A 72,089-nucleotide genomic window follows, 5' to 3' on the forward strand; every position below is an offset into this window, starting at 1 on the left:
AATATTCTAACTTTAAAGCATGGAGTTAGGAAATCAAAAGGATTTTTGTTTTTTTTTTTTTTTTTTTTTTATCTTAAAATTCATTAATATTTGGTTGTAGAGATTATGTAAAACTTAATCTCCTCATGAAAATATGAATCGTGTCAAAATTATAAATGTGAAACTTAATCATGTTTCATAAAAATATGAATATGTCATGATTATAGATGTGAAACTTAATAATGCCTCATAAAAATATGTTTATGAATTATAAATATTATGGAGTTAGTTTTTTTTAATTTTTCAATGCAAATTTCTGGATTGTTAAAACAAGAAATTAAACTTTTTATCTGATTAAAAAAAAAATTAAATAATTTTTATTAAAATTGAAAACATTATTTTAAAATATTTATTATACATATTGATTTCTGAACTTTATAAATCACCAAAATTATAAATCTTTATTAATATTTATTGAAAAAAAAAATTTAAATAAATTTACATATATTATATTTTTTAAAATTTGATAAATCAATTAGTTTATTGACGTAACTCAATTGGCAATAGTCATGCTCTGAAGTATTATGTAAACTATGAAATCAAAGTTCAAGTATTATACAAACCATGAAATCAAGGTTCAAATCCCTATGAGTCAAACCAACAAAAAAAAAGTTAATGAATCAATTATGAAATAAATATTAATAATCACACTAATACACACATATATATATGATTTTTTTTTAAATTAACTAAGCAATTATATCAATTAAATTTGGATTTTAACTACACAACTTCTAAGTCACATATACCATCTATGTTATCTAATAATAAACTAAAAAGTGCCCTTAAAACTAACATATTTGACCTTCACATAACACATATACATTCTACAATAACACATTCAAAATGAGTATATATATATATATATAAATAGATAGATAGATACAATTTTATTTTTAATTTTTTTAACTACCCAATTATATCAATTAAATCATTTTTTCAACTACACTACTTCTATGTCACATGTGCCATCGAAAATAGTGTCCATAAACTAACATATATACATTCTACAATGAATATATGTTAACACATATTCAGAATGAGTATATAAATGAATCACAATTAAAGGTTTTTTGTCATTTTATTCAATAAAGGAAAACAAAAGCTTAGATGCATGCCCGTTGTTTTGAGAGGTGGTACATTCTACAATGAATATATGTTAACACATATTCAGAATGAGTATATAAATGAATCACAATTAAAGGTTTTTTTGTCATTTTATTCAATAAAGGAACACAAAAGCTTAGGTGCATGACTGTTGTTTTGAGAGGTGGCCCTTCTCATTCCTCGCCCAGTGGAATACTTGCATGTATCATTAATATTATTTTAATGAAGAAAAATTATAGAATGTCACTTCGAAGATAAAGCATGCTATGTGCACAAACTACGATTCCTTGCTATGTGCACAAATTACAATTTAAGAGGAATTTTTTCGGCATTGAGGTAATCGTTTGTGTGAGTGAATCCATTAATGCAAAAGTAGTTGTTTGAATGAATGTGCAAGTTTCCATACATTTATTTAGAGTAAAAAAAAAATATTTAATATTTGTAATGGAATTTATTTATCTGAAGTAGATACATATTATATATTAATTGTAGAAGTGAGCAAGCTTCAATTAAGATACACGAATAGAAGGGAACTATGTCGGTCGTATTTGCAGCTTCACCAGTATCGGAGCTTTACGAAAATGGCAGCATTCTTTCAAACCCGTTCAAAGACCCGGCAAAGGCCTGTAGGAGTTCAGAACCTTTGGTCGCCTCCCGCGTTTCGATCCCGCAGCGAAGGGGCGAGGGTTTCCGGAAATTTTCTGCGCAGGGCCGGCAAGGGGTGTCGTCTAGGACATTCCAGCAATGCTTCCGTAAGAACAGGGACGGGTTCATGTACCACGAGGGAGTGCGATTGCAGGATGTCATTGCTACGATGGAGAGGGGACCCTTTTATCTCTACAGCAAACAGGGTTTGGATTCCATTATTGGCTATGCTGTAAAAGCGAACAATAATCTCAAGATTTTACAGCATTTGAGGAGCCCGGGCTCTAGAGCAGTCCTTGTCAGTGGAAACGAGTTGAGAGTGGCTCTCAATGCGGGCTTCGATCCTAGCAGGAGCTTGGCCGCCTTGCACCAGCGTCGGCTTCCCTGTGCTGACGGAATCAAAGAGGATGCACGACATATGTTTGACAAAACGCCCCTACGAGATTCTACCCCAAACAAGGACTTGGTCTCTGTTTCAGCTCAAACGACAAGCGCTGGAAAGGGTTTCGGTAGCCAGCAGAGAACAGAATTTTCAGATCCATTCCAGATTCTGATTGTACTCATCTCCGGAAAGTCAATGCTGCATTGGGTGCGATCTTCAGACCTGGTGCAGGACATCAAGCTACTCCTGGAAAAAAAGACGGGGATTCCATCAATTTATCAGCGTCTCCTTTATGCAGGTAAACAATTGGAAGATACCTGCCCCCTGTCCTGCTATAATATTCAAAGAAATGCCTCCATTACCCTGTCCATGCGTCTGCGAGGGGGTACTGTTGGACAGTCCTCTTCAGCTGCAGCCTTTTCCTATAAAGATGCAGTCCATTCTCAGAAGCCCAAGGAAAGAGCCCCTCCTGCGCAAGCTCCCAAACCCTTCATAGTGGACAAGTCGGATGATATTCCTTCCATTGAATTAGCACATCCCTTGTTGGATGAGCATCACCAGATGTATGCAGAGCGTGGCATCATCTGCAGGTTCAACGGTCTTTGGCCCAATACAGCAGATCTGTACCAATGGATTCATGCAAATTGGACCAACAATTGCAGGGTTTTTTCTGCTCTAAAGGCTTCTTTATAACAGTGTTTGTTGACAGTGATGATTACCAAAAAGTCTTAACTAAAGGCCCTTGGTTTTGGAATTCTGCGGGTCTGTTCCTCACTCCGTGGTTCCCAGAGTTTGATCCTTCCACAGCAGTCATCACCAAACTCCCGATCTGGGTTAGACTCCCTAACCTTCCGGCGCATTTATGGAGCTATGTTGTATTTGAAGCCATCGGCAACTCCTTAGGTCGTTTCCTTGAAACAGATACCTCAAGAGGGCTTAAAGGATTTTATACCTACGCCAGAATCTGTGCAGAAATAGACATAAGCAAAGGACTTCCTGATCAGATCATTCTCAAAATAGGTGATTTCCATTGGTCTCAACCCCTGGATTTCGAGAATACAGCATTTCGATGCCGAAATTGTCATCTCACAGGGCACCTTCAAAGTTCGTGTCCTACATTGCCCTTCCAAAAAAAGAAAGCCAAAGCCAAGCCAAAATCTAAAAGCTGGAAACTTCATGATCCTCCTCCAGTGCACGTTGTTTCCAGCTCAGATGATGAGGACGTGGAGGAAGATGTGGAAGTCGTAGAAGAAATGTCAGAACAGGTTTCTCCCACAGTGCGTCTCGAGGAAGCATCAGTTCCTCCCAGCTCTCAGAAACGAACTCATGAGTCATCTCCCTCGGAGTCAGACAAGGAGCTATCGTCTCCAGTCCAACACAGTTTACAAATTGTTCTGAACCAACAAGGTCCAAATGGTTGGGTCAAAGTCGGCAAAAAGAAAGGGAAAAAAAGTCGACCAAGTGATTCCACCCTCGGTGGGTAGTTTCTTTGGCTTGGACCGGACTCCCTTCTTCTTCTGGTTCTGTTTGTTCAGCTCTGCTTTTGTCTCTTCTTCTCTTGGGAGCCGAGGTGGATATTTATCCTTTCCGGCTGCCCTTTCAGTCTTGTGGTTCTTGCCACCCTGCGTGGTGGGCAGTCGTCTCTTTCTTGCTCCCTGTAGTCCAGTTGGATCTCCTTTTGTCTTTTGGAAGTATAGGTGCCTCAGCTCTGTTTTCCCTTCGGGGCAGACTGAGGCCCTAAGCTATGTACTTTTATAATGGTTGTAGATAATAGAATTAACGCAGCTTACAAAATATATATATATATATATAGATATATATATATATATATATATATATAGATATATATATATATATATATATATAGATATATATATATATATATATATATATATATAGATATATATATATATATATATATATTAATTGTAGAAGTTATTTATTTATTTGGATAAGATAAAATATTTTTAGTTTTGTTGAGAAAAATTATGCATATTTTATTTTTCGATGCAAGTGCATAATTTTGTATTTTTTCATCAAGTTATAGTCATTATGTAGATATGACTTTCAAGTAGCCAATGTTTTTCTCTGGTCCCTTCTTTTGAAGGGAAAAAAATATAAAATTTCATTAGAGGAATTTTGAGGTCTAAAATGGGACTCTTAAGAAAAATATACAACCAAAATAAACTTTACAAGAACCAATAGGATTCAAGGTGATGATGTAAACCATGGGAGATGATTCACCATTTTTGGAGTAAAAAAGTAAAAATATTAAAAAATAATAAAATAATAAAAATACTTTTTCAACTCGTATTTTCAACTTATCTCCTTAATGTTATACTCAAATTTCAAGTGGGAATACTCGTTGGATGCAAAATTTAATTCTTCATCCAAACATTACCCATGTTTCATGCTTTCGATGGACCCTGTTACACGAAAAATGAGAAATGCATGAAAAAACATGATTACAATAATGTATTTCATGTATTTCTCATTTTTTGTGTGGCAGGGTCCATCTGGTGAAATATAAAAGGTGGTTGGTAGCAGGTAGGCACTAACATGAAAAGGTAAGTAAGGGAGATCCTAGCAATGTAGTCTAGTTGGGCATATTCTAGCAAGTATGCAACATGGGTACTCTTTGAATGAGGAATCAAATTCTTCATCCAACAAGTGTCTCCACTCGAAATTTGAGTAAACCCATAGGGAGATAAGTTGAAAATACGAGTTGATAAAGTAGTTTTTTCTTTTTTCCCTCTAAAATTTGATGATGTAATCTAATCTTATTTTATTATTTCCACTATTATTTTATAATTTCCTTAGGAGGCCAATTTTAGACCTCAAAATTCCCCTAATGGATCAATAAAAATGATTACTATGTTGATATTAAAAATGGACAAATGAAGCAACCTAATAGACATTTATAGAATGATGAATGTCAATGCATTGTATCTTATTCAAAATGCATTGGATGAAACCATCTTCCCAAAGACTTCTCTTGCGAAGTTCTCTAAAACTACTTAGGATATTGTAAGGGTGCCACCAAAGTAAAAATAGTGAAACTACAAGCCTTGAGAGGAGATTTTGAAAGTATAGTAGTGGAGGAATTGGAGTTGATAGATTAGTACATGAATTGAATAACAAACATGGAAAATTAGTTGAATATGTACAATGAATATGTGTTAGATCATAAGGTGGTCGAAAAGTTTCTCAAGACCGTTTCTGAAAAGTTTCATTTGGTAGTTGGGGTGATAAAAGAAGCAAAAGTTATGAGTCAACACTCTGTAGATGAATTGATGAGGTCTCTTCAAAATGCATTCAAGACTCAAGTTTCTCTTTCTAGAGGTAGAGGAATATCAAGAGGTGAGGCAAAAGAGGTAGGAACCAAAAAGACAATGAGGAAAAATTAGAAAAAGGAACATTGCCATATTCATTAAACTACTTCCAACTTTTTTTATTAGTTTTCTGAGCTTAATATTTTTGTTTGCATGTAGATTTGTGATACTTGTTGGGTGTGGAGCCTGATTATCTTCTATATTCAAATGTATCACCACATTGGACCCCAGTTCGATGCAGGGGGGTCCAGGGGGGTGGCTGCGACCTTTGGGGTAAAATTGCTTTGTAAAAGTATAGTAATTTCTAGTCAATCTGGGCCGTTCATTAGGCAGATGATCTGACAATAGAACTTATGCTTAGTTTAGGGTTTTTTGCCTAGAAGGCAACCCCTCTCTTTGTATGAGGGCATTGTATTGAGTCTTTGTAATATATGTGTATTCTCCGAGCGAGAAGCAGAGAGGTGAGACTATGAGAGAAAACAGAGGATATTACAGCGGATCTGTGGTAGGTTGTGTCTCTTCATTTTGCTGGATAATAGAAAGGAAGGACAGGTTGTTCAGGGTGGACGTAGCCCAAACTGGGTGAACCACGTATATCTGTGTCTCTCTTGTTTTATGCATTTTCTGTGTTTATATCTCTGCAATATTTTATGTGTTCCATTGCTCTGTAATATATAATTTTCTAACAATACTAAGTTTCTCTCAATTTACTTCCTATTAAACAACTTTCCTTAATCATCTATATATTGTAACAACCATGGTGAAAATTCCATGTAAAATTATAAATAATACCACGGTTTATGGGACACGTATTCCAAGTTGAATGTTGGGCAAGAGATCCTAGTGTGGGTGTTCATTTGATTGTTTATGGCTAAGGAAATTGGAAAAGGCAATGACAAAGGCTTTGGAAACTTGGCAAAATGACATTTTTGGCACATTTATTTATGAAAATAATGGAAATTAGGAGAAAAGAAAGGTGAAAGGTCACAGATTGCATGTGAGGAGGAAATTGAAGGAAAATAATGAAAAATGAAGAAAATAGAGGCCTCACTCGTAAAAAGGCTTATGAGGATCAATTGGTAGGCTTCTTCTTTTCAATGTTAAGCTCTTAGTCAGTGTAAGCTCTTGGCTCAAGCTTTTTGCTTTGGTTATTCTTGGGATCAAGAAAGGAAAATAAGGCAAGAGGAAGCAGAGATCAAGCAGGGAAGGGCAGGATCAAGCAGCTACAACAAGATTCATTGCAGGTATCAATTTGCATGTGTATATTCCTTGCTAGATTTGGCATGCATGGTATTGCATGTGGTTCTTTTTCTGTTGTGGCGTGGATTTTTCCAGGTGTAACCGTGTTTTCAGCCTAGCCTTGCCATTTTCGGATAGTCATGGTGTGATGGGGTTCTCATGTATTGGTTGAGCTGGATTGCCAGATGGATTCGAAGTTAAGTGGGGTGGATCTCCGAATGATAGAGAACATGGCCTAGTGGTCCCCAAACCGGACAGTGGATCATGGCAAAGCAACTAGCCTAGTCACCCCTGAGCCCAATTGTGGGTTGTGGTAAAGGCAGGATAGTGTTGCCTCAATGGGCCCAGGAATCCTTGTTGGTGAATGGCAAGATATACGGTAAATCCAAGAGGTGAATTGATCTCCATTTGGACTACTAATCTTGGTTTGGGATATGTGGTAAAACCTGGGGTGTGGGTCTCGGTTTAATACCTATTGATCTGGGTTTGGATTGCTCTAAATCTTGAGAGACTAGGAGATAAGAAAATTCCTCATGGTATAGGTGGAGAAATTCGGTGGTATCCATACTTGTTTGGCCTAGTGATCAGGTGGACATCCCAGTAAACCCTGTTATGATGTGTTCATTATGTTGGCTTAGTGATCTAGAATGGATTACAGTAAAGCTTGGTTTCTATTGATGAGGGTGAAGCAGTTTAGTCTTAGTATGCCCTGGTTGGTTCTTTTGGTTTGAGTCCCACATTCATGCTTGGAATATGGCACAGGGGTGAATGGTTGAAGACAAATTTGGTTCAGCCATTCTATGGTTAGGTGGAATGTGGAAGTCCCATCCCAGGTTTGGTTTTTGCATCATTAATGAAAGGATATTTCTCCTAGTATTTCTATCAAAATTTTGATGGATTATATGTGGTCTATATGGATGTACTTTCATGAGTATTTATGTTGTTATTATGTTGGTTATATATGTGTTTTATGACAGCAGCTATGTATGACTCTCAGCATGTTTTTGCTTGTAAATGGATGGATAATGTATCTATGGCGTAATAGATGGCAATGCAACAAATGACATGAGGGAACAATGGTTCTTAGTGATTCTCATATAAGTACAAGATACCTATGTTTAATTATGTTGGTTACACCTGTAGATTACATGCTTGTGACATGTTTGACGAAATGCCTGTCATGGCTAGTAGGGATCTGATTAAGTTCTTGTTTAACCTATTACTTTTGCATCGTTGTTTCCCTGTTCTTTTACTGTTCCTAAGTTATCATTCCATTCTGGGAAGTGACCTGGGCTCTGAGCCTGAAAAAGTGGTTCAAACCTCGAGGTCGATGGCATAACACTGGAAAATTGGGTCTCTAGACGCTGGCAGGCAAGCCTGTGAGAGCGACTTTGGGTTTATGTACGTTGTCATGCCTATAGCATGAGAGAGACTGAGGCTTAAGATGTCTAGAACATTAGTGGGACCCAGGGATAAGATGTATGAGTGTTGACTTGTCTCATGAGGGGTCTATTGTGTTGAAAAGTGTGCAACAAGAAATGCTAAATTTAGATGTGCTAAAAATAGACTTGCTAAAAATAGCATGTCTAAAAATAGCAGTTCGGCTAGTGAGGTCATTGGCCAGATTGGGTGAGAGGTAAAACTGCTAAAAATAGAAAGTTCTAAAAATAGCATTTCTGGGTCCCTTCCTATTTATAGCAGTCCCTAGCCTATCTATGGGAAGTAAAATTAATTTTGGTCTTAACAGTAGTTGGAAATATTAATTAATTAATTCAGTTGAGTTAATTAGTTAAGGAAATTCGAATTTGAAGTCTTTGTGAGCATGCACATGATTTGTCCCACTGATTGAGGAATTTATCCTTAATTTCCTCCACTGATTGAGGGAATAAGTATGAGTTTTATAATGAGAGAATCAGTTGACTTAGTTCTAACTAGTCAAGTCCAGTTATATTATTTTAACAAGTTGTTAAAATAATAAAATATAGTTTGTTAATGCTTGCATGCATGTGACAACTATTATTTTAGATAACTAAGGATTCACTCATGGATAACTGTTGCATGTAAATTCTGTCAGAGACCTAGTTGAGATCAGATGAGGGACGATGTACTATCAGATGCTTGGATATTTCTAGTAAGTATTCCTTGCATGGAGAAGGATCTATCTCTAAGAGAAATACGTATTTTAGGAGATTGGAGGACTTGTGGCCTATATATTGAGGCCTAGGTAGTCTATGATCTTCATCTTCTGATTACAGAGAGAGCAGGATAGCTATTGAGCTTATTCTTTTTGTATGTGGTTGAGGATTTCCACTTGATTGATAATACATGGTTGGGGTTTTATGTTGGTGCTTTCCCTTGGATATATCTTGTGTTATATGTGATTATTTCTCTTGATTAGTTATGCATGTTTCTACTTGATGTTGCTCATGAATTCGATTATGCTTTCGCTTAATGTTTTGTAGAAGTAGAACAAGTATTATGCTTTAGGACATTGCATATATCGGTTTGTTCTACAGGTGAAATTTCTACATGTTGCTAATGTGGATAGGTTGGTTGATGTGTTCCATCGATCCCACTTCCTTAAGGTCACATAGGAGATCGAATCCAATCATAGTAGGCTCTCATCACATGTTTACCCCAGTTGTTACACTAAAAAATGTCACCATGACTATTTACAGTTAGTATGGCTCTATCAACAGTCATGCTATCCTCTTAGGCAAGTCTTATGCCTCTGTTCTCCATGTCAAACTCCAAAAAGAGAGAAAGTCTTTATAAATGTATTTATCTCTGGGTACGCAGGTTCTCTCAACCTTACTCGCGGGTACGCACCCAATGTTCACAAAAGTTGCGTCTTTGGACGCTCTGTATGTAAAGGGGCAGGTGCGTCCCCCTGTAAAGGTCAAAATGCGCAAGTTTCATCTTTAAAAAGTTACTTGTGGTCATTTCTAGAGCATTCTAGAAGGTTGTTCGACGTGTATTGAGCGCCTCCAGATGGTTCATGCACCCCTACCAAAGAGGAACTTATCCCATCAATAAGGGAGCTATCCCATCCAAAGAGGGGATTATCCCATTGATGGTGGACCTGATTAACTTCCTCTTGAGCACTATAAATACAGGCATTGGGCCAGAAGGAGGGGAGGTTGGAAGCTGAGCATTTCTAAGGGTAGATGCTGCAGGAATTAGGACTCCCATTTAGAAGCTTGTGAGGAGAGATTGCCATCTTTGCTTGTTCTATTTGGAAGTGGGTGAGCTTTGTCAAAGTAAAGGAGAACTCTTGATGGACCCTGGGAGGCACTTGCACAAAACCAAGGCTCAGGTTGTATTTGTTCCTTTTGTTTCCTATTAATGCAAATGAGTCCATTCTTCTCAATAACTTGTTATTTATGAGTTGTTTCATGTACTCCTTGGTCTATGTGTTAAATATGTTTTATTCTATGAGATTATCAAGTGCTATTTAATCGTTTGATTGTTAGTGGATGCAGGTTTCAAAGTGAAGGAGGAGCTCATCCGGATCAGCGGAGCTGGACTGCTACAACAGCGTTGGACTACAGGTAGGATCTAAACACTTGATTTCTTATATAGTAAATGCATATTTAGAGAAGGATTGCTCTTGTTTGTCTTGTTTGTCACTAGAGAGTCTTAGGCTCCTAGGGAGGTTGGTTGTGTTCGCACTATCGACTCTTTCCGCCTGACAAATTGGCGACCATACTGGGGACTCCATTGATGTGAAAGTCTTTTCCTTTGTATGCAACTTTGATCTGAGAAAAGTCATTTATTTTCTGGTTTTTGGCTCTGTGACTTTGTATTTGGGTGGGTTAGCTTAGGGTTAGATTGAATTTAGTTTTTCTTGAATTTTCCAGTAGGACGCACCCTCTGAGTATTGCATAGTGCGTCCCTGGATGCACTGTCGCTGTGTGCACAGAGCGGGCCCGCACCTGTCTTAACGGGTTGCCTGCGTCCCCTGCTAAAATTTAAGAAAATTCCTTTTTTTACATTTTTTCTCTTAGATTTTGCTTTTTATTTGTTTTTACTGCCCAGATCCACTGGTTACCTGCCATAAATCTTCACCTAAGCTTGTTTCATTGGCATTCCTGCTTTAAGCTTTCATCAATTGGGTGTTTTGAGTCTCTTTTTAAAGAAATTCTTGATTTGATTTCCTTTGGTCATTACTTGGAGGTTTGTCTCAGTGTTTTCACAATTTTGCATCTTTTTGCTTAAATAGTGTATGAGTGTTAATCGCCTTTGAGTGTTTTTATTTTTTTATCTTTGGAACTCTCACCCAATTTTCTCGACTTGCACTTGATTGATTCTTAGATTACATTAGAACCATCTTGTGTTTGAGGATTCTCTTGCATCGATCACATTTGCATAATTAGAATTCTCATTTTCATAATATTATTGAAAAATGTGCATAGATTACATTTGCATACTTTTCAAGTGAATTGTGCATAGATTACAATTGCATAGTTTACATTCTGAAAAATCAATCGTAGATTTAGATCAACTTTCTTTGATTTGAATTTACACGAAAACAAAAAAAAAATGGTTTGGAATTGATTTGCATTAGTTTTTCTTGATGAAATTAGTGCATTAGAGAATTTGTTATATTTTCTCTTAGTGATCAATTTTTTGCATTGTTGGAAGTGAATGGAAACTCTCTCCTTACTTTAAATAGGATTCATCGAATTGAAAAGATCACATTATCATATTCGATTGCATTCAGTTGAGTCGGGTCATAACACCATTGGTTTCATATCCATTTACCCCTTTGAGTAATAACAACCTTAATAACACAGCGCTTAATTAAAATTCATTTAGTAATTTTTACATTTCTAGGGCTCTAAAACACCAACATAGCTTAGGCTAGTGTCTTGGAGTAGGAGAGTAATTAACTCTCCAAGACAGCAAAACCAAACAAGTAGCTCATCTTGTGGTAGGATAAATCCAACTGTTTCATTTGTACTCTGGGAAAGCTCCTCTTAAAGGAGAAGCATGAGCTCGTGTCCGAACCAGTGAGGGGATCAATCCTCCCTTGTTGGGAACGACGCCAGACACGCACGTATTACAAACGGTAAACCTCAGATTAACCATTTTCGAGGAGCCAGGGGTCACTTGTTAGTAAACCTTGGATTATTGTCAAGGAACCGGCAAGGGGATTGAGCTTGATACTCCGCCATTGCGTGCTGTTGGAGTGTAGACTGTTCCCCCAGGTGCATTTGTTGCGGTTGGTAACCTTAGTGACCATTATCTTTAGGGTTCTACCCAAGGTGACGGTGGAGGGAAGATCCCACTGTACCTGGAGCAGACGTCGGCTAGACTCACTTGGATTTTCTGGGGGGTTCACTTCACTCGAGACGGTTAAAGTGGAGGAACTTGGTCCAGTCTATTCATTAAGCAGGTTGCCGGGGTAACTGTTCCGCCCACCACTTCTGTACTGAATTCGGCGATGTTGGGTTTCATCTCCAACTAGTGTTTTTGGTCTGGAAGGCTACTGTTTGTGTGTGGTTTGACTCCTAGATTTGATAGCGCGTGTTAATTTGTTTGTTTTTACTTTTAGAGACCATAGGTGTGAATTGTGAATTGTTATTTTTAGTTTTAAATTGTTAATAAAATTCACTTGAAGTTGAATATCATGGCAAATGTTCCGGAATTTATCAACCTAGGAACCCCTCCTAATGAGAATCCTAGTACTTTTCCTTACTTTGGAAATGTTGGTCCTCCTTATATGGCTACTTTGTCATTACCTGGATTTACAATAGGTTTACCGATATGGTTATTTTCAACTTCGTTGGCCCAAAATACTCCAATTGTTCCATCTCAATCGAATGCTTCACCTCAACAGAGTTCACCATCTCAACATCACCAACCTTCTGTTGACCCTTTACCTTCTTCGCCTAATTTTTCTTCCTCCATTTCTTCCTCTTCGCCTGGTAAAAGCCTTGATGCTAGTAACCAGGAGGCTAAGAAGAAGAAGAAAGGGAAGAAGAAGAAGAAGAAGAAGAAGCAAGATAAGAAAGAAGTCAACCAACCAACCATGGTTGTAAGTGTTAGTTGTGTTGAGGAAACCTCCAACATGCATTGTAAACCCAAATACCCTTGCAAGCTTTGTAAGGGTGACCACTTCCTTGTCAATTGTCCTGGTATTCCAAAGGTCTTGGAAGTATGGTCAGAAAAATCTCATCAACTTTCCATTGATCCATCAACCAGTGATAGTCAGGTTCCTGGGAAAAAGGGTAAAGTTAAGTTTCCTTGTAAGTTATGCAAAGGGAGTCATCAAACTCACATTTGCCCTCACATGGATGAAGCCTCAACATTGTTGGAAAAACTGACTATTCCACAACAAGAATTTCCAACTGGTTACCGTAAACTTTCTCCCAACCTACTGTCAACTGACGGAGTGATTGATCTAAATTCAAGTACAGTCGATCACACTCTTCCATTGGAGAGTGAAACTCATGTCACTCAGGTTGATGATCCGTTAGTTGATCAAGTGGTCGATTCAATTTCACATTCGGTCGATCCCACTTTCCCTTTAGAGAGTGAACTTCATACTGCTCAGGTTCTTCTTGTTACATCAGATTCTTCTATGCCGGGGGGCATTTCACCTGTTTCTACAGAACCCCCTCCAAGCACTAAGGTATTTTCCTTTGATTGGAATAGACTGACAGAACCTCGTCTTCCTTCCTCCATCCCTTTCCAAATCATTGTCAAGGATGGTGGTAGGGACATACATCGTACTCAGGTAGATGAAGGTGCTTCTGTTAGTATTTTATCCTCAACTGTTTGGAAAGCTTTGGGTTCCCCTCAGCTTGCGCCTATTACGTAGAATCTGAAAGCTTTTAACAGAACCATTAGTGAACCTTTAGGGATCCTTCCTAAGTTTTCTATTACCTTGGAAGGTAAAACTGTCTGTATTGATCTTATGGTAGTTCGAGGTCCCTTGGATTTCAATTTACTCCTTGGGTGAGACTATGTTTATGCAATGAAAGTTGTCGTATCGACACTCTTTTGTGTGATGTCTTTCCCTCACAATGGACATATTGTGACTGTAGACCAGCTTTCGTTCCCTAGTCTTGTTTCAACTACCAATAATATGACACCCCTAAATGTTCCTGATTCTAAAGTGGTATCTACCCTGCCACGGGTTAATTATGTGGCAACTGGTCCCATGTTTTCAGTTACCAATGTAAGTGAGCCTCTCATTGATTGCTCATCTTCCTTTTATTTAGATCCGGTAATTGACATGGAAAACTCTATGGGATTACTTGAACACGATGTTCTTATCCCTTTTGAGTCCCTTGACATGTGTTCCTTCCAGAGAAGTATTCTTCCTTCTGATGAAGACCTCTTGGAAGCCATGATCAAGGTGTGTCCATTGACATGTCTTTCTTCCAGTTGGAAGCCATGATCAGTGTGTGTGTGAGGAAAGTTCCTTTTACTGTGTCAACCTCATTAAAAAATGAATCAGTGTGTGTGAGGAAAGTTCCTTTTACTGAGTCAACCTCGTTAAAAAATGAATCAGTGTGTACGAGGAAAGTTCCTTTTACTGTGTCAACCTCGTTAAAAAATGAATCAGTTGGTCAGAGGATAGTTCTTTTTACTGAGTCAACCTCATTAAAAAATGAATCAGGGATGAGGATAGTTTTTTCCTGTATCAGCCTCGTTAAAAAATGAAACAGGCTAGCATGAGGATAGTTCTTTTACTAAGTCAACCTCATTAAAAAATGAATCAGCTAGATTTTAGGATATGTAGGTAGATTGTAGAAAGTATGAGCATAGTTCCTTGTCTTGTGTCAAGCTCGTTAAAAAATGAATCAAGGATTTTATGAGCATAGTTCCTTGTCTTGTGTCAAGCTCGTTCAAAAATGAATCAAGGTTTTTAGAGTAGAGTTTTTTTAGGTAGATTGTAGAGACTAGTTACGAGCATAGTTCCTTATCTTGCGTCAAGCTCGTTTAAAAAATGAAACAAGGGCTTTGAGGATAGTTCTTTTCCTGTGTCAACCTCATTAAAAAATGAAACAACTCCCTCAAGTCTTTCCAAGATCTTGAAAGTAAAGCTTCATTCCATCCACCTCATTGAATGTAATGAAGCTTGGGGGGCATGTACCTCATTTTGCGTCATTATGCTGGGGGCATGCGAGCTTATAACAAGCATAGTTTTTCGTTTCAAGCTTGCTTAAACATGAAACTGAATCCGAGCATAGTTCTTTTCCTGTTTCAAGCTCGTTAAAAAATGAAACAAATCCTCCTCTAATTAAGTCGAGAGATTGTCTAGATCTCATAAATGTTAAGTTGTATATTTAGGTTAGTTATTTCAGTGTTTTTCATAATTTTCTTACAGTTTTAGGTCGAGTCTTTCAAACGATCTCGTTCATGAGCCTTCATTCCATCCAGCTTGTACTTAGTTGAATGAAATGAAGCTGGGGGGCATGCGCTCTAGAAATTATGCTTAGGGGGCATCAAGCACAGTTTTCTCTCTGTTTCAAGCTTGTGAAAAAATGAAACTACTTTGAAGCATAGTTTTTCTCTGTTTCAAGCTTTTGTAGAAATGAAACCTATTTCGAGTCAATTTCAGTTATTTTCAAGACTCGTTAAACTCATGAAAATACCGAGATTATTTTGCTATCTTTCATTCTCGTAAAACAAATGAAAATGCCGAGTTCTTTCCGTCTTTTCCTGCTCGTAAATTAAATTGAAAAGTCGGCCATATGAGTACATTTTTATCATTTTTTCGAACTCATTAAAACTTACGAAAAAATGAAAACCATGAGTACATTTTATCATTTTTTCGAACTCGTTAAAACTTACGAAAAAGTGAAACCTCAGAGTCCTCTTTTAAGCTCTTTTCTGACTCCTAAAACATGAAAAGGTTGCCGAGCGTTTCTTTTACACTCGTTAAAATGGAATTAAAAGACGGTCCCCTTATAGCTCTTTTCTGACCGTAAAAACAGGAAAAGATTGTCGGGTTTTTGTCGTTTCAAACTCGATACGGAAATAAAACGACGTGTCCTTGATCGCTTTTTACTTTTCAGGTCAGAGACACTAATCATGAAAGTACTCCTTGGTCGCAAGATCAAGCGGTTCTCTCAGGTATTATTTTATACTTTTTCGGGCTTGGGAGACACAAATTTACGAAAGAGTTCAACCTGGAGTCTCCTTAAGTTTTTCAGACTCTCTAAAATTGAAAAACGTTGAGTTTCTCCTTTACTGGGCTCGTTAAAACTTCACAGTAAAGGACCTGTTCAATTACAAACAGGAACGAACCACTCCTTCCTAGGGTTCGAATCAAAACTAGGTTGGACTCATCCGAAGGATGAGCTTATAATCAAGCATATGTTATCCTCCTCAAGCTTGTTAAAAATAAAGAGGTACTTGCCAGAAATGGTGGGGGAAAAGAGAGAAGAATGAGGCTATTTGTTATCTTTTGTCTCAGAAGAAACTTTATTACCACTCTTGGACACGACACTTTTCATTCACCTGGGTTGGGAAATCCTTTACCTCACAGTTGATCAAACCACTTTGAAAGTCTTCAGCCGGGTTCCGGGGATTAACTTTGGGTCATTTATCACCAAGCCATCTGTTGTGTCGTTATGTGTTCAAGAGGTCTGCAAGCAAAACTTTCATCTGCAAAATACTTGTCATCCATTTGACCATCCCTGAGTCAGTCCTTACAGCAACATTTCTTCAACTTGAACAAATGATTTCGTGTTGTGGGCTTGCCTGCAACGGGTCGCTTTCTATCGACATCAACACATTATCTAGAGAGATGACTTAGAAATCGTCAGTACCTTGAAGTCTGCATGCATCAATGGCAGGTTTCTCGCCTTTAACGTCAGTTTACATCATTGGCTTTCGATCAAAGGATTCCGTGAAATGTTTGACATCAACTCATTCATTCACATCTCATGGATTGTACTGGGTACTTTGAGAACCATTGACATTACTGGTGGTCTCTCTCACACTTGTAAACAGTTTACATCATCGACTGGTAATCAAGTGGTTTCTACCATGTTCGACATCAACTCATTTATTCGCATGGCTAGAATCATACCAATTCGGGAAGCAGAAATGAAGACCCTGGATCTAGTTTCCACCATCCAGGCTGCGAGGAGTTTTGTATTCATTATCTAAGTAGACTAATCATAAACAGATGGTTGCGCCCATACTGTGTCTACAAAAGTCTATGATTATGATGTACTACAAGATCATTCCTGTATCAGAGTAGTTAGTCTGTTAGTTAAAGTTTTGATCTGAGTATGGGAATGCCTACCTCAGTGATGATATAATCTTATACATGTATTTTGTGTTGAAAATTGCAGGTTCTGACCAGGCTCTCCACGAGATAATCCTTGAAATGATAAAGCGCTTCACCCTTCCTAGATAATACAAAACCATAATCTATTACAGGCTTCGCACTTTAGGGGGCAATCTGTTACACTAAAAAATGTCACCATGACTATTTATAGTTAGTATGGCTCTATCAACAGTCATGCTATCCTCTTAGGCAAGTCTTATGCCTCTGCTCTCCATGTCAAACTCCAAAAAGAAAGAAAGTCTTTATAAATGTATTTATCTCTGGGTACGCAGGTTCTCTCAACCTTACCCGCGGGTACGCACCCAATGTTCACAAAAGCTGCGTCTTTGGACGCTCTGTATGTAAAGGGGCAGGTGCGTCCCCCTGTAAAGGTCAAAATGCGCAAGTTTCATCTTTAAAAAGTTACTTGTGGTCATTTCTAGAGCATTCTAGAAGGTTGTTCGACGTGTATTGAGCGCCTCCAGATGGTTCATGCACCCCTACCAAAGAGGAACTTATCCCATCAATAAGGGAGCTATCCCATCCAAAGAGGGGATTATCCCATTGATGGTGGACCTGATTAAATTCCTCTTGAGCACTATAAATACAGGCATTGGGCCAGAAGGAGGGGAGGTTGGAAGCTGAACATTTCTAAGGGTAGATTCTGCAGGAACTAGGACTCCCATTTAGAAGCTTGTGAGGAGAGATTGCCATCTTTGCTTGTTCTATTTGGAAGTGGGTGAGCTTTTTCAAAGTAAAGGAGAACTCTTGATGGACCCTGGGAGGGACTTGCACAACACCAAGGCTCAGGTTGTATTTGTTCCTTTTGTTTCCTATTAATGCAAATGAGTCCATTCTTCTCAATAACTTGTTATTTATGAGTTGTTTCATGTACTCCTTGGTCTATGTGTTAAATATGTTTTATTCTATGAGATTATCAAGTGCTATTTAATCGTTTGATTGTTAATGGATGCATGTTTCAAAGTGAAGGAGGAGCTCATCCGGATCAGCGGAGCTGGACTGCTACAACAGCGTTGGACTACAGGTAGGATCTAAACACTTGATTTCTTATATAGTAAATGCATATTTAGAGAATGATTGCTCTTGTTTGTATTGTTTGTCACTAGAGAGTCTTAGGCTCCTAGGGAGGTTGGTTGTGTCCGCACTATCGACTCTTTCCGCCTGACACTAGTTGGCTGGTTACTTGGGTATATGTGTTAGGGGGGTGTTACAGAGTGGTATCAGAGCATGGTTCACCCCTTGGACTGGATGGGCAGTGTGTGTTGGTCATGCATGCATGTCAGTTGCATGTGTGTCTCTTACACTTACATTCCATGTGCTTGTTGCATTGCATAATGTTGATCATGGTTGTAGTAAGGTTGTCATGAGGAACTTGATGTTGATTTTTTGGAATGCATCATCATGAGTATATGATTGGTTACATATTGTTATATGTCGCTTACATGTTGTTGTATGTCGCTTGATTACATCCTTGTATGTTAGGTTTCATTCTTGTATGTTTGATTACATGTATCAGTCTTGTAGGTTGGTTACAAGTATTGATCGCTTATGCTCGACTACATGCGTTCATGTGTATGTGTAGTTGATTATGCATTGCTTATGCATGTTGATGGTTGCATGTGGAAATGCGTACAGTGGAGTAATGGTTGTTTTCATGCATGAGGTCATGGTTTGTGAAGTTGATATGGTCATGCATTGGTGATTGGACCTGTTGTGCCCTACAACAACCCCCCATTTCATAACATTTTTATCACAAACAATTTACATATGAAATGGGTCCCTTTTAAAATTTTTAATTGGCATTAATAAACTTGTTCGGATAAGGTATGATAATCAAATGAATTTGTGCATAAAAGCCTTGTTGAACAAATAATAAGCAATTTTTGGTTAAGTCTGAAAAAGCAATTGCAAGGTCGTTTGCCACCTTGGTTCTTCCCGATGCGATATCACTATCGGCCATCGGCGATAGCCAATGCACACACAGAAAAAGCACATGCCTTTTCCCCGATGCGACACGATATCGGTGATCAACTATCGGCGCTACTTCTTATGAAAAATGTTTTAAAGCTTCGACCCGATGCGATATCGCTATCGGCAGTCGGCAGAATCCTACGCATTTTCATAAGACGTTCAGATCTTTTCCCGATGCGATGTAATATCGCTATCGGTAGTCGGTAAATCAATTGATATACATTTAGGGATTATGTTCGCGCGCTAATATGATACAATGTCGCAATCGGCATTCGCTAAGATCTTTCCCAAATGATAATGTCACTCACACTCCCGATGCGATGCGATGACGCTTAATGATGACCTGAGTCCCTAAAAGGTGATTATTTCAAAGCATTAAAGTTATATTTAAATCCGATTTGACAAAAGCACAGATTTCAAAATGCCGTTAAGTAAAGGGATAAGGTAATGCATGCGTATTTAAAGCTTTGCCCCTTCGAATTAACGAGCAATTACGATTAGACCTTTGAAAAAATCTATTGCACGCTTTAAGGGGTCATTCGGTTTAATAACTTAAGTAATGGTCATTTATGGAGCTGCAGGCTGTAAAATCACCATCATTGCATCTGCGGTGCCTTCTCAAATCATTAGATCCGCAGCCACTTTTAGAAATAATCTCACCACGCTTCAAATAATATATCTATCCCGTTATGGATCGTCATTGTTATTTCTTTGTTACGATTTCTCTTGCATTTGTGTAGAATTCAACTGTCGAGAGAAGTCTGAATATGATGGGAAAGAAGTTCAAGAAGGTGGCAGGTTCTACTGCGACACCTGTCTCAGGCCAAGCTGCTATAGTTTCAAAGAAAGGCTTAATCTCAGATACTACATGCACTGGTCTTCCTGGCACTACATGGCAAGGAACATACAATTTGCTAGAAGCAGAACAACCAGAAACGACAGTAACGGAGGCAAGTGTGGATGAACTAAGAAAGTCTGAGGCAACTCTTAAAGATCTGGCTGACTCCTTTCTGCACAGAATAGCAGCCAGAGAACAAGTCTTGCCTTATACTGATGTGGTACGTTGGGCAATTGAAGAAATTACTCTCACTGATAGAACCTTCCATACTAAGGATGGAAGGATTTTCGGTTCCTTCAAGCCTGACGACTTGAGACGGATGTATCATTTGCCCAAACCCGAGCAAGTCTATAACAGAGCCTTTGTGGAGAAGTTCGCCAAAGAGAATGAATCACCATCCGAGCCTCTCCGAGATTGGAGGCAAAATCCAGCAAAACACAAGCAGGATATGTCGGGTAAGTACTCCAATGCTTCTTTGGCTTCACCTTATTGCTATGCTGGAATTATGATGTGTAGATTGTGGGGATTTCATGACTCTGCAAATATCCATGTTGATATGGTTCCCTTAATGGAAGCGGCCGTCAATAGTATAATCATGGATTGGGCCACTATTCTGTCTGATAAGTTGGTCATAGCTATTCGTGAGTTTAGGGCCAAAACCAGAGTCACCGAGAGAAAAATCCCACCCTTCTATTACTCTGCCTACATTATGGATACCCTTTGTTTTAATTCTGAGTTTCCTGTCCTTGGTTGGAGATGGACAACCCATGACCCAACACCTATTCATTTGTATCATCGGAAATTGTGGAAACCCTCCCACAAAGACCATTTGTATCAAATTTGCAATGGTTTTATGGTTCCCGTTCACTATTCTATTTTTGACAGACCTATCCCTAGAATTTCTTATGAAGCTTCTTTTGACCTACCAGCCGTAGCCCATTGGTTCGGCGAAGAACATTTTTCCTATATCAGAGTTTTTGGAAGCAAGGCTAGGCCACATGTTCTCCCCTTGTACATCCCAGATAAATTGTTAGCCCGAGAAATCTCCTATCAGATCATGTCTGAGGGTGTCACACAAACTCTCAAAGAGGAGAAGAAGAGAGGATGGCCATCTTTTCCTTTAAGAATTGGAGTTTATACGCTGCTAAATTATAAGCATGCAGAAAAGGAAGCAGCAAAACTCCAAATGGTATCTCTAGCTTCTATTCCAAATAGACTCTATGACCCAAAAAAGACTGCTTTCATTGCCTTGGAACAGGCTAAGCTGACAAAGGTTGTTCATCAAGAAGACCAGTTTGACGACCTATTCATGAGTGCCGATTCAATAAGCCAAGTCAAACAACTTGCTGCAATGAGATATGAAGATGTGGAATTAATTGAATTTAATAAACTTAGAAAGCAAAGGTTGCAAACTTTGCCTCTAGATTTATTATCCACAACCCCAACATCATCCTCAAGCGAGCCTGATCAGCTGGAAATAAATTCACCTCCCGTTACAATTAGAGAACAGGAGGAAAGGCAAAACAAGCTGCAGGCAGAAAGGCATAGAAGAGAACAGATAGAAAGGCAGCAAAAAGCACAAATTGAACAAGAGCAAAGAAAGCAAAGGGAGTTAGAAGAACAGAGGAAAAGAGAAGAAGAAGAAAAAGCAAAGAAAGAACTGGAAGATAGGCAGAAAAGGGAATTGGAGGAACAACAACGAAGAGCACAAGAGGAGCAACAGTGGGAGGCATTCGAGGAACAGCAGAGGATTGAACAAGAGAAAGAACAGAGTAAGCAAATCTCTGTTGATCCTGAATTGATTAAAGAATGGAACCAATTCGATTCCATTATAAGTGGTAAGGAAGCCTCCAAAGACTCAGACGCCTCAAAGACTCCCGATACTACTTCTTCTCCGGTTCTAGAAGGAACCAGCGGCCCACCCATGGTACAGAATGTTGAGGTAATTACTCAAGACCCATCTGATCAAATTGATCTTCAGGTAGAGGAAATTCCTCCCCTAGACATTTTCTACAACCCTAAGCATAGAGCCATTGTAAGGCGCTCGAGGAAAAGGCGAAGGCTTGATCAACCTTCTGTTTCAACTGAGCAAATAGTCACGGGCAATGTCGTCTGGAAGGGAGAATTAGATCCCTCTGAAGATTTGACAAAGCTGTCGCAATTTGCGGGAGCTTATTCAGCGGCAACCATTGACAAAGCATCCGAAGTGAGTCTTCTTTTGAAGACTAAAGAGCATGAGGTATACACATTGCAAGCAGAAGTGATAGAGGCAAGGAATAAGGCAGCGCAGGTAGAAGAACAATTGCTGGCCCAACAACAAGAGAATCATTTGTTAACCCAGCAAATTGAAAAACTGAGGATAGACCAAAGTGGCATTCAGAAAGCACAAGAATTGTCAGAGGCATTATCCCAGTTGAAGGCATCGAATGAGCTGTTGATGAAATCTAAAGAGGAGCAAATAATTCAGCTGTCAGCACAGCTTGAAGGTATCAAAGGTGCCAAGAGTATTGATGATTTCAGAACAGAGGCAACTCGAATAAACAGCGCATTGATATCTTAGACCAGACTCTTGTGCCAACATCTGGTTGAAGTTGAGATACTTTGTGAAACATCTACAGCAGTATGTGAACAAATCGAGAAAGCCAGGAGTTACTTGGATCAGGCTGAAGACGATATAACAGAGTATATTGAATGGCAAGACACTCCAGAAGGGCAAGCGGCAAATTTGTCCCGAATCTATGTAACATACAAGGACATACTTTTCATGGAATGGAACACACAGGTAATGAAGGCGGAAAGGGCAGCATCCAGATGCAAAATGATTGCCAGAAACATGATCAATCTAGTCAATGATACATTGTACCTGGCAAACATGATTTCACAATGCACACCTGGAAACATAACAACCGCAAACATGCTGGAGCACAGGAATTATCCTGAGCTGGAGACACAAGGGCGGTTAATTGCTGGAGTGAATACCTTGACCGCCGACGCATACTGGCTTTTCCTGATTAAACCACATTCTCAAAGGTCGGCTCTTAACTGCCTAACAGATGCTCTCCGATACCTGATTGCCGATATCCAAGATGCCACATACGATGCACAGCTGACTTCACGCCTCAATACTCCACCAAAAGTAGAGCCAATGCTGGCGATATGTCAGCGAAGGAGTAAAGGCAAAGAGACCTCTGACTGAAGCATCGCCGTCGACTGCCGAATCACCAAAATGCAAAATGATATTTGTTAATGCCGATTTGTTAGTTTTCAGTTTTAGATATTTAGATATTTAGATTAGCATAGTATTTATAGACCCTTTCATTGTTTTGGAAAGGGTCGTAAAATTTTGTAAAAGACTTAAAGGCTGAAGTTTGCACTATTGTGCTTCAGTCTATATTCTTTTTTGAAACTCGACCACTGGTTCTTAATTTTACTTGGAAGGCTGTTTTAAGTAAATTGTGCACTATTGTCGTTTGCTTGGAATGCTTTCTGGTTGGAAGGAAGGACCGCGACATAGCGATTAATATATTGGATTGATCAAACAGCTTGCATGGTACTATTATCTGTATCTGTTCTCTTTTCTATTATATGAATTGTTGTGTTATTATTTTGCTATTATTGATTACATGTATGCGATATAACAGCAAGTCTGCATTTCATATCACTATTGAATGTTTTGTGATTTGTTATCTCTTTTACTCATGCGTGTAACAATGATATAAATGACTGAGTGCAGTAATTCGCTATTATCGCTCTGCATAACTATTTATGCAGAGCAATCTCAAATGATTTAAACATTTATGCTTACTGTTAGTGACATCTATATGCCTACCATTAAGCATAGATTATCAAACGCTGCATTCTCTGAATCGATAAATCCCGGGATTAGCTTATAGTTATTATATTTCTTTTATAGTTTAGTTATTTGTTTATTATCACTTCATATCGTAAATCATTCATCCATCCCGTTTACTTATAATCTTTGGGAAACTGGTCCCATTATCCCCAGTCGGAGCCACTATTCCAAACGGAAAAGGAGCTGCACTAAGTTCCGGACCGGGTGGTTTCCCCGATGTTGTTGCAACGAATTTCGGGGCATCAACATTTTTGGCGCTAGAAGGAGGGCCATCGACTGTGAATGGCAAGTAGGTCCAAGTCTGCAAACCATTCTAAGAGTAATTCCCCCTCCAAACCCTCTTCCCCTTCTCAATCACATGCTGGTTCTCCAGCACACGATCGAGAAAAAGAAGAATCAACCACCACTGCTCACACCCATCATATTTCAGAACATTTAAGTCTTGAATCCCCTGAAGTTCAGTCTCTTATCCATAAACTTCAGAGCTTCTCGATTTCGCCTCAGAAATCTGAAGTATCACAAAGCAGTGTGACTTCGCAGTTAAACTTATCCCATCCACTCACCAGACTTCAAAGTGAAAAACTCGGTATTGAACCTACTGAGTTTCCTTTACCAAAAAGGAAAAAGGCTAAGAAGATTAGTGAAGTATCTGATAGTGAAGATCTTTCTTCCATATCCTCCATCTCCACTCCTCCTCTGCGAAGTCAACCATCCACTCCTTCGTTACACACTGTTGTTTGTCAGGGAATAAGTACTACAGCATCTCAAACTACTCACTCTTCAACAACTTCTTCTCCTCAGTCATCTGGAATCTCAACAGTAGTAACAACTATTATCGCCAGCATAATGGCAGATCCATGGACCACGCCAGGCGCAGTCAATATGCCTGGACCATTACATGATCTACCTGATGCTCCCGAAAAATGGTTGCCTAAATTCAATCCAGATAACGGAACACAAGCTGAAGAACATATTAACAATTTCATGTTAGCAGTTAATTTAAAAGGAGTGACAGAACAAGATGTTGTTGTAAGGCTTTTCCCTTATACTCTGCAAGGATCGGCAGGATCCTGGTACTTCTCTTTACCTTCTGGTTCTATTACCAGCTGGACCACATGCCAAGAGCAGTTCCTTACCAAATATGGAGATGACAGGTCTCTGGCGACTTTAATAAATGACCTCTCCAATTTGAGAATAGAACATAGGGAACCAATAAAGGAGTTTAATGCTCGATTCAACAAACTCCTAAATAAAATCCCCACCGCTTCGAAGCCAAGTGAACAAATCAGGAGCGAATGGTATATTACTGCCCTCCCTTCCAACATAGCCATTTTTGTTGACAGGGCTGGCAAACCTACCTTAGCTGAGAATATGAAGGAAGCACTTGCCGTTGAAAAGCATATTAATGCTTTAGAGAAGAAAGCAACCTTAGAGGATAGAAAATCCAAAAAAGTTTCATTTAAAGAAGATTCTAAGAAAAAGACCCCAAAAGACCCATACGACATGGAAGGTTTACAAAAGGTCCTCAAAACATTGTCTAATGAAATGGTTGAGATTAAAAAACAGGTGGCTGAAACTTCAAACAAAAGACCATTTAGAACTTTCAAGAAAACTGAAACAAAGCCACCCAATGTTATATCTAATGCAGACTCTGAACAGGAAGAAGAAGAAGAGGAATCAACCTCACAAACGGATGAAGAAGAAGAAGTAGTTGAATGCCATGGCATGTGGGATTTTATACTCCCAAACTCTGACACTGAGAATCAAGAAGAAGCATTTCCTGTTACTACAAGGAGTAAAATCGCTTCTGAACCTACTCAAACAACTACAAAAAAGAGGAGTGCAGGTGCTGCCACACCAAAAGAAAAAGTTCTTCCAAAAAAGTCTCCGGTAGCAGCCCCTCAAAACAAGTCTCCAATTTCTAATTCTCCTTCGACATCTAAGACATTAGTGGTATCTGACTCCATGGAGTATAATATTGTTGATGATATGAAAAAGACTAAGGCAAACATAACTATGTTTGAACTAAGTAAGTTAAAACACCAGCAGAAATTACTCCTAAGAGAATTTAACGCTGTCCCCTCTTCTCCTCTTCCCAGTTCAAAAGCTGCTAATGATTCAGGACAACCCCCTCCAGATATGGTCGAAGCTACCGATTCGGTTCTGATCGGAGACAGATCCAATTCTCATACCCCACCTTTCTTGCTCACCTATGAAATCTATAATCGAAATCTGCATAACTGTTTAATTGATTCAGGGGCTTCATCTAATATTATGCCAGCTTCAGTTTGTTCTAAACTGAACATAGAACCCCAGAAGTCCGCCATTCACATTGTACAGTTAGACAGAACCAAAGTACAGGTTATAGGAGAAATTAATTCCGTGACTATCAGGTTGTCTGCTGATCCCAGGATAGTACAGAGAATAGATATTTTGATAGCTGACATACCTGAATTCTACGGCTTAATTTTGAGCAGGGATTGGTCTGAGAAACTGCATGGATACATTTCCACGGATTGGTCACATATGTGGCTCCCCTACAAGGGTAAGCCAAATCAAATAAGGATCGACCGTGAGAAACACATGACTCATACAGTAACCGATTTCGAACAAGAAAACCAGCCTGTGGCCTTCAACAACAACATTTTGGGAAATTATTCCTCAGAATCATTCTTTGGCAACTTTGTTGCCCAATCTTCCCCTTTTTCAGTTAACCATTGTACATCTCAAGTAGAAAATTTTTCACAATCCAATTTATCCAAATGCTTCAATGCAAATCAAAAGGATGTAAATATTTTTGTTAATTCTCCTTTATTTTGGTCTTTGTATTTTGATGGCTCTAAGTCCAGCGAGGGCTCAGGAGCAGGTTGCATTTTGGTTAGTCCGCAAGGCGAAAAGACAATGCTTTCCTGTAGATTAGAATTTGAATGCACCAATAACACGGCCGAATACGAAGCACTAGTGCAAGGATTATATAAGGCAATTGACCTTAAAGTCCAATATATAAAAGTATTCGGCGATGGTGAGATCATTGTTAAACAGGTAAGGAATACAATTCATTGCCTTTCAAGCCACCTTAAGCATTATCAAACGCTAGTGCAAGATCTTACTTCGCATTTCTCAGCATTCAACATTTCTTCAATTCCAAGATCGCAAAATTCAGCAGCCAATTTACTAGCCAACGTAGCTTCCAAACTCCTCCCTTCCGAAGACTATAGTCTTGATATTTTCTATAGAATTAATTTTTAGACCTTCAGTTCCCGATAACATCACTAACTGGAGGGTTTTCAACCATGACGAAGACATCTTGCAATTCTTAACCTCTGAAAAATCCTATGACAATCAAATCATTGAAGAGGATGAGCATGATTCTCAAATGAAAGAAACATCTCAAGATAACGCGATTCCTAAGCCTGTAGTAAAGCTTGAAGATCTTTATGACATTAAAGATAGGTTCAAACCTGTAATTAATGCAAAACTCCAAAGCTCTACTCTTAGGTTTGAATTGATTAATTTGGGAACAGCTCAAACTCCTCAAAATATAAACTTAGGATTAGGACTTTCTATAGAAGAAAAGGAAGCATTCATCAAACTCTTAAGAAAAAACAAACAAGTTTTTGCTTGGAAGTATGACGACCTCAAGACATATGATACATCTATCATACAACACACTATTCCTATGCTTCCCAATCAAAAACCGATCCAGCAGAAGTTAAGAAAAATACATCCAAATTTGGAGAGCCAGATAAAGTCGGAACTTAATAAGCTCTTAAAAGCTAAGATTATCTTCCCTGTCCGACACTCAAACTGGGTCTCCAATATGGTACCAGTTAGGAAGAAAAACGGCGACATCCGAATCTGTATTGATTTCAGAAACTTGAATAAGGCAAGCTTGAAAGATAATTTCCCTCTGCCTACCATGGAGCAAATCCTCCAATCGGTAGCAGGATCTGAATTGATGTCTTTTCTTGATGGTTTCTCAGGATATAATCAAGTGTTGGTTCATCCTGATGACCAATTAAAAACTACATTCAGAACAAAATGGGGGACTTACGCATATCAAAAGATGCCTTTTGGACTCATAAATGCAGGAGCAACATTTCAAAGAGCTATGGATACAGCCTTTAGAGGGTTAATTAACCGGACAGTAGTCGTCTACCTCGATGATATTACTGTGTATTCTAAAAAGAGATATAATCACTTGCATGATTTAAATCAGATTTTTCAACGATGCAAAACATATGGTATCTCTCTTAACCCGAAAAAGTCTTTCTTCGCTCTTAACCAAGGTAAGCTCTTAGGGTTTATTGTATCTAAAGATGGCATTTATGTAGATCCTGATCGAATTAAGGAGATTTCTGAGATTCCTTTTCCACATAACAAAAAATCGATGCAGTCGTTTTTAGGACAAATTAATTTCGTTAAACGATTTGTTCCAGATTTTTCACAGATTGTACTACCACTGCAAACGATGATTAAAAAGAGTTCAACCTTCAGATGGGGATTAGAAGAAAAGCAAGCTTTTAATGACATTAAGCAATCCATAATCAATGTCCCAGCTCTGAATACTCCAGATCTTTCTAATCATTTTACATTATATACTATTGCATCTGACTTATCTTACGCAGCAGTACTCACCCAGTTGAATGATGACAATTTGGAAGCGCCCATCTCGTTCTTTAGTTCAAACTTTCAAGGCGCCGAATTGAATTATTCCGAAATTGAGAAACAAGCTTTTGCTGTCTTTAAAGCAGTCAAACATTATCGACCCTTTCTTCTAAAAACCCATACTAAAGTAATAGTTCCTTTCTCAGCAGTTAGGCAACTATTAATCCAAAAGGAATTGGGAGAAAAGAGGGCAAATTGGGTCGCAGCTCTCCAAGAATATGATCTAGAAATAAAGCCAGCAAAGTTTGTTAAAGGTCAAGGTTTTTGCAGGATATTAGCAGGAGCATCAAACATTCCGGAATCAAGTGATACAGAGCAAACCCAAGAAGTTAATCAGCTAAGTATACCCGATTCCGAATCTCAATATTCAGATCTGATCTTTTATTTAAAGAATGGTTATGCACCTACCAATTTGTCCTACAAGAACAAAAGAGCCATTAGATTGAAAGCTAAGAGTTTTTCCCTTATTGATGATGTGCTCTTCAGAAGAAACTATGATTCTGTCCTATTAAGATGCCTTGAGAAACCTGAGGCTCAAAAGGTTTTGCAGGAGCTACACGACGGACCAGCAGGAGGACATTTTGGAGCTGATACAACAGCTCATAAAGTTATTCATGCTGGATACTATTGGCCTACTTTGTTTAAGGACGCTCACGAATATGTAAGGAAATGCATCAAATGCCAAACTGCCAGTGGAAGACAACAAAAACTAGCTTTCCCTTTGCAACCAATCAACATTGAACAACCTTTTGAACAATGGGGATTGGACATCATTGGAGAAATAAATCCTTCTTCTTCCAAGCAACACAAATATATCCTTACAGCAACTGATTACTTTACAAAGTGGGTAGAAGCAGTTCCGTTAAAAACAACAAACTCTGAGGCGATCATTGAATTTATAGATCAGTTCATCATTACCAGGTTTGGTGTTCCAAACGCTCTTGTCTTTGATAATGCTTCTTATTTCTCAGGCAATGCGATGATTGATTTCGCTATCAAAAGAGGGTTTAAATTAAAGTATTCTGCTAACTACTACCCTCAGGGCAATGGCCTAGCAGAATCAACTAATAAAAACCTAATCAAAATCATTAAGCGAACAATTGAAGAGAATCATAAGAATTGGCATAAATCCTTGGTATTTGCATTATGGGCTGATAGGATAACACAGAAGGCTTCCATAGGGACCTCTCCGTTTAATCTTGTCTACGGAAAAGAAGCAATCGTACCAACCAATCTTCTTCTTCCATCTCTAGCCCTAGTGCAATTTATTGACGAAACTCCTTCTTCCTCTATACAGTTTAGATATGATCAAATTCTCAAACTTGAAGAAGAAAGGGAAAAAGCCAAGGTTACACATGCAAAACATCAACAAGTCATTAAAGCAGCTTTTGATCTAGCCTCATCTAGCCCTAGACAATTCCAAGTCGGAGATCTAGTCCTGAAATGGGACAAAGCCCATGAATACAAAGGTAAACATTCCAAATTTCAAAAACTGTGGCTCGGACCATTTCAGATCTGTGAAAAAGTAGGCCATTCCACTTTCATACTGCAAAATCTATCAGGGGTGAGGGATTCTCTCCCTGTCAATGGTCTAATCTTGAAGAAATTCTTTAATTGAGGAGGTAACCCCTTCTCTTTGTAGTTTGATAGTTTTTATATAGTTTGTAGGATTTGTAGAAATAAGGATGTGGGACATTTCCCATTGACCTTTCAAGGTAATTAAAAGCTGTCTCGCCATGACAATATTAGTATTTACTTTTGGATAATAGCGTCTTAAACCAAGAAAGATCATTTCTGGGAAATTAGATATCTTTTTATTCTGAACATCACAGTCTAACCTTTGTAAACTTCACTCTGAACGAAGTTCTATGAGTCATCTTGGGTGTTCGAAATTAGTCTCCAAAGGTTATCCATATGAAAATAGGAGCTAATTCATCTTCAGCATCTTTAACTCTTAAACCTGTCATCCATTTACTCTTAAGAAGATAGTTGTTCATCCCATTCACCAAAAGTTTATGATTACTCAGAGTGTAATTCTAAAATATAAAAGATTAAAGATAAGAGGTCTTATTACAAGCCTGCTTACCATGTTCATAGGAAAATAATTTAACTGACATTACCAAAACTGCATATCAAACAGGGTAATGGCTTGAAATTTCAAGACAAGGGGTCTCATCACGAGCCAGCTTGTTCAGTTTAATTACTACCCGTGAATGGCATTGTCATTTATCTGGCCACCAAACCAGGACAATGGCTTTTATCTTAAGCAAAGAAGAAAGTGAAATTCAAAAAATACGAAAATATCTTTTGAATTCATTCTGTTTAGTCACACTCTTAGGTGAATGGAACAATGGACAACAACATGGTTAAAAGGTAACCCTGCCGAGACTATGAACGTTTGCTGGCAGCAGAGGCTCTACCTGTGACAGAGGAGTTTATTTTAAAAAGCTGATATGGAAAAGTTTTCTATTTTACCTTTATGAACCAATAAGGACTTCTTTTAAAACTCAAAGTGCATTTATAAAAAGAGGAAGTCAAATGAAGAAACCTGTTTTATTCAGAATCAATAGACATCTAGTTATATTAGAAATTTCCTTTCCTTTATAAAGATTCTATTTGAAAAGGCGTAAGTATATTTATTAGTCCAGAGATAACTGGTTCTGCCAGCGAATCGCCAATTGTTGTGCCCTACAACAACCCCCCATTTCATAACATTTTTATCACAAACAATTTACATATGAAATGGGTCCCTTTTAAAAATTTTAATTGGCATTAATAAACTTGTTCGGATAAGGTATGATAATCAAATGAATTTGTGCATAAAAGCCTTGTTGAACAAATAATAAGCAATTTTTGGTTAAGTCCGAAAAAGCAATCGCAAGGTCGTTTGCCACCTTGGTTCTTCCCGATGCGATATCGCTATCGGCCATCGGCGATAGCCAATGCACACACAGAAAAAGCACATGCCTTTTCCCCGATGCGACACGATATCGGTGATCAACTATCGGCGCTACTTCTTATGAAAAATGTTTTAAAGCTTCGACCCGATGCGATATCGCTATCGGTAGTCAGCAGAATCCTACGCATTTTCATAAGACGTTCAGATCTTTTCCCGATGCGATGTAATATCGCTATCGGTAGTCGGTAAATCAATTGATATACATTTAGGGATTATGTTCGCGCGCTAATATGATACAATGTCGCAATCGGCATTCGCTAAGATCTTTCCCAAATGATAATGTCACTCACACTCCCGATGCGATGCGATGACGCTTAATGATGACCTGAGTCCCTAAAAGGTGATTATTTCAAAGCATTAAAGTTATATTTAAATCCAATTTGACAAAAGCACAGATTTCAAAATGCCGTTAAGTAAAGGGATAAGGTAATGCATGCGTATTTAAAGCTTTGCCCCTTCGAATTAACGAGCAATTACGATTAGACCTTTGAAAAAATCTATTGCACGCTTTAAGGGGTCATTCGGTTTAATAACTTAAGTAATGGTCATTTATGGAGCTGCAGGCTGTAAAATCACCATCATTGCATCTGCGGTGCCTTCTCAAATCATTAGATCCGCAGCCACTTTTAGAAATAATCTCACCACGCTTCAAATAATATATCTATCCCATTATGGATCGTCATTGTTATTTCTTTGTTACGATTTCTCTTGCATTTGTGTAGAATTCAACTGTCGAGAGAAGTCTGAATATGATGGGAAAGAAGTTCAAGAAGGTGGCAGGTTCTACTGCGACACATGTCTCAGGCCAAGCTGCTATAGTTTCAAAGAAAGGCTTAATCTCAGATACTACATGCACTGGTCTTCCTGGCACTACATGGCAAGGAACATACAATTTGCTAGAAGCAGAACAACCAGAAACGACAGTAACGGAGGCAAGTGTGGATGAACTAAGAAAGTCTGAGGCAACTCTTAAAGATCTGGCTGACTCCTTTCTGCACAGAATAGCAGCCAGAGAACAAGTCTTGCCTTATACTGATGTGGTACGTTGGGCAATTGAAGAAATTACTCTCACTGATAGAACCTTCCATACTAAGGATGGAAGGATTTTCGGTTCCTTCAAGCCTGACGACTTGAGACGGATGTATCATTTGCCCAAACCCGAGCAAGTCTATAACAGAGCCTTTGTGGAGAAGTTCGCCAAAGAGAATGAATCACCATCCGAACCTCTCCGAGATTGGAGGCAAAATCCAGCAAAACACAAGCAGGATATGTCGGGTAAGTACTCCAATGCTTCTTTGGCTTCACCTTATTGCTATGCTGGAATTATGATGTGTAGATTGTGGGGATTTCATGACTCTGCAAATATCCATGTTGATATGGTTCCCTTAATGGAAGCGGCCGTTAATAGTATAATCATGGATTGGGCCACTATTCTGTCTGATAAGTTGGTCATAGCTATTCGTGAGTTTAGGGCCAAAAACAGAGTCACCGAGAGAAAAATCCCACCCTTCTCTTACTCTGCCTACATTATGGATACCCTTTGTTTTAATTCTGAGTTTCATGTCCTTGGTTGGAGATGGACAACCCATGACCCAACACCTATTCATTTGTATCATCGGAAATTGTGGAAACCCTCCCACAAAGACCATTTGTATCAAATTTGCAATGGTTTTATGGTTCCCGTTCACTATTCTATTTTTGACAGACCTATCCCTAGAATTTCTTATGAAGCTTCTTTTGACCTACCAGCCGTAGCCCATTGGTTCGGCGAAGAACATTTTTCCTATATCAGAGTTTTTGGAAGCAAGGCTAGGCCACATGTTCTCCCCTTGTACATCCCAGATAAATTGTTAGCCCGAGAAATCTCCTATCAGATCATGTCTGAGGGTGTCACACAAACTCTCAAAGAGGAGAAGAAGAGAGGATGGCCATCTTTTCCTTTAAGAATTGGAGTTTATACGCTGCTAAATTATAAGCATGCAGAAAAGGAAGCAACAAAACTCCAAATGGTATCTCTAGCTTCTATTCCAAATAGACTCTATGACCCAAAAAAGACTGCTTTCATTGCCTTGGAACAGGCTAAGCTGACAAAGGTTGTTCATCAAGAAGACCAGTTTGACGACCTGTTCATGAGTGCCGATTCAATAAGCCAAGTCAAACAACTTGCTGCAATGAGATATGAAGATGTGGAATTAACTGAATTTAATAAACTTAGAAAGCAAAGGTTGCAAACTTTGCCTCTAGATTTATTATCCACAACCCCAACATCATCCTCAAGCGAGCCTGATCAGCTGGAAATAAATTCACCTCCCGTTACAATTAGAGAACAGGAGGAAAGGCAAAACAAGCTGCAGGCAGAAAGGCATAGAAGAGAACAGATAGAAAGGCAGCAAAAAGCACAAATTGAACAAGAGCAAAGAAAGCAAAGGGAGTTAGAAGAACAGAGGAAAAGAGAAGAAGAAGAAAAAGCAAAGAAAGAACTGGAAGATAGGCAGAAAAGGGAATTGGAGGAACAGCAACGAAGAGCACAAGAGGAGCAACAGCGGGAGGCATTCGAGGAACAGCAGAGGATTGAACAAGAGAAAGAACAGAGTAAGCAAATCTCTGTTGATCCTGAATTGATTAAAGAATGGAACCAATTCGATTCCATTATAAGTGGTAAGGAAGCCTCCAAAGACTCAGACGCCTCAAAGACTCCCGATACTACTTCTTCTCCGGTTCTAGAAGGAACCAGCGGCCCACCCATGGTACAGAATGTTGAGGTAATTACTCAAGACCCATCTGATCAAATTGATCTTCAGGTAGAGGAAATTCCTCCCCTAGACATTTTCTACAGCCCTAAGCATAGAGTCATTGTAAGGCGCTCGAGGAAAAGGCGAAGGCTTGATCAACCTTCTGTTTCAACTGAGCAAACAGTCACGGGCAATGTCGTCTGGAAGGGAGAATTAGATCCCTCTGAAGATTTGACAAAGCTGTCGCAATTTGCGGGAGCTTATTCAGCGGCAACCATTGACAAAGCATTCGAAGTGAGTCTTCTTTTGAAGACTAAAGAGCATGAGGTATACACATTGCAAGCAGAAGTGATAGAGGCAAGGAATAAGGCAGCGCAAGTAGAAGAACAATTGCTGGCCCAACAACAAGAGAATCATTTGTTAACCCAGCAAATTGAAAAACTGAGGATAGACCAAAGTGGCATTCAGAAAGCACAAGAATTGTCAGAGGCATTATCCCAGTTGAAGGCATCGAATGAGCTGTTGATGAAATCTAAAGAGGAGCAAATAATTCAGCTGTCAGCACAGCTTGAAGGTATCAAAGGTGCCAAGAGTATTGATGATTTCAGAACAGAGGCAACTCGAATAAACAGCGCATTGATATCTCAGACCAGACTCTTGTGCCAACAACTGGTTGAAGCTGAGATACTTTGTGAAACATCTACAGCAGTATGTGAACAAATCGAGAAAGCCAGGAGTAACTTGGATCAGGCTGAAGACGATATAACAGAGTATATTGAATGGCAAGACACTCCAGAAGGGCAAGCGGCAAATTTGTCCCGAATCTGTGTAACATACAAGGACATACTTTTCATGGAATGGAACACACAGGTAATGAAGGCGGAAAGGGCAGCATCCAGATGCAAAATGATTGCCAGAAACATGATCAATCTAGTCAATGATACATTGTACCTGGCAAACATGATTTCACAATGCACACCTGGAAACATAACAACCGCAAACATGCTGGAGCACAGGAATTATCCTGAGCTGGAGACACAAGGGCGGTTAATCGCTGGAGTGAATACCTTGACCGCCGACGCATACTGGCTTTTCCTGATTAAACCACATTCTCAAAGGTCGGCTTTTAACTGCCTAACAGATGCTCTCCGATACCTGATTGCCGATATCCAAGATGCCACATACGATGCACAGTTGACTTCACGCCTCAATACTCCACCAGAAGTAGAGCCAATGCTGGCGATATGTCAGCGAAGGAGTAAAGGTAAAGAGACCTCTGACTGAAGCATCGCCGCCGACTGCCGAATCACCAAAATGCAAAATGATATTTGTTAATGCCGATTTGTTAGTTTTCAGTTTTAGATATTTAGATATTTAGATTAGCATAGTATTTATAGACCCTTTCATTGTTTTGGAAAGGGTCGTAAAATTTTGTAAAAGACTTAAAGGCTGAAGTTTGCACTATTGTGCTTCAGTCTATATTCTTTTTTGAAACTCGACCACTGGTTCTTAATTTTACTTGGAAGGCTGTTTTAAGTAAATTGTGCACTATTAACGAATTTAGACTTCTGTGATCCATAACATTGTTTAGATATCTTCGGCAAAATCACATAAACAATCTTTTGTCGACGCGTTTCGAACCAACCAGTGTGGTTCATCGTCAGGACAAGTTGAAGCACCAATCTGGATTATGCTTGATTAAATAGAGTGTGCAGAGACTCCAACAGCTATAATGCTAACGGCTAAATTTTGACCCAATGATCCTGGTCAACCACAAAATTCGATAATTAATATTTTTAAAAATAGCTTAATTAGATATATTAATATCTCAAATCTTAAGGGAATCCAAATATTATTATTTAAATTATAATGGTCATTATATCTCATAACATATAATAAATAATCTATATTTAATATTATTTAAATTAATAAATCATTATTATTTTATAATTTAATTCTTTAAAATGTTTCTTATTAAATATAAAGGTTCATTAAAATAAAAATAATATATGTTTATTAAAAAATCTTAATAATTTATAATTTCAAACATCATTATTCCTAGAATTAAGATATATTAGGTAAAGCCCACTAGAATAACTAATATAGTTGGTACATCATAATTTAAAATAATGTTTCAATACTTTTTAATAGGAAAATTAAAGGTAAATAAGCCCTTAGGTAAATATATTATTACCTATAGGGTTGATAAAGCCCAAGATTTTTTACTAATAGTATAGCTAATTTTATCTTTTAAACCTAATGGTCAAATATCTATTAATAAACATTATCTAATCAGTATTCAATTATTTCAAAAAATATTAAAGTTCATTATGTTATTAATATATTATTATTTTAATTATAATGTTCGTTATATCTCATAATAAATAATAAATAATCTCTATTCGATATTATTCCAATACTATTTAGATACAAGGAATGATAATAAATTACTATTATTTTATAATTTAGTTACACTAGGAACTTGTGTAATAATCATTCAATGGTCCAATGGTAAGCTAGATCCCTCACTATTTAGTTCTTTAAAATATATCCTATTCCTTATTAAATATAAAGGTTCATTAAATTAATAAGTTATGTAAAATAATATATGTTTATAACAAATCTATATCTACTTAATAATTTATAATTTCAAACAAAACATTATTATTCTTAGAATTAAGATATACTAGGTAAAGTCCGATATTGATGGTCCAATATTTATTTATGTCATTAGGAAATATATTATTCTTTATAAGGTCTAAAAAGGGGTTTTTTTAGACAATAGTTAAAGGGAAGACACAATTCTAAGGCTATACTAGAAATAATAATAAATGTATAAATAATGAAATTATGGGAGAAATCAAATCAATGAAAACGGGTTAAGGATAATACATTAATTCACCCGAAACTAATTTCTAACTAATAAAAGACTAGAACGCTCCATAATAATGGACAAATTAGCCAAAAGAAAAATTGAAGGAAGGGGGAGACAGAAACCCTAAGACAAAGAAAAAAGGCTAGGAAGATAAGGCTGGGACCCAACAACTACTAATCTTCCAGCCATCATCCCTATTAAGATTGTTCGGCCTTTTCTCGATCTCCAGGGCCTCTCTAAATTTGCGATGGTGAAAATGCGCAACTTTGGCAATGACTTGAGCCTCCTCTATACATACATGATGCATAGTTTTCCCTGCATGCTCAGCCAGGGCAGAGGACTTGGTCCTACCATGTCTTAAGTCAGCCGAATGCTCGCTAATCCGCTGATTGATAGAGCGACCAGTCTCACCAATATAAGGGGTCCCACAGGAACAGGGAATGACATAGACCCCCTTCATGTCCTTAGGGTCAATCGGGTCTTTTACAGACCTGAGGGAGCCACGGATAGTCTTGAGAGGTCTAAAAGTTGTGGTAACACCATACTTCTTCAGAATCCTCGCAATCCTGTCCGTGGTTCCTTGGATGTAAGGGATGTTCACACCCATGATACGATCATTAGGAACCTTACGGATAGAAGGCTCCTTCTTGGCCCTGAGGAAGGCTTTTTGACCGAGGTGCCTATTGTGGTTGACCAGGATCATTGGGTCAAAATTTAGCCGTTAGCATTATAGCTGTTGGAGTCTCTGCACACTCTATTTAATCAAGCATAATCCAAATTGGTGCTTCAACTTGTCCTGACGATGAACCACACTGGTTGGTTCGAAACGCGTCGACAAAAGATTGTTTATGTGATTTTGCCGAAGATATCTAAACAAATTGTGCACTATTGTCGTTTGCTTGGAATGCTTTCTGGTTGGAAGGAAGGACCGCGACATAGCGATTAATATATTGGATTGATCAAACAGCTTGCATGGTACTATTATCTGTATCTGTTCTCTTTTCTATTATATGAATTGCTGTGTTATTATTTTGCTATTATTGATTACATGTATGCGATATAACAGCAAGTCTGCATTTCATATCACTATTGAATGTTTTGTGATTTGTTATCTCTTTTACTCATGCGTGTAACAATGATATAAATGACTGAGTGCAGTAATTCGCTATTATCGCTCTGCATAACTATTTATGCAGAGCAATCTCAAATGATTTAAACATTTATGCTTACTGTTAGTGACATCTATATGCCTACCATTAAGCATAGATTATCAAACGCTGCATTCTCTGAATCGATAAATCCCGGGATTAGCTTATAGTTATTATATTTCTTTTATAGTTTAGTTATTTGTTTATTATCACTTCATATCGTAAATCATTCATCCATCCCGTTTACTTATAATCTTTGGGAAACTGGTCCCATTATCCCCAGTCGGAGCCACTATTCCAAACGGAAAAGGAGCTGCACTAAGTTCCGGACCGGGTGGTTTCCCCGATGTTGTTGCAACGAATTTCGGGGCATCAACAGGACCCTAGCTAGAAGGATGTGTGTATGGTTTTGTTTTCATGTGTTATATGTCTATATGCAATCATTTTGCATGTATAGTCTTGGTTATAGTTATGCATGAATAGTAGGTCAAACATGCCTTGTGAAGTCATGGTATTCAATTTAGGTCATCATGGTGCTATTGGTATGTTATGATGCTAATGTGTTGAATGAGGTAAAGCAGGAGATGCAAATCATCAAAGTGAAGTTGCAGCATTGGACCTCGAGGCAAGAGCATGTCGTCATACAGGTTTGTATGTTGGGCATGCAAGTATGTAGGTTAAGGATTGTTATATGCATTAGGGTTATATACATTAGGTTTATGTACATGTCTTTTGATGTTATGGTTACATACATGATAGATGATAGTTGATTAGCATAGTCATATGCACATGAGTCGGATAGTCAAGAATGATGGTAACATGTGGTTGTATGCATTGCTATTGTTGTTTTATGTTAGATAACTTGATGATTAGATTATATATTGTTGATGAGAATGATATATAATTTATTGTTGTTATATGCTATTAACTTGATGATTAGGGTTATTTCACTAAGATCTTGATGTTGTAAATTGGATTGGTCATATCCATGATGGTTATGTTCATTACATTGAAGATCTTGATGTTATATGCATTGTGTTAACCTGGTTTGACATATGCAGATGGTTATGGTTGCGATATTCATGTATGAGCCAAAATATTTGTGATGTGGTGTCTTACTAATCTAGATTGATCGTACATATCTGATTGTTATGCATGAATGACAAATGCTTATGAGTTTATGATGTGAACATGTTAGATAGTGACTATTATGGATATCATGATCTTATTTATGTTTGAGTTGATACGTTGTGAAGTTATATCATGTTAACTTGATTGATCATGCAGACAAGATAGTCTCCCCTGAAATACACTAAGGTATGAGTTTTTTTATGCAGTATATTGGGTGCTTCATTGTTGATTATGTCGTCTAGTTGATTTATCTCACATGGTGCATTCATATCTTGCTTGAATGTTTGATTAATTGCATGACATGGGTATGAGTCTATATGGTTGCGTGAAGAAATGATCTTGTTTTAAGATGATTTTACTAATACATATGTGTTGAGACAGTTGATATGTACTTGCGTGTAAGTAGGTGATAGTTGTAGCATTATGTCTAATGACTATGAGTTGACTATGGATTATGACATGATTGTTAGTCCTGCTAAATGTTGATTTCAAATTGATAGATATGATTGTCTTGATATTTGGAACATGTGGTTGACATGTGTGAGCAGTTGCAGGAAGCATGTTGGTATTATCCTGACAAGGTAATAGTTGATGTGTTTATATCACTAACAGTCGAGTGATGTGACAATGCATAGTAACACTCAATTGCAACAAGGAAAAGGTCAAAGAAAGGAATTGGGCAAGAATTCCTTTGGCTATGTTTGGAAACCCTAATTCCAAACGAATGAGTGCTTTGCCTACAGGAAGTCTTCTTAACCTTAATCTTGTCGAACATTATGTGGATACATGCTATATTCATGAACATGTACTTGACAGGTATATTAGCTAGTCTTTAGTTACAAGTGGATCTGTCAAAGGATTGGAGTCCCTTGAGAGATGGTGTGGATGTGTTCAGTTGCAAGCAACATGCTTGACACAACAAGATGAGGTAAATGGTGTATTGTTATGTTTATTTATGCACTAACAATTATGTGTTAATGATAGCATGATGCAGGGAGTTGCATGGCAAGAGAGGTTGCCATGAAATCTCGAAGAAGGCTCAGGTCGAGCTTTCCTTGGGAACCATGGGGATTGAGTCATGGTGTCTGTTGTTAGTCTTGTGCTTTTGGTCTTTTGTGATTGTTGCACTTGATTTGTGATTTTGCACGTGTCTAGTGCATAACTATGCCACTTTATTGTGGTGTCCAGTTGTTGTTGGTTGTCATGGTTTTCTTATTGGTTGTTTCTTGGTATTGCCTTTTAAGTTTTGAGTCTTGGGAATGGTTTGGGAAAGAGGAAAGTTAATGGAGCTCGGGGAGAGTTGTGTGGTACCTAACAGGTAATGTAAGACTTAGATGAAGCTTGTGCATAAGTAGGTGCACTAGAAGGTAAGACTATGAAAATTGGTTGGACTGGTTGTTCCATGGACGGTGGCAGTACAGACATGTGAAAGGTAACTAGAAAAGGTAAAGTAAATGGATCTAAGGTGTCAGATGCCTTGGCTATGTTTGGAACGATTTTTCTCAATGTTGTGCATGTTGTGCATGAATAAAGGAAGTTCTCTTAACCTAGACCTTATGTTATCTGGTAATTATGTTATATATGTATCATGTATGTATGCATGTCGTTATCTGGCAGAATGATGATTGTCTTATGCTAATGATTATATATGTATGTATCTATGTATCTATGTCACTGTCTGACAGGGTCATTAGGAATCATCCTTGTGGAGGAATGATTTCTTATGCAGGCGAATGGCTTGAAGAAGTTCCTGGCTATGACGAATCAAGTGGGAAGAGTAGTCATGACAAATATATAAGGTCAGTATCATATGGTTATGAGTTGAAATTATGTGATTATATTATGTCTATGTTATGGACATGGTATATTGAGGGATACAACAGTGAGATGAAAGCAGTATGGTCTGCGACATGTTGGGACAAGCATGGATAAGACACTGGAAGCAAGGTTTCTTGGTAAAGACAGTGTGGTTTTTGATGTGTGGTACTATTGTTGTCCATAAGTTGCATATGCGACATTATGTGCATGTAGTGTTGTGCGAATATTGCGTATGGTGTTGTGCGCATGATTGGATATGCAGTGTTGTGTATAGATGACGCTATGTACATGATGGATATGCAGTGTTATGTACAGGTGGTGTTGTGTGCATGTTGTACATGTGGCGCTATGTACATATGATGTTGTATGCATGATCGTACAAGTGGTGTTGTGTGCATGTGGTGTTGTGTACATGTTGTACAAGTGGTGTTGTGTACATGTCGTGCATGTGGTGCCGTGTACATGTGGTGTCACGTACTTGACGTGCATGTGGTACTATGTACATGAGGCGTAGTGTACACATTGTGCAGGTGGTGTCTTGTACGTGTGATGTTGTGCACACATTGTGCATTGGGTGGTGCTTTGTACATGTGGTACTGGTGTACATGTGGGATTGAGTGCATGGTGTACATGTGGGATTGAGTGCATGGCGTACATGTTGTGTTGCGGACATGTGGTACTATGTATGTGCATTGTGTAGTCATGGTATTATGACATATGCATTCATTGTGTTGCACTCTATATACATATTTGTGTTGTGTTGTACATCGGGTGTAGGTGTATGTGTTGTATGTCAGGTGTAGGTGCATGTATTGCATGGTGTTGTATGTAGTGTTTGATTGTATGTGTATGTGCACATGGTTTAAGAGAAGGCACTGGGTGTTTGTCTAGTGTGGAAACTGATCTAGAGTGCATATGGAATAAAGACAAAGGTAGAAGCTAAGGATTGATGAAAGGATAAGTATCAACATTTTATTTAGTTTTATTATGCATATGATTTATGAGTATGGTATATGATGATTATATGTGATCTATGATTCTGGTTTATGATGGTTACATATGATTTCTGATGTTGATCTATGATGGTTGTGTTCTGGTCTAACTTGATGTGATATATTTATACATGATGTTTTGATCAAATAGTTAGTTTGACTTGTTGTGACAAGAAGCGAACAAGATTGCAAGTGTACCTTATTGACGAACTACTGATGAGGTAAGATTTTATGTTATTTCAATTTATTTGAATCTAATGGAAATTATGTGCTTGGAATAGGAATGCATGAACATGCCAGGTTGGGTGGTTGAAATCGACTGCAAGAACTGGAAGCAGCAGCGAAATAAATTGGAACATGCAACAGTATGCTGGTAGAGTACTTAAGGAGTAGGGACATTGTGGGACACTATTACCTAATAGTGTCCATTGATTTCCATGAGTATGCTATGACTGGTATGATGGTTTTGAGGTAGGTATATGCCTTGGTTTTGTATCTTCCGATGCAAGGAAGACATTCTAAGGGATGGATCACCCAGGATATTGGATGCCGACGAAATTGGAAGGTGACTTACTACACGGAAGGGGTTGACCGGATTTCCCGAGGGACTGTGTAGCAAACAAGGGAATGTCACGGAGATATTAGTTTTGGTCATTAGCATTACCAGATGGAATCAGATACACATTGGGAGTGCGCCCTAGGACAATGAGTCGGTAATTGTTCGTTGAAAGGACAAGTGGCACAGGATTGTAGCGTTGGAAATTGGATGCAACTTTGATTATGGTAGTGGATTATGGACTTCCTGGGAAGGAGGTGAATCTTGGTATTACTTTGACGGTGGAGGTGTGAGCCTCTGTATTCCCTTGTTGTGGAAGCATGCATCATATCCTTTATTTGCTGGTTTATCAAATGTGCATATGTGTATATATGGTTATTGTAAATATCGTAATGAGTTGTGTTATAAAGATCCAATATGCGGTATGGTTGTTATCTGGTCATGTTGTCATGATGTTTTGCTTTTAAGAAGGTCATTCATTGTAAATACTGCAATGAGATGTGTTATAGAGTTCCATGGGCAACATGTTTTGTTTTCAACAGCCTTGTTGATTATAGGTTTCATTGAACATCGAAGATGATGTCCCCCAAGGAGGAGGGTTCTGTAACAGCCCTGGTGAAAATTCCATGTAAAAATATATATATAAGACCACGATTGATGGGACATGTATTCCAAGTTGAATGTTGGGCAAGACATCCTAGTGTGGGTGTTCATTTGATTGTTTATGGCTAAGGAAATTGACAAAGGCAATGGAGAAGGATTTGGAAAGGCGGAATGGAATTTTTGGCACATTTATCTATGAAAATACTGGGAATTAGGAGAAAAGGAAGGTGAAAGGTAACATATTGCATGTGAGGAGGAAATTGAAGGAAAATAATGGAAGATGAAGAAAATAGAGGCCTCACTCATAAAAAGGCTTTTGAGGATCAATTGGCATGCTTCTTCTTTCTAGTGTTAAGCTCTTATTCAATGTAAGCTCTTGGCTCAAGCTTTTGCTTTGGTTATGCATGGGATCAAGAAAGGCAAAGAAGGAAAGAGGAAGCAAAGATCAAGCAGAGAAAGGAAGGATCAAGCAACTACTACAAGATTCATTACAGGGATCGATTTGCATGTGTATTTTTCTTGCTAGATTTGACATGCATGGTATTGCATGTGGTTCTTTTGCTGTTATGGCATGGGTTTTGCCAGGTTTAACAATGTTTTCAACCTAGCCTTGCCATTTCTGGATAGCCATGGTGTGATGGGGTTCTCATGTCTTGGTTGAGCTGGATTACTGGATGAATTCAAAGCTAAGTGGGGTGGATCTCTGAATGATAGAGCACATGGCCTAATGGTCCTTGAACCAGACTATGGATCACGGTAAAGACACTGGCCTAGTGACCCCTGAACCAGACTGTGGGTTGCGGTAAAGCCAGGATTGTGTTGCCTCGGTTGGCCTAGGAATCCTTGTCAATGAATGGAAGGATATACGATAAAGCCAAGAGGTGTATTTCTCTTTGTTGGGCCTAGTAATCTCAGGTTTGAGATATGCGGTAAATCCCAAAGAGTGGATCTTGGTTTAGGGCCTAGTGACCCGGGTTTAGATTGCAGTAAAGCCTAAGAGACTAGGAGACAAGAAAATTCCTCATGGTATAGGTGGAGAAATACAGAGGCATCCATTCTTGTTTGGCCTAGTGATCAAGTGGAGATCATGGTAAATCCTATTAGGATGTGTTCATTGTGTTGGCTTAGTGATCCAGGATGGATTACTTAAAGCCTGGTTTCTATTGATGAGGGTGAGGTGGTTTAGCCTCGGTATGCCCTGGCTGGTTCTTTTGGTTTGAGTCCCACATTCATGCTTAGAATATGGCATAGGGGTGAATGGTTGAAGAGAGATTTGGCTCATCCATTCTATGGTTTGGTGGAACGTGGAAGTCCCATCCCGGGTTTGGTTTTTGCATCATTAATGAAAGGTTATTTCTCCTTGTATTTCTATGAGCATTTTGATGGATTATATGTGGTCTATATGGCTATACTTTCACGAGTATTTCTGTTGTTATTATGTTGGTTATATGTGTGTTTTATGACAAACAAATATGTATGACTCTCAACATGTTTTTGCTTGTAAATGGATGGATAATGTATCTATGGCCTAATAGATGGTAATGCAGTAAATGGCATGAGGGAACAATGGTTCTTAACGATTCTCAGATAAGTACAAGATCCCTATGTTTAATTTTGTTGGTTACACCTATAGATTACATGCTTGCGACATGTTTGATGAAATGTCTATCATGGCTAGTAGGGATCTGATTAAGGTCTTGTTTAACTTATTTCTTTTGCATCATTGTTTCCATTTTCTTTTACTACTCTTAAGTTATCATTCCATTCTGGGCAGTGACCTGGGCTCTGAGCTTGAAAAAGTGGCTCAAATCTAGGGATTGTTGGCATAACACTGGAAAATTGGGTCTCTAGACGCTGGCAAGCAAGCTTGTGAGAGCGAATTTGGGTTTTTGGATGTTGTCATGCCTATAACATGAAAGCGACTAAGGCTTAAGATGTCTAGAACATCAGTGGGACCCAGGGACAGGATGTTCGAGTGCTTGACATGTCTCATGAGTGGTTTGTTGGTGATGTGGATAGGTTGGTTGATGTGTTTTGTTGATTCCACTTCCTTAAGGTCACATAGGAGGTTGAATCCAATCATAGTAGCCTCTTGTCGCATGTTTACCTCGGTTGACTAGTTACTTGGGTAGATGTGTGAGGAGGGTGTTACATATACATCTGAAAAGGTGATAAGTGGCAAGGTTGTTTTGTCCCACCCTATGTTTGGTAATGTTATCTTATAAAATTAGCTCTCATATATGCCAAAGGAATGATGAAGACTGCACATGAATCAACAAAAACATAGAATTTGAGAGGAAACTTTGTTTATTTGTTGGAGCCTATCCAAAAATTGCAAATACGCAATTTATTGTTTTAGAAGAAGCTTATTGCATTGAAATCCTAAAATATATTATCAAACCATTGGTTGCTAAGTGAAATTTGGGCAAGTATTAAACGAACAAAGCATATCACTATGAACTCAATTTCTCAGAATTCGTTCTTCCCACTTTTGGTCATTAACATGCATTTCCAGGGGGAAATTATTCACTACTCAGAATTCTTGAATTAATTTAGAAATACAGAAAACATGAGTTCTACAATTGTCCCTAAAATAACAAAACAAAGCCACTAATTCTCTAAATCAAGCCTATACTTAATTTAGACTCTAGGCATACCAAGTGCACTTACAATTTTGCAAATCGATTCCACTTTACACACTTTCCATGTGGCCCATAGTGCATACTCTGACATAACTATGAAAGGAAGAGGTTGTGTATGTTTATTCTTCGACTCCTGCACTTCCAGAACTACACTTTTTTCTCTGCACATTTGAAGCAGAATCCACAAGAGTTGGATTTCACTGAATCTCATAAATGGCTTCTTGCATTCCTAGGAGGCACTCACAACATGGCTTACATTACTATAAGTAGCCACTTACACTCACCCCACGAGTAGATGATGGGAGCTTTCAGCCTTTGGCAGAGAGGAGATGCAGAGAAAACAACATTGAACAAGCACTCTATTAGTGTTACAAGCCCATTTCACATAATTGGATAGACTACTTTACCACTAAGTTGCATCATTGGATTGGATAGGAATGCGAGTCAATATTTTTTCTACTCTAGGAAGTGATGACCTGGATCAAAATTCCCTACAAGATTGCATTTTGAATAAATTTCAATTATTTGTAGTTATTTTCTATTGGTCTACATCCATACCAAATGGAAGTATTGATCCTGATAAAATTCCCTAGGTAAAGTCTCTACAAGGCATGGATTCGATTGAACATCTTTCTTCTCTAGTGCACTACCCGAGGTGATTCAAGTCCTTCCTCATTTCATTCCTTCACCTCAAGAAATTTGTGGAAATAATACAGGAGCTTCCAACAGTGGATTGCATGTTTATGAAGAACATCAGAAGTAGTGGATGCTTGTTATAGGCATTGAAGATCCTGAGGTTGACAAGAGTCTATATGTTCCAGAGTTCATGTGAATCACACATTTCCAATGACTTACTCAAACGTGTACCATTCACATTAGTAATGCTTTCGTGCAATTGGATCAAAATCATGTTTAAAATCAAAGGGTTATGAATGTTACATAGATGACAGTACTCCCCGTCAACATAAAAGAATTTACAAAATTGTCGGAAAAGGGAGAACTATTTGTCAGAAAGAAACAAATTTGTCGTAAAAAATGGTAGTGTTGTCATAAATTCAAAATTAATGAAAGGTGATCATTGAATAAGATGTTATCCAACAATAAAATAAAATAAATAAAACTAACCCTATGTTAAAATAAAAATTATAAGTTATTTTGCAATTCAAGTTGTTTCTTTACAATTTTTAGAGATGTTGTTCTTAGAGAAAACATTGGAAATATTGAACATCATCAATTGCATTGCACTAGAGTTTCCCATCAAAGTTGCAGATTTTACACCAAAAATTATGAATATTTGAGACTTCATGTTTGGCTCATTTTCATCTAATACGTGATGATGTCTAAAATTTGTGAGGTTCTGATACAAATTTAGATTTGGAAAGATAACCATCATATTGTTCATGAATTAAGATTATTTTATTTAGCTTATTTGATGTCATCTACTACCTGTATTTTTCCAAAATCTATCAAATATTTGCTATTGGAACCTGAAAGATCATCTTTGAAGATTAAGAGACAATTTATGTTGGAAAGTTTATAAAATATGTCAAATTGGCATAATGTAAGTGATTTCTCTTTATCTTATAACTTTGAGTTGCATTTAGTTTACTAATTTTTATCTTCAATGAATTTTTATATGTCACGATTCTTCTCGAATTTAGGCCTTACGGGGTCTCTTTTGCAACATCTGACGCAATTGCTAGTATTACATTATAAAGACCAACACTAGTTACATTTTTCAGCATGACTATGACTACTTGTAAGGGTATACTAAGAGTTTTATTAAATAAATTTGATATATAAATAGTCCCTAATAGCTAACAAATGACAAAACTGTGTTTTCATACATGTGATGGTACACTGGTTGCAAACTAACAAAATCACAAAAGCAAAATTAAGATAGAATTATACATGGTGCTTATAAATAGTGTATATAGGAATTATCAACAATGAAAATGTACATGTATATGGAAAAAGTAAATTTATATCTTTATTATATATAAATATAATGATAAATTTTCATATTAAAAAAATATTATATTAGAATATTATTTCGGTTCACCTTGTAAGTAAACAAATTACATAATCAATGCACCCAAAACTACAACTTATTCCCAAATTACTCTTAATTTAACTTTAAATTAAATTTTTAATATATATATATATATATATATATATATATATAACTTGATTTTATTAAAATTGAGTAATGGTGTTTTATTAAAAAATAAACTACAACTTTTTTTTTTTTCCGAAGGTGGCAAAACCTATCAAACTCAGGTGTCAAACCAACAGTGAGGACAGCCATCTCTGGCTGCTATCCGCGAATGTCGGTTTGACTCATCACCGTTATCAAGGAAAACCACGCCACCTGTAATAACCCGCTGGTGGTCCGTAAGGGAGCAGGCTTTCACTCCTGCCAGATGCCTCTGGGTCTTGGGCCGTTAACCTGTTTCCTTACGTCCGAGGAAGACGAGCTCTTAGCCAAGCAGAAGCAGTTAAAATAAACTACAACTTATTCCCAAATTACTCTTAATTTAACTTTAAATTAAAATTTTAATATATATATATATATATAAAACTTGATTTTATTAAAATTGAGTAATGGTGTTTTATTAAAAAATAGTATAACGGTAAGATTTAGAAATCTAGAAATATATTTTTGATAAAATTTAATAATATAAATTTGGATAGCATTGTAAATTTTGATTGTTTAAAATGTGTTTTTACTTAAATAAATGGATTTAGTGTTATAAAAGGGTGTATTCTAATATATTTTAAACAACAAAAATATATATATATATATATATATATATATATATATATATATATTGTTTTGCTCATGAAAAGTTTATTTCATATCTATAAATGAGACAATGCAGCATAAAAATTTATAATACATTCTAATTCTATAAATACACAATTAAAATTTACAATTTCAAGAAATTTCTTCTATATTTAAAAAAAAATGACTTGAAAAATTGGGTAGTCTAATTCTTCTTTGTTTTAGAGATTTTCAAAGAATATTTTTAGATAAAAATTACCCTAAATCCATCAAATATTTGTTGGAATCATAATTTTAATTTGTGAACTTGCACAATATCATTGTAATTTTTCAAGATGTTGAATTCGTTTTAAACATTCAAAAACAGATTTTAAACAAAAACAGATTTTAAACAACATAAAAATATGGTTTGACTAAAAATTATTATATTGCATTTAAGTCAAAAATTCTAAAATAAAAATTATTATATTGCATTCGTCAAAAATTACTATATTGCATTCAGGTCAAAAATTCTAAATATAGAATAATTAAATAATGCTTTGAAAATAATATTAAAAACACATAGGTTTGAAATAATTAGATGAGACTAAATATTTTTTAACATTATTTAACTATTTTATATTTTAAAATTTTTAGCCAAAATTTAAAAAACCAATATTTGATTAAATAATATAATTTTTTTTATATGGCATATTTCAATATATATATTAAAATGCATATTTCAATATATATAAATTTAACAAAATAAAAATAAATAAATAATTACACTAACACTTTAATTTAGAAAATTTAAAATCCAAACTTGCCATTTCAACCATTTTAAACAAATTCCACCCAAACTATATATCCAAAAAAGAAAAAACTGCCCAACGTAAAAGCGCTAGACTACGACATATCTTCGCTCCATGGAATTCAAACCTGGTGCTGAGATACAATCCTCTTCTCACCATAATACCACTCAGTGCAATAACCTTGTGCCCAAACTCCGAGGCTTTGACAAAGTCCAAGCGCGAAACGCATGTGAAGAAGGTCGTCATCAAAATGACATGAACCGTCTCCTTGAAAACTTCATGCCGGATTTCTATTGACAAGGCCAAATCCCATCTCCACGTCAAGGAGGTCCTCATCTGATAAATTCGATACACTGTGAGATACGGGGCGACCTGCAAGCGGCCGTTCTGATCAAGAGTGTGAAACAAGATCGATCCGGCACAAAATCAGTGATGAGGGAAAAATAGCTAATATCTCTGTTCACAGTATCAATGTTTCTGTCGGACATGGGTAGCAGACCAAGCTTTATTATTCATGACTGGATCGCCATACACCCCATTTGGAGAATAGTGCTGGGAGCTGGTTGTGAAGGGTGATTTCTCCCTTCGAAAGAAAATCCTTCCCCTGCTACTCTTTTCTTTGACTTTTCTTGAATTTTGTTTTGAATCCCAATTCCCCATCTCATTCTCTCACACAACTTCCAAGAAAACCACACCAATGCCAAACTATTTCTCTAACCACCTAGATTTCCTTACATGGGGACCTCTGAATTATCTCATCTCCCTTGATGTCGTTATCGTATTTGCAGAAATACCCAATGCAAAATCATTAGTAGCTGTCTAGATCCCTCGGGAATTCTTCATTCTTCCTCTGCTGCTGCCCTTATTTTGGTGACTTGAGAGAAAATGTGCGGTATATTTGCCTACATTAATTATTGTGTGCCCAGAGAGAGGAAATACATCCTTGAACTTCTCTTTAATGGCCTGAGAAGGCTTGAATACAGAGGCTACGACTCCGCAGGAATTTCAATTGATTCTCGCCGAATAAATGAATCCAAGGATGGTGGATGCCAGTCCGGATTTTGCTCCCCTCTGGTGTTTTGCCAGGAGGGCAAGATCGATCAGCTGGTCAAGTTGGTGTATGAAGGTCAGTTTGAAAGCATAGAGTAGAAAGTGCATTGATTTGAATGGTTTTTGACAATATATTTTTTGTGAGAGACTTGATTTCTTTTAAATAGAGAAAATGCATCAATTTCAAAGTATTCAAGTAAAATATGTTGTGTGGAATTGGATTTTATCGTTAGCCATCCAGTAAGGTCAGGATCAACCTGGTGAAGTCTTGATTAGCCTTTATCTAACAGATATAAGCCTTTTCAGAGGTGCATCAATTTCAGAGTCGGGATTAACTGGGCTTTGTCAGGCATTTGGAAGTTTCAGAAAATCTATCAAATTTCGGGTTATTTCATAAAAAGTATGATGTGGGCCAGATATAATTTGTTTGTTTTCTTATGCAGAGGCGGATGCAGCAGACTTGAATTTGGAGGAGCTATTCACAAACCATGTTGGGATAGCTCATACACGTTGGGCGACCCATGGACCTCCTTCTTCTAGAAACAGCCATCCTCAGTCTTCTGGAAAGGAAAATGAATTTTTGGTGGTTCATAATGGCATCATTACCAATTACATGGTATGCACTATTTTTTAATGAAAATTGTGGAACTTAGATATAGCAAACATATTTAAGATTTTGGTGTAGGTGGCCTGCATCACGGTGATTGAGTGTCTAGTTTGTTTATGCGGGTTATGCTAGATGGATTCCATGGGAATTGCATTAATAAACTGATCCAGGTGGATATTGGTGGCCACCTGCCAGGTCCACCTGGACCCCCACCATTGTCTTTCTCAGCATTTTCAGTTTCCTTAATTGTAGCACAGTTTACTATTTTTAGCAGTTTTTCGGGTCCTGAACTTCCGGAGCCGTTTTGAGGCCCTAAACGACGTTTTTTTGGAATTCTGGGGCGACCGAGCCTTGTGTTGCCTCCCAAAGTGGTAGTACTCGGATAGATCTTTCTAACGAGCTATCGTACGCATCAAACGGAGATCGTATGCCAAAGTTACGACCCCGGGAAATTGATGTACCAATTTACCCAAACGGGGCCCACAATTTGGCGTTTCATCTTCTAGGGTTAGGTTTCGGTATGTGAAGGGTTTTCCATTGTTTCTCAACAATAAATAGGCCTTCGAGCCTCATTGTAATACAATTCGGAACAGTTCAGAGGCATGTAGCCGCACATCTCTTCTCAGAGATAGCTACCATCGCCCTAGCTGGTTTATTTCCATTTCTGGTTGTATTCAGTATTTTCCATTAATGAAATGAATCATTATTTCCGCTGCATATATGTGTTTATGGTTATTGCATCTCTGTATTTATGGTTATCTCTGTAATCTATTGCGTTCCTGTTTAAATCCGGATCAGTGGTATCAGAGCGGTCTGCTTTTTCTCTGTTTTTCTTTGCATGTCCCCAACGAGGTCGGGATATAAGGAGTTAGGGCTTGAACTGGTCGAACCTTTGCAAGACCAGCCTCGCAAATCTCGACGGCCTCCCATGGCGGATGAGAAGAAAGACGAGGGGGCAGGAGATCCTATCAAAATCTTGCTCGAAGAAGCGCTCGAGCGGCAAAGGAACGCGATGATGGATAGCTTTGCGCAGATCCTTCAGCGGCTACCCAGAGGCGACGCATCGACTTCCAACAGCGACTCTGGAAACGCCACGCCGTTTAAGGTACAAGTTAATTTTGAAATCCCCATATTCGAGGGTCAGATAGACGCAGATGCCGTAGATAAATGGTTAAATCTGCTAGAGGGTTATTTTTCTGTTCATGAATTTTCGAGCCGGGAAAAGATTGTTTTCGCTCTTCTCAAAGCAGCCCCCACGTCAAGGACTGGTGGGAAACCTACTGCGAGCAGAAGGATGAAAGTACAGGCTCACTATTTTCAGCCGCACCCACTTGGAATGAATTCCGGGATGCCATCAAGGAGCAGTACTACCCTGTCGGAAGCTATGAGGACAAATACATCAAATGGACCACACTGCGACAGGGACGAGACCAAGATGTGCCAGAGTTCACAAACATTTTTCATACCCTTCGCACACAGTTGGGTATCAAAGATTCTGAGCTGCATCTGGTACTCAAATACCGCGGCTGCCTGCACAGATACATCCAGGAAGAGATGGTGTTCTTGAACATCTCCTCACTCGGCACAGCATACCGATACGCTGTCAAAATCGAGCAAAAGTTCAAACAGAAGAAGCGAGACTTTGGATCTGCAAATTCGAAGCCCAAAGGACAAAGCCAAGGCGGGGTGACCCAAGACAACCCGTCGAAGCCGCAAGAAAAGAACAACACCACGAAGCCGAAGAAGGACACAGGAAAGTGGTGTGAGTTCCACAAGAGTCCCACTCATAACACAAGTGAGTGTCGGACCAAGCAGTCGCTCGTGGCGGAGTTGAAGGCTTCCGAATCAGATGCATGTTCCGACCCTGAGCCAGAACTCGACAAAGGGAATGGCAAAGGGAAGCAGATCATTTATGCGGATCCCAGCGCCATTGTTGCCACCGCCAAGATCCAGAAAGATGAGCCCGAAAATCCAGAGGAAGGCGAGCGTCTTTTCCACTCACAGATGTGGGTGAAGGGTTCACCACTGCGATTCATTGTCGACAGTGGTAGCCAAAAGAACCTGGTTTCAGCAGAGGTCGTGAAGCAGTTGGGCCTACCGACTACACCGCACCCGCAGCCGTACAGTATAGGGTGGCTTCACGAAGGACGAGATCTGAAAGTTCGCCAGCAGTGCCGCCTTCCCTACAGCATCAAGCCCTTCACTGACGAGGTATTATGTGATGTTACACCTCTGGATGTTTGTGATGTATTATTAGGCCAACCATACTTGTGGAGGCGACATGCTGTGTATGAGTCCAGGCCTCGTGCTGTCATTATTTCTTTGAATAATTTATTATACAGGATACCGGAGGTAGCCCCACCTACCGCCACATCTTTGATTACTACCAAGAAAGGCAGCAAGCTCATATCACAGACCAGGAAATTCATCTGTCTGGTTCACTCCCAAAGTAAGGGGAAGATCGTTGCTACATCCATGACTCCTACAAAGGGTTCCTCCACGCAGCAGCAACAGCAAAAGGATACGGTCATGACAAAACACAGGAACAACTTCTCCTCACCCACATGGGTACCACACAAGTTTCAGGTGGGCAACAAAGTCTGGTTGCATCGACAGAAAGAACGCCTTACCAGAACCCATCAGAAGCTCAGATCACTCGGACATGGTCTTTACAACAGTACCAAGGCTATGGGGAACAATGCTTTGGAGCACATCATTCCTCCATTCCTTCACTGGCACCAAATGTTCAATGTGGACCATCGTCAACCATGCTTCCCACCATCACTGGACACATCAGAGATTGCAGGACAAGTTCAGCAGATGGAGGAACTCAACGCAATGGGGACCATTGCTTCCTAAGGGGGGAGGAATGATCCAGGTGGATATTGGTGGCCACCTGCCAGGTCCACCTGGACCCCCACCATTGTCTTTCTCAGCATTTTCAGTTTCCTTAATTGTAGCACAGTTTACTATTTTTAGCAGTTTTTCGGGTCCTGAACTTCCGGAGCCGTTTTGAGGCCCTAAACGACGTTTTTTTGGAATTCTGGGGCGACCGAGCCCTATGTTGCCTCCCAAAGTGGTAGTACTCGGATAGATCTTGCCTCCCAAAGTGGTAGTACTCGGATAGATCTTTCTAACGAGCTATCGTACGCTTCAAACGGAGATCGTATGCCAAAGTTACGACCCCGGGAAATTGATGTACCAATTTACCCAAACGGGGCCCACAATTTGGCGTTTCATCTTCTAGGGTTAGGTTTCGGTATGTGAAGGGTTTTCCATTGTTTCTCAACAATAAATAGGCCTTCGAGCCTCATTGTAATACAGTTCGGAACAGTTCAGAGGCATGTAGCCACACATCTCTTCTCAGAGATAGCTACCATCGCCCTAGCTGGTTTATTTCCATTTCTGGTTGTATTCAGTATTTTCCATTAATGAAATGAATCATTATTTCCGCTGCATATATGTGTTTATGGTTATTGCATCTCTGTATTTATGGTTATCTCTGTAATCTATTGCGTTCCTGTTTAAATCCGGATCATAAACACCACTCTGTCAAGTGAACCCCCCTTGCAGATTGATTAATTTCCTGTAATATTATTTGGGGTAGAAGTAAATTATGGCTAGGCATTTTCATGTCTCTCTTTCAGAAATGGTTGCTTTGGGTATATTCCAATAATATGGTATACCCATCTTTTAGATATCCTATAGGATGGCTAACAGAATGTATTCCCGGAAGTCTCCATGGAGGCAAATGGAATCTCATGAATCATATCGCATGTCCTCCTTATCCCATGATGTAATTGTTTTACTATTTAGAATTTATCCATTGCAAATTCCAAAAGTACACTAAATTATGAGGAAATCAGCAGAACTTTTAGGACCTTTTATGTTTCCTATTATTGATTTTATATTTCCTATTGCTGCTTTCTTTTGACATCTACAGTGGAAACTGTAAGCTGTACTTACTACATATGCAAGAGTCCTTCAAAGGTTTCAGTAAAATAGAAAGTAGAGTCCATAGAAAGGCCTTGGAAGGGTTTTGTTTTAGTTCTGCACTGCATGGGACAGAGAAAACTGATTAAGCGATCTGAAAGTCTCCCTAAACTAAGGGGATTTAAATGATATTCTTTCTAGACTGAGTCATGTGGCCTTTCTTCTTAAATCGACTGTTTGCATCATTACTACACTGTGATCTATCTCACTGAAAGATCTAAGTCTGTTTGTTTCAGCTTCCTAATACACAAGTCATTTAGTGTTTATATTATTTCTTATAATTGGCAATCTTACATAGTACTTAAGTAAAAGAAGCGGTCCTTGTTTGTTTTACATAAACATGTAATTGTAGCCTCTGTTTACAGAGAATGTCAACAAAGTTTGGTTAATGTTGGAGATGATGTCATAGACAGATATTAAGTGTGACTACACTGCTTAGTGTTAAATCAACTGTATTACCCTGAACTTGGTTTTCATCTTCAAAACTCCACTAATGCTGATTTTGCTGCGGTTGTCAGGTTCTGAAGGAGACTCTACTTCGACATGGTTTTGAGTTTGAGTCCGATACTGATACTGAAGTTATTCCAAAGTTGGCAAAGTTCGTTTTTGACAGGCTGTCAGAGCAAAGGATAAATGACGGAGAAGGTGAATATTCTTGATCATAAACATATCCTTACAATGCATCTCATTGATGAAGAGAACGATTGTCTTTTAACCTGATTATTGATATATTATTTCTGCTTCATGACAGGGGTATTATCGGCATATCGCTTCTCTTTCTTTATGTCAACATCTTTCTATATGACTTTTGTGTGCGTTAATTGGATTCTGAGTATCTGAATTTTCAGCAGGTAGAGAGAATATTTCCTTTAGCCAAGTTGTTATGGAGGTTATGAGGCAGCTTGAAGGAGCATATGCTCTTATATTCAAGAGTCCACACTACCCTGATGAGTTGGTTGCATGTAAACGTGGCAGTCCATTGCTGCTTGGCATTAAGGTCAGTGCTTCGCACCATAGACATATGCTTGTTCAACATAGAAAAACAAGCAATAGTTTCAATGCAGAGCTAATTGTATAGAAAACAAACATTGCTGTTTACCGATCGGTATGATCACAACCTTCTTATTTTATATATATATATATATACAGGAATTGGCAGAAGATGGGGAAGGTGGAGCTGCTTTTCTCGATGGAAAAGTCAGACTGAAAAATGAGAATGGAGAGCCCAAAGAATTGTTCTTTGCGAGTGATGCCAATGCATTAATTGAACATACAAGAGAAGTGTTAGTCCTTGAGGATAATGAAGTTGCTCATGTTAAGGTATGTCATCTGTTTTGTACAAGTACATTCTTGTGATTCCTTTCTCTTTGAAATCTTATCGAAGGCTAATGGCACTGCTTTTCAAGACCACAAGTTTAGATTACTGGAAGATGGAACTTGATATTCTTCCATCAAATGAAGATGACATGTCTCCTGTTTTTTTTGTTTTTACCAAACATCAATTTTACACTTAGAGACCTATACCCAAGAAAAATGTGTTTGCATTTGTCAAATGATGCAATGAGTCGATGTATTACCACACCTGATTCACACACACCTGCGATTGTTTTATATGCTTTTGATAGGATGGGAGCGTGTCTGTATTCAAGTTTGATTTTGACAAATCAAAGAACACTGGGGGTTCGCCACGTCATGCTGCTGTTCAACGTGCTTTATCTGTCTTGGAGATGGAAGTTGAACAAATAAAAAAGGGAAATTATGAGCATTTCATGCAAAAAGAGATTCATGAACAGCCTGAATCCTTAACAACAACAATGAGAGGAAGGCTTATTAGAGGAGGGGACAACAAGTTAAAGGGTGTTCTTTTAGGTGGCCTTAAGGACCATTTGTGGACAATTAGGCGGTGCAGGAGAATTATTTTCATTGGTTGTGGTACAAGCTATAATGCTGCCTTGGCAGCTAGATCAATTGTTGAGGAGCTTTCAGGTACGCTTAAATGTAATTATGATATTGGGCAATTCAGAGTGAATGTTTTGGAGCTATAAGGGAGATTTCATTGCAAGATTTACATGTTAATGGTTTGTGCATTGCTTTCTGCATGAAGGTGTCCCTGTGACAATGGAGCTTGCAAGTGATTTACTAGATAGACAAGGACCGATTTACAGAGAAGACACAGCTGTATTTGTCAGTCAGTCAGGAGAAACAGCAGATACTCTGCTGGCATTAGAATATGCTTTGAGAAAAGGAGCATTGTGTGTTGGAATTACAAATACTGTGGGTAGTGCCATAGCAAGGAAAACACACTGCGGTGTTCATATCAATGCTGGGTGTGAGATTGGTGTTGCTAGTACCAAGGTAATATGCTTTCTCTTCGTCAATTTTTCTCTTGATTCTTCTTTCCATTTTTAATTCCATTATCAAGTTTTTCATCATACTGGGGGGATTTTATGTTTATGATTGCAGGCATATACAAGTCAGATTGCAGTTATGGCTATGTTGGCCCTAGCTGTTGGAGAGGATTCAATTTCTGGTCAATCACGTAGAGAGGCAATTTTAGATGGCCTTTTTGACTTGCCAAGTAAGTCTGCTATAAAAATTACAAATGATGGGATAAGTACTAGACACATGTACTTCACTGCCATTGTCATTTGTCCATTAAACTGTGACTGTATCACTGAAATACCTTTTATTTGGTTGTGGATTTTGTTGGTAGACAAAGTCAGAGAGGTATTGAAGCTGGATGGTGAAATGAAGGAGCTTGCGATGCTATTGATGGGTGAGCAGTCACTGCTAATGTTTGGCCGTGGATATAACTATGCCACAGCATTGGAGGGTGCCTTGAAAGTCAAAGAAGTGGCGCTTATGCACAGTGAAGGAATTCTTGCTGGTGAAATGAAGCATGGCCCTCTAGCACTTGTTGATGAGACACTTCCGATAATTGTGATTGCGACACATGATAATTGTTTCAGGTAATGGCCAAACACCGTATATGGTCTTCTGAATAATTAGATGTCATAAATTGGCTCATCATAATGTAAACGTTGGTTTATAGTAAATCCTGATGAAATTTGTCATATTTAAACAGCAAGCAACAATCAGTAATTCAACAACTTCAAGCACGTCGAGGGCGCTTGATAGTGATATGCTCGAAGGGAGAGGCATCCTTGGTATGCTCAAATGGTGGTTGTCGTGTTATTGAAGTTCCTCAAGTACAGGATTGTCTTCAACCTATCATTAACATTGTACCATTGCAGGTATGTTCATCTGCTTATAGCTAGAGTTGATAATTTTACTTGCAGATGCAGGCCTTCTAGATAAACTATACTGTTGAAATGAGTTGTATTTCTCTGTTTGTTTTCAGTATAGCTGGAATAAATAGCTATATAATATGGTTATTTGATGCTAACTTTTTGTATGTTGGCAGCTCCTAGCATATCATCTCACTGTTCTTCGCGGTTATGATGTCGATCAACCTCGAAACCTTGCAAAGAGTGTCACGACTGAGTAAAGAGCTGGGAACAGCTGTTATGGTTCAAGGTCAATTGCATTTAATGAAGAATGAAAGAGAATTTATTTCCTTTTCTCTTCCTTGGGGTTGAATTGCTGTATGTAACATTTTAATATCTGTATAAATGATACAATAACCAGACTCATACATGCTGGACTGTCGCTCCTGTTTATTTTTTTCTTTGCCATTCAGGTCAGCGCTCTCATATCTGTTTTTCCAGCTTCGCTTGGAAATTTTGTAATTGATGGGAGGGAGAGATCACAGCCATACTGTGGTTCAGTTTTTTGTAATTCAACATTAAAACATCTATATTTTTGTAGCATCGGAGACACCTTAGGAACATGTTCATTGGCAACTACATGTTTAATGTAACTTTGGATTGAAAAATATAATTCTTTTTCCGGCTTATAAGATATGTTTGATTATGAAAGTTTTATTAGCCGCATTGTCCTATTTTTAGGCCAATAGGCATTTTTTATGGAAAGAACTTAGCAGACGATGGTCTGGTTTATCTGGACCATTTATTTAATTTTGGTTAAGCCACCCAAATCACTGCCCATCTAAGTAACCTGGCACGTTGATTCGGGATTCGTCGGATACGGGGATTCGAGTGTCGGATTTGGACACGTTGACCCCCCGGAACAAGACACATTCAGATACATTATCTATATATATATATATATATATTAAAATTTAGATATTTCTTACACAAATTCTCATTCATGATACAAATTCATTGATTTCAAACATAGATCTTCATCTAGATGTAAGTTTTACTGTTTACAAAGTAAGTTAGTAACATTATAGCATGCATAGTACATACAAAATTCAAATACAATTGTAATTTGTGACATGTCACATAAATGATAAATGATAAATTCTAAATTCATAAATGATAAATCATAATACATATTCAATTCATCAATGATCCAATAGGAGAAAGACAAGATAGTAAGATAAAGACACTGACAACTGTAGTTTTCTTATTAAGTCATCAAAATCAAAATGTGTTACATAGGTAGTGCAATGCCAATGGTAAATAGAAATAGAAAATACAAAACAACTACAAGTATACAAGTCTCAAGGCAGTAGGTAGTTCATGACTCATGAGTCATCAATCCTCATAGTCATCATCAAAATCAGCATCACTGTCTTCATCATCATGGTCACCATTGCTCTCCTCTACTGCATCCTCCTCCCCTGTATCCAAAGTCGCCTCTGCATCTGCTGGTGTGGAGGATGACCCCTCTACAGTATCACCATCATCAAATCTAACAGGCTCTAGCACTGGATCATTGAGATCCATGTTGGCCAATCCTAACTCAACACTGCTGTCCAAACCCATATCATCAGGAAAGACATCCCACATCTTTGTCTTTCCCTTCAACCACTCTTCCCTCTACTTGTAAATAAGACGAAGGTTGGTGTGCACATACACCATTGTCTCTGCCCTGGACTGCTCAAGCTTGCTCTTCTTAACACTATACAAATTCCCATATGTGCTCCAATTCCTCTTGCAACAAGAGGATGAAGTCACTTGAGAGAGGAGCCTCATGGCTATCTGTTGTAGAGGAGGGCTTGTTGCCCCATGATTTTCCCACCAAGAATAGGGCTTCTTAGCCCCCCGTCTCTAATCAGATCATATCCTGCAAATCGACTAGTGCTAGTGGAAAACTCTGCAAAGGCATCCTCCACCTCATCAAACAATGCTCTATCCTGAAAAACCTGCCTGAATGCATCTTTCCTCCCCTGTGAGATTTCACCATCCATGTGAGGAGGGAATCTGCGGGAAGGTCCACCATTCAGCCACTCATGGTTGTAGTATTTTGGGTTCAATGAGTGAGCCAAAGAATGTAAAGGTGTGCAATTCTTGTCCCATATGCCGACAAGAATATCCTGTATAGTACCACAGAAAGCCTCTGGGGATGTCTCATACTTGGGGCACTCACTCTGTAAAATAAGGCTCCTCACATACTCAATCATGGAATCCCATCCCTCATAAACCTCTCCTAGGACGGGTTGGTTTATATCTGCAAATCAAAGCAAAGAAATGACAGGGTCCATTATCTAAATAAGTAGATCTACCCTCTCCCACCAAGCATCATCTAGCAATGTGTCTTTCACTCTTTTAGAGACTTGATTTGTCTTTCTCCAAAAAGACCAAAACTATGAAATAACCATGGCCCCAAGAGCGGTTTTGACCTCCCTCAACCTCTTCAACATGATAAATGAAGAGGCAAATCGTGTATCCACAATCTTTAACAATGATAGATTGTTGTACTCCTTGTAGATAGTGAGGGCATTTGTATGATTTTGTACAAAGTTACGGATATGTCGTGCATCCCCAATAATGTTACCAATCCAAAGCACATCAGAAGCAATGGATTTCAGTGCTATGTTCAATGAATGGACAATGCAAGGTGTCCAAAACACTTGTGGATATTCAGCTTCCACAATCATGCCAGCAACCTTGTAAACAGGTGCATTATCTGTAATGATTTGCACACAAGAATCAACACCTACATCTTCAATAACTTTAATAAACAACTCACCCATATATTGTGCATCCTTGTATTCTCCAAGTGTATCCACTGCTTTCAAGAAAACTAGACCATTCAAGGAAGACACCATGAAGTTGATGAGTGGGTGTTGTGCTGGATCTGTCCATCCATCAGAAACAATGCTAACCCCAGATGTTGGCCATGATGCTTTAATAGGCTCAAGCATTTTTTGCACCTCTTTTTTTTCCTTCGTCAACAATGTGGTTCTAAGCTTCTCTGAACTAGGAGGCACATACCTTGATGGAGCCCCTTGAGTTAGAGCTTGGCACATCTCAATAAATAGAGGTGAGCGTGCAACATTAAAGGATATGAAGTTTTGATAGAAAAAAAAAGGCAATGGTGAGATCAAGCTCTTCCCGTTTCTCCTTTTGAAAAATCTTGTCCATTGGACCAAGTGAAATTGCCTTTCTTTTTGCTGCTTGTCCCCCACTAGAACTCTCAAATGGGAATTTGTTGCTGCCTTTCCTCAAAAATGGAAGGGGGTCATCATTCTTGGTTTTTTTTATTTTGCAGCCACATTTGCCATACCAACATTGAACTCTCTTTCCATTTCTTTCCTCTTTTGTAAATGAACTTTTGTACAAGCTCCAACTCCACAACCTGGTAAAGCCAACAAATGGCCTTTCACATGGTAATATGTGCTTGTGAAAGTACTGTGGCAAAAGTTGCATCTCCAATTCTGTTAAAATTGGCAACTAGGGCCAAACTCCATGTGGGTCATCTTATTAATGGAAGCTGATATTTTCCTTGGATCCCTCTCATCGAGAGGTGTAGGATTGATCTAAATGTCATCCGATTCCGATAAGTATTCATGGAGATATGAATTTATTTGTGTTATGGGACAATTCGTCAAGGTCGGCCAACTACCAAATAAACCCCACTTGTGCTCAACGTTTTAGTATAAATAGAGGTGGCCTTCATGTCATTTCAACACACTTGGGTTCTCTTCCTCTCTACTTGTCTTTGGGTTTTAGTAGGAGGAGAGGTCCTAAGGGATAACGCTGCCCTAATCTAGAGGGTAGAAGCTGGAACTGTCGGGAACTGCCGAAACTGCCAGGAATAGCTGGAATTGCTGGAACTACTGGGAATAGCTTGAATTGCCAGGAATAGCCAGAACTGCCAGGAATAGTCGGAACTGTCGGAATTGCTGGAACTGCTGGAATTGCTGGAAACTGTCGGAACTGCCGGGAATAGCTGGAACTGTCGGGAACAGCTGGAACTGTCGGGAACAGCTAGAACTTCCGGAACAGCTGAGAAAGCTGAAGCAGAGGGCAGAAGCCGGAACTGCCAGGAAAAGCCGGAACTGCCGGGACAACATGAATTGTCAAACCGTCGAGAACAGTCGGAATTGCCAAAACTGCCGCAACTGCTGGGAACTGTCGGAACAGGTGGGAAAGCTAACGTAGAGGGCAGAAGCCAGAAATGCCAGGAACAGCTGGAACTGCCGAACTGCCAGGAACAGCCGGAATTGCCGGAACTGCCAGAACTGCCGGGAACAACCGGAACTGCAAGATGCAGCCAACACATAGGTCAGTATGGCAACATGGTGCAACAATGGCACATAATGTAGTACAGTGATGGGTACAGTCATGATTAATGAAGCATTATGAGATGCAACATAGTGATGATGGATGCAGCATGGTGCAGCACGGTGAGGTGTAGCATGATGACGAAATGCAACACAACGATAGGTGAAGGAGTCACCTTGGAGAATCAATTAAAGCAGCATGTTTTCAACTGATCTCATGTATCATCTTCTTAGAGATGATCTATGCTCTTATCTAGATAAGTCAAAGTGTTGACTTCTGCTGTAAACATACTATCTCTCTCTCTCTCTCTGCTAAACTATTGAAGAACATATAAGAAGAATTGATCAAGGGTTTCCCCACATTGGGGTTTGTCCCTGGCTAGCGCCACATCTTGTGTCCTTTTGTCTTTTGCGATTTATGTTTATGTTCTATCTGCAGTTTGCTTTAACGCTGATGTGATTGCTAATCTGGAAAAGCTATTGAGCTAACCGTGAAAATTGAAATAAATTGCTCTAAGCATAGAACATACTTAAAATTAACAAATTCACATTGCCTCCTCCCTTCACCTTGCTGCTTGGCCCTTGCTCCCTTGTGACATATTTGCACAAGGGACATTTCTCATTGTTACATTGAGGAGGAAGTCTTCCCTCAACATTACTTGCAATAGAGGGAATACTTGTAGCAAACTTTGATGAAATTGGGGGAGGAAGGGCATCTCCAATGGGGACATTCTTCCCCTTTCTTTGCCCCTTCCTTGCTGCCCTTGATTGAGCCATGAATACTGTAAAAAAAAAAAACCAAAAATACACAAATTTGTAAAAGAAATGCATATGCAAACTGCTGTAATACAAATGCAAAAAAATAGAGAGGAAATGCACCTACCTGTTGCTTGAATCTCCTTGAAAATGCTCCCACACCCTTTGCTCCTTGCTCCAAACTCCTCACAGCAAACCCACAACAAACTTACCGCAAAAGAGAGAAGTGAAAATGATAAAAAAGAACAACAATTTCACTTTTTTATGGTCGCGTGGGTCACTTTTTCCGGCTTCATGTCTAGAAATGGGGACACGATGTGTTCGATTGGGACATGATCTGGATTCGATCGTGTCCTAGTCAGACACATTGTGTCCCAATTTCTGGACACAAATTGGTATGAATCGTGTCCAATTCGTCGGATTCAGGACACGTCGGCCTATTTCAACAAATCCGGTTTCAGAGTTGCCCATCTGTCTATTGTTATTCATGTGCTTGCCAGCTACTCCTTTATGTCAGTTACGTGCGTACCATCTGCTCAAGAAATATTTTTCTGGTTATTATTTATTTATTTGCCACCTTATCACCAATGTGTACACCTGCAAATTGGGCTAGTTGTCATGAAGAATTTCAGCTTCAACTTCACCTTCACATTTTTTATGCATCAATTTCCTCAAGGAAGCCAAACACATTCACAACGAAAGTCTAATTTTATTTGCTTTACAATATATTGTAGTGTACCAAGGGGGATATATGGTCCCTCGGGTAGTCAAGGGGAATAATAGTAGTGGAGGCCATTCAATTTAAGGTGGACCAGATCCACTATATTATGAAATAAGGCCCACCATGTTAGCTAGTATTGAATAAATATAATGGGACCTCTTAAAGAAGGTTCAATGGGTAGTTAGAAGTTTGCTGTGGTTACAGGTATCTTGATAATTATAAATAGGGATGAAAACTCCTTATGAGATATGTGTGGAAGAATATTGTGATTGAGCTTAGCTCATTAGGAGGTTGCCCCCTCAATGAGGCAATTTAATAGAAGTGGATTCTTTTCATAAAATGATCAGTTGTAAGGTGTTGCCCTAGCTAAAGGGTTTTCATATTAATAAAGTGTGGAGAATTCTTATGATATTCTTGGGTATTTTGTGTTTGATTTTATATCTAGATCTTGGGTACTAAACTAGTGGTATCAAAGTCCTTTCCTCGGCCAAAATGGGGCAATTTTTTTTTGTAATATTTTTTCCAAGAAAAAACAAGGGCCGTGACATTTAAATAAATTTCCATAGCTTTCTGGGCTGAATTTGTGGAAACAACTTGCAAATTGAAATTCCTCATTGAAAATCACCCAATTAATAAAAAAAAAATCATCTCACTTGGTGTTTGGGAAGTCAATATATTGTTGATTTAAAATCATTTCAAGGTTTGTTCACGATGGGCACATGAATTGCAGAGCTCATAATGTTTGATAAGGGCCTCCAATTGCCATTAAACCAGCACCATTGTATAGAGGATTTTCAGCGATTTGATTTGATATATTATATGTTGTACTTAATAAATATTGAGCACACTACAACAACTGCAAGTTTCACTCTTTAATCCTCATGGATGTTAATGTGCTAAGGGCATTAAAAAACTTTTTTAGCGAATCAAAGCTCTATGAGAAATGATAGCTAAATGTCAGGAAACTTGTCTTCTCAGGCCCACATACATAAACATCAAGGAAGAATATAATCAAGAACGATATGCTTGGTATGATCCTTGGATGCTTGTACTAATTGGTATTTGGATAGTTGTCATTTTTGGGATGATAAGTAATTTCATCTTTTGTTTGATGACTCTACTTCACCTTATGTAAAGAACATCATGCAGGGACAACAACAGTTGGTGATTGCTATGGATTTTCAACTTGATTATTCCTTAGTTGTAGTGTTTTATGGGGACAATTTCATATTTGGATCCACATGACCAAGGAAGGCATTTGGAGAACCATTTTCAGCTGGCTATTGAGTTCAAGTGCCTTCAAAGCGGAGTCAACATCAACACATGACCTAAGACCCAATTTTAAAGTGGATCTTATTGAACTACTTCAACATGGTCATTAGCAGGTGTACATGGGACCGTGGTTCTTTAGCCTACTTCAACATTATGGTTGACACTCATTCATGGGACCCTAGTATATGGGGTTATACTCCCTCACAACAAGTGTTGAAGACAACACTTTTCCAAGGGGTGGAATATAATGTACCTAGGGAGGTACCCAAGGGGAATAATAGTATAATAATAATAACATAGACTATTTAATGTAAGGCGGGCTAGATCCAGTATACTATTAAATAAAGCACACTATGGTGGTTAGTAGTGAATAAATGTAATAGGGCCTCATTAAAGAAGGTCCACTAGGTAGTTAGAGGTTTGTTATGATTAAAGTTCTCTTGATATTTATAAGGATGGAAAACTCCTTATAAGATGTGTGCCAAAATATTTTAATTGAGCTTAGCTCATTAGGAGGTTGCCGCTTCAAATAAGCAAGTGGACAGGAATGGATTCCTTCCATAAAAGGATCAACTATAAGGTGTTGCCTACCTTGAAGGTCATTCAATGTAAGGTGGACTCGATCCACTGTATTATCAAATAAAGCCCACTATGGTGGTTAGTAGTGAATAAATGTAATAGGGCCTCATTAAAGAAGGTCCACTAGGGAGTTAGAAGTTTTTTATGATTAGAGTTCTCTTGATAATTATAAATAAGGATGGAAAACTCCTTATGAGATATGTGTGGAAGAATATTGTAATTAAGCTTAGCTCATTAGGAGGTTACCCCTCAAAGAAGCAAGTGGTTAGGAATGAATTCCTTCTATAAAAGGATCAACTATAAGGTGCTTCCCTACCTTAAGGGTTTTCGTATTAATGAAGTGTGCTGAATCCTTATCATAGTCTTAGGTATATTGTGTGTGACTTTATATTCAAATCTTGAGTACTTAACAAGAAATGTGTTATACCTATGGGGATAATATGGGTTACCTATGGAGGTACCCAAGAGAATAATAATCAATATGTATTGTAATAATGTAAACACAATATAATGTACTTAGAAGATAGAAGGAGCTACTAAAAGTTCCACCTACTAGAATATTCCTTCTTCCAAACGTTAAGTATTGAAGATCTGGATATAAATCACACACAAAATACCCAAATATTTGATAAGAATTCTTCGCACTTTATATATGTGAAAACCCTTAAGATAGGGTTACGTTGACACTTTTATGGAAGGAATTCACTCTTATTCACTTGCCTTTTCAAGGGGGGAAACTTTCTAATGAGCTAACCTCAATTGCAATATTTTTCCACACATATCTCAGAAGAAGTTCTCCATCATTATTTATAATTATCAAGAGAACTCTAATCATAACAAACTCCTAACTACCTAGTGGACCTTCGTTAATGAGGCCCTTTTACATTTATTCACTACTATCTACCATAGCGGGTCTTATTTGATAATATAGTGGAAATGGTCCACCTTACATATGGGCTCCACTACTATTATTCTACTATCATTCCCCTTGGATATATCCCTATGTACCCAATATTACCCCCTAGGTACACTACATTCCACCCCCTTAAAAATTGTTGCCCTCAATGCTTGTTGTAAAAAAGTATAATATACCAGGGTCCCATGGATGATGTGGACCATAATGCTAAATTAGGATAAAGAACCAAGGTCCCTTATACATGTGTTAGCCACCATGTTGAAGTAGTCCAATCAGCTCCACTCTAAACCTAGGTCCATGTCCAAGTGTTGATGTTGACTCTCCTTTGAAGATAATTGAACTCAATATTCAACTGAAAATGGTGCTCCAAATCCATCCACATTTGAGAAATTTTCCACATAACACACTGCAAGTGGGGAATAAGCAAGCTATTGTGTCCCTCCATGTTCTCTACATAAGGCGGAGCTATGTCACAAGGTTTGTCGAACTTCATACTTTAGGTTCAAAATTTGGCGAACCTAAAAAAAATTTGAGGTTCGGTGAACTTGATAGCCATTGATAGTTGACCAAGTTTGTAGCTCAAAACCCACAACTTCATGTCACGACTCAACTCAAACTTGTAATATATCCTTATAGTTTCCAAGTCCATAATATAATTTTTTATGTTTATTGATGTTGATTGCTTAGTGTTTATGTCGATAGACATGTCTATTTTGGAATAGGGCTCTCTGAATTTTAATTTAATTATAAGTAATTATTAAGTGGATGGCAGGGATTTAACCTCTATAGAATATTCTAAAATATTCTTAGTAGTATACAAAAATCAAAGGCCGAGATTTATTTCTAAAGTATTGTGCCTTTTTTCTCTTTTAATTAAATTCATTAATTAAAAAAATCATATGAACAAGTGTCACATGAAACGAGTTATGGATTTTTGGGCATGTGGTATTGGCCAATGGTATTGTAACAAACACTATTTACAGATTAACAATGTCCATGATAAAGTGGGGGTGAATCTCCATGTTTAAGAATCACATGTTTTTTTAAAATGTATATATGTTTTAACTTATATATTAATTCTTTTTATCATTAATAATAATAATAATAATAATTTTAAACAAAGTTATAATCTAGTTAATTCTTATAATTTTTTTAATTTTAACAATTTGAAATGTATGATGAAGTGTTTTGATGCCTATGTATGACTACACTAGTTATGTTATATTTAATTTTAAAGTTTATATATATATATATATATATATATAATGGTGAACCTCATCAAAAAATTCAATCTTGAAGTGAAACTAATCATTTGTCAAACCCGAACCATGTGACTTAGAGGTGGAGTATAGTCATCAAATAGAAGATGAAAGTAGTTGTCATCCCAAAAAAACTATCCAGATGCCAATTAATATAGGCATCCCCGAGATCATACTAGGAATATTGTTCTTGATTATATTCTTCCTTGATGTTAATGTATGTGGATCTAAGAAGATAGGTCTCCTGACATTTAGCTATCGTTTCTCATAGTCATTTGATTCCCTGAGACCAATCTTGGAGAAAAAATTTTAACGATCTTAGCACATCCACGTCCATGAGGGTTAGAGGGCGAAACTTGTAATGGCTACAACATACTCAATATTGATTGAAAGTAGAACACATAATATATCAAATCAATTAGTTGAAAATCCTCTATCCAATGGAGTTGGTTTGATGGAAATTGGAGGCTCCTATCAAAAGTTATGAGCTTTGTATTCCATGATGCCATCATGAAAAAATAGTTGATTTGAAAGCAACAATAACTTGAACTCTAATTGAGATGATTTTGTTTTTGAAAATGGTGAGTTTCAATGAGGAATTTAGATCTACAAATTAAGCCCAAAAAGCTACAAAAATTTATTTAAATGTCACCCCCTTCATTTTTTCCTTGGAAAAATTAAGCCCAAAAAGCTGCAAAAATTTATTTAAATGTCACCCCCTTCATTTTTTCCTTGGAAAAAAGTCCACAAAAAAATGTTGCCCCACTCTAGCTGAGGAAAAGGCTATGACACCAAGATCCGAAAATATAACATGAAATAAATCCTTAACGTATAAACCAAATCATTCGCAAAAGATTGAACACAAGAGAATAGTAGACAAAATCCTTGAGGTAGGGTAGCCTCATATATTATTTCTTGTCGAAGGAATGCACTCCTCAAGCAATGCTTGGTACAATTACAATATTCTTCACCCTATCTCATTACATTAGTTACACTACTTTATATAGTTCTATTTATCTCCTAAGGACTTTATAGAGAAGGAACATTCTAGTAGATGAAACTTTTTATCTTCTAAAAACATTACATTGTGTTCACATTATTACAAACATATCTATTATTATTCTCTTGGATACCTCACTACGTACCCCATATTACCCTCAAAGGTATACTGCATATATTATATGATATTTTATTTGTGAAAATCTCAACAAAAGGGGTAACATGACTACAAGTTTAGATGGTTTGAGTGCTCTCAAATTTAATGGAAGAGGAGAAGAAAGCTATGGATATTTGTTGGGACACCATCAATATGGGACCAAAATCATGATATGATGATGGCAGAGGTTGGGTTTGTGTTGTAGAGGCATGTCATGAAGTAAAGTCCTAACAATGCAACATGGTTTAACATATATAGTTTTGTTCTCAGTGCAAGACCTAGATGATTTTTCCAGTACATTTGCACGCATCTTGCATAATTTTAATTTGCTCAGGTAAGTCCTTTGCATGTAAATCCTTTTGAATTCTTGGGGCACTAAAATGGGAAAACGAGAGTATGAAAATAAGTTGTAATCATTTCAAGGATAGCAATGTGGTTTGGTTCTATCCATGTGAATTGAACTATTGATCGCTGATTTTGTAAGGCTATGGATACAACCCTGCAATGTGGTTGGGTTGCAACCTCGCTGCCAAATCCAGGGCTACATATGTATTCCATTCTTGGTTTCAAACTTACACACAACTTTGCTCCTTTTTGCCTTAGTGGCCCATCTACTCTATGATTCTTGGTTATTTGTTGAAGCTAATAGATTTTAAGTTTTAATAAATGTCTATGTATTTGAGGAAATTTATTCTAATAAAATACGAATAAAGAAATGTTGGATGCAAGCCATGGAGGGAAAACCCTACATGTTACCTTCTTCTTAGGCTCTTACTTATTTGAGGTCATCTCACTTCCCATAATGATGCGGTCAATAAGGGTGTGAAGCTAGGAAGCCTTTCGAGCTCTATTCAATCCACACCTTGAGATTGAACCATTAAATTTTAAGGATGCCCATTATGAAAGGGGCATTTATCTTAGTAGTAGAGTAACTTTCTGGTGAGGTTATACCTTGGGTTTGATTCCTAGCTTGAATAAATTTCAACTTGGTAATGAAGTCAAGTTGGTTGGAAGTGGTTAGTAGGCCTGGCCAATGCCTCCCTTGAAGGTTACATGTTGGAGGTACAAATCCACATCTTTAAATTGAACCAAAAAGGTTGCCCATTAAGTAATGGACATCTAGCTTGTAATGTCCTAGGGTAATTTTGCCCTTAGGCTTTTATGCTTATCTAGGGTTTTCCAATAAAACATAAACGATTATACGACAATAGTGTGCATTCATTCATTCAACATAGGCATCATAGCAATATGATCCTTCAATAATCCACTGGCAACAAATAACTTCAACAGTAATAGGATTCTTCAATCACACAATAAGTTAGGGTCGAATACCCAATAAACGTTGAGTGTATCCAATAATCCACCTAATTCGCAATGTCAGTAAATAAAGCAACATTCAATTGTAATTCTAATATACAACCAATCCAAGTATGCTATATTAATTTATTGTGCTTCTAATCTTACTGCAATAGGAGTCTAAGTTGACTTAAGGACAACTGCATACTTGGAAAGTAGCTTCGCTAGGGTTCAACTGCTTTTCTTAAGGGCACTTGTAGCCCTTAAGATTACTCACTGGCCTCAAGAAGGCTTAATCATCTTGTTGTTATGGATAATGGCACAGAATGGTTGCCAAAGTTGAGCAAATGCTGTCGTAAGTTTCAGCCCCTTTGTTTATGGATAGCCGCATCCTTAGAGGGCTAATCGCATGCCTCACTTACTTTCCTGGACAATGCCATAGCTCTAGGGAGATGTTAACAAGTTTAGGATTAAGTTAGGAGTAGTTTGTTTCCTCAGACACCTTTAGAAAAGGGATATGACCTCCAAAATTGTGCCTTGTAACTCCCTCACTATCTTGGTTCACTTGTTATGTTTCTATTCCTTGATATCCGCCTTAGGGTCACCCGAAAGGGTTCTTGTTGTGAGGATTCATGGCCTTGGATATGCCTTTGTTAGCACTAATACTCGTTTTGCTTAGTCCCTAAACGCCAGCCTCTAGGGACTTCGATGTGATTACAAATGCTTAATTTGGTGTGCTTCTATAGAGGCCTTATTCACTGTACGTTCACACAATTCTCTTCCTTGTGCTTTCCAAATAAACTTGGATTGTTTTAAGAAAATATGTTGTGCTAGAACATGAAGAAAAGAGGTGTCTAGGTAGGGTGGGATCAGCTCCACCGAAACTAGAAAGGATTTGCTAGGGTGGATCACCTCCATTGAAACTAATAAAGGAGACTTAGGCTCAAGAAAACAAAGACACTTCAATTCCAAATCCATGATGATAAAATGATTCCAACTCTCCTTTATTTATAGATTTCCTCATGGGGTTCTCTTTAATGTGACAGATTGCAAGTGCAAACCCCAATTTGGGCTTTTTGGCCCAACTACCCCAAAATCTACCCAATGTTGCCCCATACATTGGATAATTGGGTTTCCCCTTTATCAATGACTGTAGCCTACGGGGTTGGATAGGCTACTTTGTCTTTCCGAGGGAAATTAATCAATAGGGGACATTATAGTCCCCCCTTTCTGACATCGCTTGTCCTCAAGCAATTGTACGTTAAGGTGTTGCACAATATGTCTTGCATTCCTTTGATCATTACCAATCCATCCATCTTTGTTCAAAACAAGTGATTTAACAATCCCTAGCTCTTCTCCAAATTCACCACACTGAATATTTGTAACTGCAAAAACCTTGATGCTTTGATTAAGGGCGCCACATCATTGTTGCACCATTGTGTTAAAATGGGTGTCTATATAGATTC

General features: G+C 38.1%; 1 protein-coding gene across 2 annotated transcripts; it reads left to right on the forward strand.

Moving 5' to 3' along the window:
- Positions 1-49,605: 49,605 nt before the first annotated feature.
- Positions 49,606-58,931, forward strand: LOC149185282 (glutamine--fructose-6-phosphate aminotransferase [isomerizing] 1-like). Of its 2 annotated transcripts, none has more exons than XM_089417873.1 (11): positions 49,606-50,547; positions 50,915-51,087; positions 55,590-55,716; positions 55,920-56,068; positions 56,221-56,391; positions 56,697-57,057; positions 57,176-57,426; positions 57,535-57,649; positions 57,785-58,040; positions 58,157-58,325; positions 58,496-58,931. In XM_089417873.1, the coding sequence occupies exons 1-11, from the start codon at positions 50,307-50,309 to the stop codon at positions 58,577-58,579; spliced, it is 2,097 nt and encodes a 698-aa protein (XP_089273999.1). In that variant the 5' UTR covers positions 49,606-50,306; the 3' UTR covers positions 58,580-58,931. The 2 variants fall into 2 exon arrangements, with proteins under 2 accessions (XP_089273999.1, XP_089274000.1); XM_089417874.1 differs by having other exon boundaries at positions 55,923-56,068.
- The last annotated feature ends 13,158 nt before the right edge of the window (positions 58,932-72,089 follow it).

The sequence above is a fragment of the Pinus tabuliformis genome, chromosome 3_2, assembly GCF_031772625.1.
Source record: "Pinus tabuliformis cultivar Carrire ecotype Pingquan chromosome 3_2, CPIR1, whole genome shotgun sequence".
NCBI lineage: Eukaryota > Viridiplantae > Streptophyta > Pinopsida > Pinales > Pinaceae > Pinus > Pinus tabuliformis.

Coding starts and splice junctions, on each gene's coding strand:
- LOC149185282 (XM_089417873.1), top strand. CDS start 50,307: ATGTGCGGTATATTTGCCTACATTAATTATTGTGTGCCCAGAGAGAGG. Junction 55,717..55,919: donor AAGGATAAATGACGGAGAAG/GTGAATATTCTT, acceptor CTGAATTTTCAG/CAGGTAGAGAGAATATTTCC. Junction 57,427..57,534: donor TTGGTGTTGCTAGTACCAAG/GTAATATGCTTT, acceptor TTATGATTGCAG/GCATATACAAGTCAGATTGC.